The 72,089-nt window shown below is 40.4% G+C and overlaps 1 protein-coding gene across 1 annotated transcript; it reads right to left on the bottom strand.

The window, feature by feature from the left end:
- Window positions 1-34,410: 34,410 nt before the first annotated feature.
- DIRAS2 (DIRAS family GTPase 2) lies at window positions 34,411-68,934 on the bottom strand. The gene is made up of 2 exons (XM_061426294.1): window positions 68,766-68,934; window positions 34,411-38,312 (listed from the first exon to the last, which is right to left on the bottom strand). Exon 2 carries the CDS (start codon window positions 38,274-38,276, stop codon window positions 37,677-37,679), a length of 600 nt encoding a protein of 199 aa, XP_061282278.1. The 5' UTR covers window positions 38,277-38,312; window positions 68,766-68,934; the 3' UTR covers window positions 34,411-37,676.
- Between the last annotated feature and the right edge of the window lie 3,155 nt (window positions 68,935-72,089).

Below are 72,089 nucleotides of genomic sequence, written 5' to 3'. Positions count from 1 at the left end.
GAAAATCAAAAACACTGGAAACTTCTCAGACTTAAAAGACTAAATAGAGACATGACAACTAGATGTGATGTGGAATCCTTGATTAGGTCTTGCATTAGGAGAAAAAAAGCACAAGAATAAGTGATATTATTGAGATAACTGGAGAAATTTGAGTATGAACTATATTACATAAAAGTATTGCATCAATGTTAAAGTAGCAGAACATGACAATTCTATTATCTACACAGGAGAGTGTCGTTGTCCTTCAATTCATGCTGAAATATTTAAGGGAAATGTGACATGATGCTTACAACTCATTTTGAAATGAGTCAGCAAAATGCATGAACATATAGAAGAGAATTGAATGTGGCAAGTTAATCCAGGTGAAAAGCAGATGGGTGTGCTTCATACTATTTTTGCAATGAATCAGAAGTTTAAATTTTTTCAAAATAAAAATTGGTTGCATTAATTTCCCATGAGTGCTATAACAAACTGTCACAAACTTAGTGGCACCCCAACTTTCCTCCCCTATTCCTAACACTTGGTAACAACCAATCTGTTTTCCATCTCTTTAATTAGGTTATTTCATGAATGCTATGAAAAAGGAATCATCCAATATATAGGTTTTGAAATTGGCTATGTTGGCTTTCTTCACTCAGTATAATTTCCTTGAGATTCACTCAAGCTGTTGAGTACATCAATATTCTGTCTAATTTGATTGATGAGGATGGGTGTTCATTGGAAGGACTGATGCTGAGGCTGAAACTCCAATACTTTAGCCACCTCACACGAAGAGTTTACTCATTGGAAAAGACCCTGATGATGGGAGGGATTGGGAGCAGGAGGAGAAGGGGATGACAGAGGATGAGATGGCTGGATGGCATCACTGACTCGATGGACATGAGTTTGGGTAAACTCTGGGAGTTGGTGATGGACAGGGAGGCCTGGCGTGCTGTGATTCATGGGGTCTCAAAGAGCCGGACACGACTGAGCGACTGAACTGAACTGATGCTTCGCCATAGATGGACCAGGGTTTGTTCAGCCACTCATGCACTGAAGGACATTTGGGTAATTTCCTGTTTTGAGTTACTACAAATAAAGCTGCTACAAACCTTTGGGTACAAATTTCAGCATAAAAATAAGTTTTCATCTCTCCGGGAGAAATGCCCAAGAGTGCAGTTGATGGTTCACTGAACAAATTCATTTCATATTCTTTTCTGTGTTAAAAATATGCTCTTTATAAAGGGCTGGAACCAACTCTTCACAAAATAATTTCCATATAGCCACGTAAACCCAAGGAGATGTGAAGAAAGCTTGGAAGTTGGCACCTGTGCTGAAAAATAGAGGTTATCACCTGTGCCCACAGTCTCTCCTGAGAGGATTCTTGACTCCCTTTTAACAAGATCTTTTACTGAAGGGGAGATAGGAAAGAATGCAAACAGAGAAAAGACTTCCTTGCTTCTGAAATAAGGAATATTGAGGATGCCATCTCAGAAATGAGGCTGAAAAGCTCATCAGACCTGTACAGTTTGACATGAATAAAATTTCAGTGGATTTTGTGTTCCTGGCTAGCCTTTTATTCTGCAGGTGACTGATCCTAGGTCTGTGAAGGGCCTTCTACTCAAGTGGATCCTGGCTCCAAGAACACGACCAATACGTGGATTAGGGTGGGGGACATCTTGTTCTTAGAAAATGAAAGAAGATGAAAGATTAAAGACAATGTTTTTTTCTATTAGAAAAAGCTCACGTCCTATTTTCTTTAAAAAAGGCAGAAGACCTAAGTAGACATTTCTCCAAAGAAGACATACAGATGGTCAATAGGCATATTAAAATTTGCTCAACATTGCTGATTATTGCTGTTGTTCAGTTGCTAAGTCATTTATGACTCTTTGCAACCCCTTGGATTATAGCACACCAGGCCTTCCTGTCCTTCCTTATCTCCTGGAGTTTTCTCAAACTCATGTCCATCGAGTCAGTGATGCCATCCAGCCATCTCATCCTCTATCACCCCCTTCTCCTTCTGCTTTCAGTCTTTTCCAGCATCAGGGTCTTTCCCATTGAGTTGATTCATTGCATCAGGTAGCCAAACTATTGAAGTTTCAGTTTCAACATCAGTCCTTCCAATGAATATTCAGGGTTGGCTTCTTTTAGGATTGACTGGTTTGACCTCCCTGCAGTCCAAGAGACTCTTGAGAGTTTTCTCCAGCACCACAACTTGAAAGCATCAATTCTTTGGCATTCAGTCTTCTTTATGGTCCAACTCTCATATCCACACATGGCTACTGGAGAAACCATAGATTTGACTAGACGTATTTTGTCAGTAAAGTAATGCCTCTGCTTTTTAATATGTTGTCTAGGTTTGTCATAGCTTTTCTTCCAAGGAGTAAGTGTCTTTTAATTTCATGGCTTCAGTCACCATAAGCAAAGATATTGGAGCCTAAGAAAATAAAATCTGTCATTGATTCCACTTTTTCCCCATCTAGTTGCCATGAAGTGATGGGACAAGATGCCATGATCTTAGTTTTTTGAATACTGAGTTTTAGGCCAGGTTTTTCACTCTCCTCTTTCACTCTCATCAAGAGACTCTTCAGTTCCTCTTCATTTTCTGCCATGAGAGTGATATCATCTGCTTATCTGAGGTTGTTGATATTTCTCCCAAGAATCTTGATTCTAGCTTGTGATTCATCCAGCCCAGCATTTTACATGATATGCTCTGCATATATGACTAAATAAATTATTCAGTTCAGTTCAGTTCAGTCGCTCAGTCGTGTCCTACTCTTTGCCACCCCAGGAATCGCAGCACGCCAGGCCTCACTGTCCGTCACCAGCTCCCGGAGTTCACTCAGACTCATATCCATCGAGTCGGTGATATCATCCAGCCATCTCATCCTCTGTCATTCCCTTTTCCTCCTGCCCCCAATCCCTCCCAGCATCAGAGTCTTTTCCAATGAGTCAACTCTTTGCATGAGGTGGCCAAAGTACTGGAGTTTAGATAAATGCAAATCAAAACTGCAATGAGGTAACACCTCAAACCAGTCAGAATGGCTATCATCAAAATGTCTACAGATAATAAATACTAGAGAGAGTAGAGAAAAGGGAACACTCCTATACTGTCAAGGGAATGTAAATTGGTGCAGTCACTATGGAAAACAGTGTGGAGATTCATTAAAAATACTAAAAACAGAACTACCATATGATCTTGCAATTCTACTCCTGGGCATATATCTGGAGAAAACTCTAATTCAAAAAGATACATGCACTTCAGTGTTCATAGTAGCACTAATTACAGTGGACAAGACATGGAAGGAACCTAAATACCCATGAAAGATGAATGGATAAAGAAGGTAAGGTATATATAATGGAATTTTGCTTAACTATAAAAAAAGAATGGAATAATGCCATTTGCAGCAATGTAGATGGACCTAGAAATTATCATATTAAGTAAAGTAAGTCAGATAAAGACAGATACATGATATTACTTATACATGGAATCTAAAAAATAATACAAATGGATTTATTTACTAAACAGAAACAGACTCATAGGTTTAGGAAAAAATAAATAAAAGAACTTATGGTTACCAAAAGGGAAGGGGCTGGGGAATAAACTAGGAACATGGGATTAATATATTAATATATATAACATAAACAATAGGATTTAAAATATAAAAGAAAAACATTTTACTTACATGGTATCCACCTTTTTTGCGTGTGCTCAGTTGCATCTGATTCTTTGTGGCCCCATGGACTGTAGCCTGCCAGGCTTCTCTGTCCAAGGAATTCTCCAAGCAAGAATACTGGAATGGAGTGGCACTTCCTACTCCAGGGGATCTTTATGACCCAGGTGTTGAACCCACATTTTTTGTGTCTCCTGTATTGGCAGGCAGGTTCTTTATCACTAGCTCCACCTGGGAAGCCCCATCCACCTTTTTTTTTTCTTTTTTTAATTTAAAAGAAAATCCATCCTGAACCCTCCTCCCTCCTCCCTCCCCATACCATCCCTCTGGGTCGTCCCAGTGCACCAGTCCCAAGCATCCAGCATCGTGCATTGAACCTGGACTGGCATCTCGTTTCATACATGACATTTCACATGTTTCAATGCCATTCTCCCAAATCTTGCCACCCTCTCCCTCTCCCACAGAGTCCATAAGCCTGTTCTATACATCAGTGTCTCTTTTGCTGTCTCGTATACAGGGTTATCGTTACCATCTTTCTAAATTCCATATATATGCGTTAGTATACTGTATTGGTGTTTGTCCTTCTGGCTTACTTCACTGTGTATAATAGGCTCCAGTTTCATCCACCTCATTAGAACTGATTCAAATGTATTCTTTTTAATGGCTGAGTAATACTCCATTGTGTATATGTACCACAGCTTTCTTATCCATTCATCTGCTGATGGACATCTAGGTTGCTTCCATGTCCTGGCTATTATAAACAGTGCTGCGATGAACATTGGGGTACACGTGTCTCTTTCCCTTCTGGTTTCCTCAGTGCCCATCCACCTTTTTAAGCTGGTCCTAATCAGTGTCACGGGGGAACTGTGTTTACAGGTGCTATTGTCCAGAACTGCAAGGCTCTTCTCAGTCTTCTGTCTCTGTTTAGGCCTCAGGGTGACAGTCACCTCCCCCGCACAACTTCCGACTCTCCTTTGTGATCACAGGATCCCAGACCCACACATCTTTTTTTTTTTTCTTTGTAATGCTTACATCATCTGTGCTAACCCTTGGGTTTCTCCACTCAAACGTGGTATAGAATGGGGCAGAAGTGATTGGTTGTCTATTAGATCTAGAAGCGTGTAACTCAGATAGGTACTTGAACCCACAGTCTTCTAACTGAGATGACACACAGTTTCAGGACTCACTGAAGCTCAGGCTCTTAAAGTCTTATCACAGAAAGAATTCAATGAGTGACAAAGTGAGAAGAAGTGGGTTTATTTAGACAGAAACACCCTCCCCTTGGGACTGTCATGGTGTCTGTGGGTGTGTCATTTAGCATGATGATGTGTTACAGTGAATGTATACTGAGGTTCAAGGTCTAGAGGAAGTCAACTCATCCTCCATCTTGGATCCATTAGGTTTTAACCAGTTTTCATCACATCCTATGGCTGTCATTCTTTTAAAGGCTGTGCCCTGCTCCCTTGCCTCCTGTTTCAGATCCACAGAATTTGGAGAAGATTCAAAGCTCACAAACAACCACTCTTCCTTTTTTTGAGGGGCCTATTTTTGCAATGTGTTGCTGTTCCTCTTTTTTAATTTACCACCAACTTCTCCAACAGAAAACATAGACATTCATGATGAGTGCTATAAAAGAAAAGCTTTTTACCTATAAAGTCTAAAGGTGATTTTTCACTTGCCATAGAAAATTCCTAACTACTATAGCTTGAGTTTGCTTTCCACCTTTGCAGCCATGTGCTACAGATTATAATCCAAACTTTATCATACATATCACATGGTTACCAAACCAGGTTTGCTTTGCCCAACAGGAAGTAAGCCAAACTCTGAGATGCCTAGAGTTGCAGCAAAAACAGGGTTTATTTGCAAGGCAGTAAAGCAAGGAGACAGGAGAATGAGTCTCAAGTCTGCTTTCCCTAACACAAGGGGTTCAGGGTATTTACGGGATAAGGAATAAAGAAAAAGAGTGGTCTAAGGCATAGGGAACATGGGGCATGGTGATTGGAAAAAGGTGCAAATAACTGTCTTTTTGTGCAGGCATTAACTAAGCTCAGGCCTCTGTATGTTCACAAGGTCACGGAGCCAGTAGACACTCACGTGTGCCCAGGAGAACAGCGCTGGTAGCCTATCAAGTGTCAACCAGTTCAGCTCAAACTGGACTCCACTGAAAACAACTCAGGCAAATATCTTATTATTTAGGCTCTGTGCAGCTTAGAGGGCATGCAAGTCTTCAAATGACCTTGACTGGTAAAGGCAGGTGAAATGCACTTGATTAATTACCCACAATATCAACATTTTTCAAGGAACTAATCAAATTCTACCACATACAATGTGAGCTACATTCCATAGGAGCTATGATGAATTTAGAAATTTTCATCAGAAGTTGATGATAATGTCAGTTCATTCTATTCTCTTTCAAGGTGAGCAGATTATTTTGGTACTTCAGTGTATCAAGGTATTTATTTGTTCTTTCAGTATAGGCGGGATTTATGTTTACAAAGCGTATGAGCATGATTTCCATGGTTCATTGTATTTCAGGGGCTTGTACAGAAAAAGACTGTATACAAACATAATGCATCACAAATACAATTATCTTATTTTAGATAAAGATTTCCATTTCTCTGTAGTTTATATCTGTTCAGTTTCCATTTCCTTTTTTTTAACTTCTTTATGCTATGGAGAGAGGAAGAGACAGAAATACTACTATTGTCAGATTTTGCCAGTGTTTCCATGGTTGCCAATGACATTCATGTTTTTTCTTCATAGCACATAATAAAGCATGTATTATGTAAATAATTTCAAATGCCATCTAAAATTATGTTCTCCTGTAGAATTAGAGAACTTGGAGGCTAAGTATGTCTCTATTCTTTTATATGATCTAGAATCTCTTTTGAAAAATGATCCCACATTCCTACAACTAATTGTCATGGAAACAACTTCGAATATCTAAAATTCACTGTCAACTGGTAGTAAGAGGCCTTAAATGCTGCTCCAACATTGGCTGCTCCTTGAAGCCTCATTAAAACCATTTGCTTCACCTTTCCCACTGTAGCTAGTACTTTTATTTATGGGAAATTTAGATACCGTTCCTGAATCTTGAAAGAGCTATTCCTGCCTCCAAAATCTTGCCCAGGAGACCATCTTCAGCAAGCTCCTCTGAGACAGTGGCCTTTGTCTAAATCCACAGTCATATGGATAGTGCATGAAATTGAAAATAACTTGAACAAAATAATAGGTAAATGTAAACCAAAATGATAGACGACATTAGGGTAGGCAGACACCATTTCCCCATGTGGCATGTGATATCTTTTCCAAACACCAGTATAGAGGGTTTTGCATCCTCCTTTGTAAGTGCATAATCTCAGGACAAACTGTAGATCTACCAACAGAAGGAGCAGTGCCGGTTACCCAGGGAAATTTCACTGCTCCCTAATCTCAGTGCCTTGAAGCAACAAAGGTTTATTTCTCATCCTGCTGCATATCTTCTGTCTCTTAGCTTGGGCATGTCTTCTGACAGAGTCTAGGATGTTAAAGCAGCCATAAATTAGAGCTCTGGGGGGTTTGAGACAGGCAGTTAGGATCTCTGGAATAAAAGTAACACACATTATTTCTATTTACAACCCATGGGGCAGAGTTAGTCATCTGTTTTACCAAACTTTAAAGGGGCTAGGAAATATAGTTTTTCCCCATACCAAGAGGAAAGAAGCCAGCAAGGAAGAAAATAGCTGGGAAATGGAACTACCCACCAATCCACTATTCTGGCTGGGTAGAGGGTCTCCTCTAAAAAGCAGTGAAATTGCCCTGGGTAACTGGCGTTGCTCCTTCCTCAGAAGTTGTGAAGAATTGAACTTTCCAACAGTATTAGTCAGGATAGCCTACATTGCATGCAAGTGATTCTGAAATACTGCCCACATTTCCCCTACCTTTCTCCATTGCTTTTTTTTTTTTTCCTCTTTAATTTTTAATCAGTCTATGTCAAGGAAAAACAGGATTTGATCTAGCTTCCAGCTCTTGTCACTAACAGTGTAGCAATTTTATGGATCAGAGTTTTGTTTGTAGCTGGGTAAAGGATAGAAATGGTATGGACCTAACAGAAGCAGAAGATATTAAGAAGAGATGGCAAGAATACAAAGAAGAACTGTACAAAAAAGATCTTCACGACCCAGATAATCACAATGGTGTAATCACTGACCTAGAGCCAGACATCCTGGAATGTAAAGTCAAGTGGGCCTTGGAAAGCATCACTACGAACAAAGCTAGTGGAGGTGATGGAATTCCAGTTGAGCTATTCCAAATCCTGAAAGATGATGCTGTGAAAGTGCTGCACTCAATATGCCAGCAAATTTGGAAAACTCAGCAGTGGCCACAGGACTGGAAAAGGTCAGTTTTCATTCCAATCCCAAAGACAGGCAATGCCAAAGAATGCTCAAAGTACGGCACAATCACACTCATCTCACATGCTAGTAAAGTAATGCTCAAAATTCTCCAAGCCAGGCTTTAGCAATATGTGAACCATGAACTTCCTGATGTTCAAGCTGGTTTTAGAAAAGGCAGAGAAACCAGAGATCAAATTGCCAACATCCGCTGGATCATTGCAAAAGCAAGAGAGTTCCAGAAAAACATCTATTTCTGCTTTATTGACTATGCCAAAGCCTTTGACTGTGTGGATCACAATAAACTGTGGAAAATTCTGAAAGAGATGGGAATACCAGAACACCTGATCTGCCTCTTGAGAAACATGTATGCAGGTCAGGAAGCAACAGTTAGAACTGGACATGGAACAACAGACTGGTTCCAAATAGGAAAAGGAGTTCGTCAAGGCTGTGTATTGTCACCCTGTTTATTTAACTTATATGCAGAGTACATCATGAGAAACGCTGGACTGGAAGAAGCACAAGCTGGAATCAAGATTGCCGGGAGAAATATCAATAACCTCAGATATGCAGATGACACCACCTTTATGGCAGAAAGTGAAGAGGAACTAAAAAGCCTCTTGATGAAAGTGAGAGTGGTGAGTGAAAAGTTGGCTTAAAGCTCAACATTGAGAAAACGAAGATCATGGCATCCAGTCCCACCACTTCATGGGAAATAGATGGGGAAACAGTGGAAACAGTGTCAGACTTTATTTTTCTGGGCTCCAAAATCACTACAGATGGTGACTGCAGCCATGAAATTAAAAGACGCTTACTCCTTGGAAGGAAAGTTATGACCAACCTAGATAGCATATTGAAAAGCAGAGACATTACTTTGCCAACAAAGGTTCGTCTAGTCAAGGCTATGGTTTTTCCTGTGATCATGTATGGATGTGAGAGTTGGACTGTGAAGAAGGCTGAGTGCTGAAGAATTGATGCTTTTGAACTGTGGTGTTGGAGAAGACTCTTGAGAGTCCCTTGGACTGCAAGGAGATCCAACCAGTCCATTCTGAAGGAGATCAGCCCTGGGATTTCTTTGGAAGGAATGATGCTAAAGCTGAAACTCCAGTACTTTGGCCACCTCATGCGAAGAGTTGACTCATTGGAAAAGTCTCTGATGCTGGGAGGGATTGGGGACAGGAGAAGAAGGGGACGACAGAGGATGAGATGGCTGGATGGCATCACTGACTCGATGGACATGAGTCTGAGTGAACTCCGGGAGTTGGTGATGGACAGGGAGGGCCTGGCGTGCTGCGATTCATGGGGTTGCAAAAAGTCAGACACAACTGAGTGACTAATCTGATCTGATCTGATCATTCCTAAGAAAATGATTGATAAACACATCCCTCAAATCCTAAACTGTCCCTTCAAATATATGTTATCTGTGAAGCTGATTCCTTTTCTTCTCTGGATATTAGACAAAACTCTGATCTCCACTGTATTTTAGTGCACACTCTCTACCAAAGTAGAATGCTGGGATAGTGTGTGGTCATTCATTTCTTAAGAAATTGTGTGAAGAAATTCTGATGTTAAATTATATAGCAAAATCACAAAAATGTACTTCCATCAAGAGATGGTAAACTCATTTCTGCATTACCTTGCTCCAGGTTTTCCAACGTGCCAATTTCTCCCTAGTCTTTGCTGTTGATGAGAGAACCAACTTTTCCTTTTCCCATCCCACTTACTGCAGTGCTCTAAACAGATTTCATACTCAGGAATGATGACAGACTAAAGCCCAAGGCCAAAAGCATGGGTACACCTGATTAAGCTGTTTAATTCTCTTAAAAATATGAGAAACATTTATCTGCCACTGAAAGAACCCAATCTTCCCCTTCATCCACTTCACCCCTATTCTAGGTAGATAATAGGACTTGCCTGAGATACTAATCAAACCATTACAAGAAGTTTTGCTTTTTCTGCTTTTCATATTCTTAGGAAATTTCTTATTTCAGGAAGTACCCAGAGGCAAAAATTGATGAGAAAGTAGAGAGGGAAGTAGAAGGAGTTAATTGTTGCCATGATCAGCAACAATAGGAAGATCACCTGAGATGTCATCCTGCCTTGAAACTCCACATTTATCTATGATACCTTCAGTACCAAGGGAAATTAACTTTATCATTGGCAGAAAAGAAATGGAGGCCAAATGACATCCAGGGCAGCATGAAATAAAAATTTTGCAATGACTTGAAAAGAAAAGAATGATGGGAGACCTGAGCCAGCATCTAGCACGGTCTGCTGCAGGCTTTCCCACTGCAGAAACAGAGCCATGGCTGCCGCATGCATCTGTGAGCAGCCACTGAGGAAAACACCCATGTCCCATTACGATTATGCTAATATGATTTTAATTGATTGCAAAAGTTGATAGTTTTACTTGAAATTGCACTGAAATTTTGCTTTTGTAAAAGAGAAAAACTTAAGAAGTTCAACCAGATTGTGTGCTTTCCAAATTGCATGTGTGCATCCGTGCTCAGTCACTTCAGCCGTGTCTATTTCTTTGTAATCCTATGGATTGTAGCTCACCAGGCTACAGGATTCTCCAGGCAAGAATACTAGAAAGGATTGCCCTGCCTCTGGGGGAATCTTCCAGACCCAGGGATCTAATCCGTGTCTCTTATGTCTCCTGCATTGGCAGGTGGGTTCTTTATCACTAATGCCACCTGGGAAGTCCCATTTCACATGTTAAGTAACATTAAAATACAAATAGTGTAGATTACCCAGAGGCTCACCAACCTCTTTTTTTTTTTTTTCCAAAGTTATTCATTTACTGTTCAAGTTAGAAAAGCACTGTTTTGGAGTGAATAATTGAGATTTTTCAACAATTGCATTCATCTCACATGCGAGCAAAGTAATGCTCAAAATTCTCCAAGCCAGGCTTCAACAGTACATGAACAGTGAATTTCCAGATGTTCCGGTTGGATTTAGAAAAGGCAGAGGAACCAGAGACCAAATTGCCAACATCCACTGGATCCTCGAGAAAGCAAGAGAGTTAAAGAAAAACATCTATTTCTGCTTTATTGACTATGCCAAAGCCTTTGACTGTATGAATCACAACAAACTGTGGAAAATTCTTCAAGAGATGAAAATACCAGACCACCTTACCTGCCTCCTGAGAAATCTGTATGCAGATCAAGAAGCAACAGTTAGAACTGGACATGGAACAACAGACTGGTTCCAAATAGGAAAAGGAGTATGTCAAGGCTGTATATTGTCACTCTGCTTATTTAACTTCTATGCAGAGTACATCATGAGAAACGCTGGGCTGGATGAAGTGCAAGCTGGAATCAAGATGGCTGAGAGAAATATCAATAACCTCAGATATGCAGATGACACCACCCTTATGGCAGAAAATGAAGAAGAACTAAAGAGCCTCTTGATGAAGGTGAAAGAGAAAAGTGAAAAAGTTGGCTTAAAACTCAACATTCAGAAAACTAAGATCATGGCATCGGTCCCATCATTTCATGGCAAATAGATGGGGGAAAAAATGGAAACACTGAGAGCCTTTATTTTGGGGGGACTCCGAAATCACTGTAGATGGTGACTGCAGCCATGAAATTAAAAGATTCTTGCTCCTTGGAAGAAAAGCTATGACCAACCTAGTTCAGCTCAGTTCAGTTCAGTCGCTTAGTGGTGTCCAACTCTTTGTAACCCCATGGACTGCAGCACACCAGGCCTCCCTGTCCATCACCAGCTCCCAGAGTTTACTCAAACTCATGTCCATCAAGTCGGTGATGCCATCCAACCATCTCATCCTCCGTCATCCCCTTCTCCTCCTTCAATCTTTCCCAGCATCAGGGTCTTTTCAAATCAGTCAGTTCTTTGCCTCAGGTGGCCAAAGTATTGGAATTTCAGCTTCAGCATCAGTCCTTCCAATGAATATTCAGGTCTGATTTCCTTTAGGATGCACTGGTTGGATCTCCTTGCAGTCCAAGGGACTCTCAAGAGTCTTCTCCAACACCACAGTCCAAAAGTATCAATTCTTCAGTGCTCAGCTTTCTTTATAGTCCAACTCTCACATCCATACATGACTATTAAAAATCAAAGATGTTACTTTGCCAATAAAGGTCCATTTAGTCAAAGCTATGGTTTTTCTGGTAGTCATATATGGATGTGAGAGTTAAACTATAAAGAAAGCTGAGCACCAAAGAATTGGTGCTTTTGGACTGTGGTGTTGGAAAAGACTCTTGAGAGTCCCTTGGACTGCAAGGAGATCAAATCAGTCAGTCCTAAAGGAAATCAATCCTGAATATTCATTGGAAGAACTGATGCTGAAGCTGAAACTCCAATGCTTTGGCCACCTGATGCAAAGAACTAACTCATTTGAAGAGACCCTGAAGCTGGGAAGATTGAAGGAAGGAGTAGAAGGGAACAACAGATTACGAGATGATTGGATGGCATCACCAGTTCGATGGACATGAGTTTGAGGAACCTCCGGTAGTTGGTGATGGACAGGGAAGCCTGACGTGCTGCAGTCTATGGGGTTGCAAAGAGTCGGACACAACTGAGTGACTGTATTGAACTGAACTGAACTGAACTGAGACTTTGGGTAACTGCTGAGGATGAGTGTAATGGGATAGCATTACCGCTCCCTTCTGTGTGTGTCCATTTGTGTGTGTGTGTGTGTGTGTGTGTGTGTGTGTGTGTGTTGGGTGGGTGTGGATGGTGTGTCTTCAAATTTTTTGGTAGAGACATTTTGACAAGAATGGTAACAAAGCCAGGCTAGGGATTATGTTGTTTTCTATGATTCAGTCACCTTTAATCCTACTGTTCAGAGTGTCTAACTGACAAATACAGTTGTGCGAGGTGACAGTATAAATAATAAAAGGACAGGGCAGGTGTGTCTTCTCTCCTTTCCTACCAGAATACCAACTTCACTGTGAGTGGCCAGGTTTACCAGTAACACTCTTGCTTCCTTTGTGGAAGAGTGGCCATGGAAGACATTGCTGGCTGTGAAATTCTAGCTAAGGCTATGAGGTAGGGATTCCAGAAAGCTCCATTAAAGTGTGGCTGCCGTGGCACCCTTGCTTCCCCTTTGCCCTTCCTCTTGCTTGCTGGATGGGATGTGGCCCTGTTCTTGGTGGTGAAGCAGCTATCTTTCGTGGAACCAAGATGGAGGCATCTAGAGAAATCTGAGGACCTCTGCAATGCGTCCCTTCAAGCTTCCTGGTTACCAAGAGGAAGGTCTTAGTAATCAAGCCAGTATTGAGGAAGTTCCAGTCATTGTCATTAAGGTTTCCCTTATACACAACTAAGTATAGGCCTTCAGAAGAAGGACAGCCGAGCTCCTCGCAGCCCTCTACTAATGCTGTGTGGGGAGGGCGGCAACCTATCACAAAGATGCTGACCCTCAGCAAGGTGTCCACTGACCCCAATTGGCCTGGAAGCTGGAGAAGGAGGCCCCAAGACATCAGGAGGGGACTCTGGGGTTTATATCAGGAAATGGAAGCAAATTCCTCCCCAATTCCCCAGGAAAACTTCCTCTCAGAGAACTCGAAGGGAATAGGATCTTGAAAGGAAGGATAAAACTAGCTCTTTCAGAGTACCTATATTTAGCACTTCCTGAAAGCAGCTATTTTGAGTTGCGTGTGAATGAAAGCAACAGAGGACTTTAAAAGAGGAGAGAGAGAGAGATCCTGTGAAAGGAAGCAGTATATATTTAACCTAGAAGAAGACAAATTCAGAGCACCACATATTTTGGTCCAATTCTAGTTGATTCGTGGAAAGCATGGTCTTACAATTAATGAAAGAAAGAGGAAGACAGAGGAAAATAATTCAAGATTGAAGGTAGAGTTCAAGATAAGAAATGAGATGCTATCTCATGTACCCTGCCTGGGAACAGCTCTCATTGATTGAGACAATCACTGCTGTGACATTTTGAGTGTTTACTATGTGAGAACATTATTCCAAGTCTTTTGCCCCTCGGATTTCATTTAGTCCTAAAAGATATTGCTTCCAGTTTCAGCTGAGGAAATGAAGGTGTCCATTTGCCCCCAATCACAGTACAAAGCAGTGGGTCAGGCTTTGACACTGTTATTTTCCGTCTAACAGCAGAAACAGCCCTACGCTAACAGACTCTGCAGAACTTCTTGTTTTAAATGTGATTGCAAAAAATCTCAATTAAGAAAGTCTTCAATTAATCGAGTGTTCCGGGTAACTTAATTTCCTGGTTTAATTGAGCACTAACCAGAAAAACTTTTCCAAATGTTTTTCCAAAGTATGTAAGACACATTTTCTTGACTTAGTGAACCCAATTTAATTTTTTTTAGATAACTAAGTCACTGATGGTGCCTCAGGCTGACTGTTCTTACCATCCAATAGCACACAGTCTGCTTGGTGTTGTAGAGATGTTTTTAGGTGGTTTTTTTTTTTTTTTTTAATCTTCTACTAATTAAGGCTGACAAGGACATCTATGAGTGGAAGATTATTTCTTTTATATTTCAAATTAGTTTCAGATACGCCTAAAGTGCAATGTTAGGTCACTGGGTTAGATATTTCAGCTTTTTTTAATGCTTCCAAAAATGTTTCCAAAGCCTACAATAGTTTTCACCATCAGCCCTCAGTATTATAATTACAAAAAAAAATGTTAGAAAGTAATTGTTTGCAATGAATTTGACTGTAAATTGGTAACTGATGAGTTGAAAGATCACTGAAGATTCTCGTGAAAGTAGCATGAAGATGGATAGCAACCAGAAAGGAAGAAAATGCCTGGAGAACAAAGTCTCAGAGGGGAAAAGTGGTAACACACTTTCTTACATTGCAAGCAACAGTGTCCTGATGATTGTTTCACAACCAGTGCTCTTCTCAGGTGGCACTAGTGGTAAAAAACCTGCTGCCAATGCAGGAGACATAAGAATGTGGGTCCGATCCCTGGGTCAGGAAGATCCCCTGGAGAAGGGCATGGCAGCCCAGTCCGGTATTCTTGCCTGGAGAATCCCATGGACAGAGGAGCCTGGCAGGCTACAGTTCAGACAGTCGCAGGATTGGACACGACTGAAGTGATTTAGCCCACTTAGGCCACACATGCATGCTTCAGAAAAGGGAGAGAAGGAAAGGAAAGCCCTGATTTACAGTGTTTGTTATGATGTACACATTTCTCTTGTGGTTGTTCTCAAATCACTTAGCTCAGAGTTAGGAAAAAATGGGCTCAGTTGAATCTTGTGATCCAGCAGGAGCTGGCACCATCACACCACTGACTACAAGGGAACAAGGGGACGATTAGAAGGGGTAGTGAGGATAAGGATCTTCGGGTGTGGATCTATCACCACATCCTCCACACTCTCTGCCCAAATTTCTGGACACTTACAGGGACCTCTAAACAGAGGGCTGAGGGCTGGATGCTCTGTGTGGTCAGGAAAAAGTCACACCCCTTAACCCTGGCACAGCTGAAACCCACAGGAAATTTCCTATGTGTGAGATGGGTGTCCCCTAGCAACCATCATGTCCCCTAATCTTTTCATGTGATAGTTTTCAGTCTAATGAGACAACAGATGTCTTGAATAATGCATCAGACTTCATTGCATAGGCAATATCTCTTACTGGTCATCTATTTCTACCAAATTAGAAAAAACTAACAACACAAAAATAGCTCATTATAAGTGACAGTAAGTGCTTGATTATGGCTAAGTATCAAGATTAAAAATGGACCCAGAAAAGAAAAGATATTTCTCAGTGGGCCCTATTTTCAGTGCTTTATCTAATTTTGGCTGCAAAGCATGTAACACTCTAAAGACAGAGGTTAGAAGTTTCAGCAGAGTGATCATAGCAAATGGATTCTTAATCTAGTCACTTATTTCATTTGACTTTAGGAGGTGCTTCTTCATTTTTTTAGCATTTGGATATGGTTTTGAAATATTCATTGCTTTATTTCTCCAGAAAAATTAGAAAAAAAAAAGCATAAAATACTGGAGAAATGTTGATGATTGAGCCATCTCACAAAATCCTGGATTCCTATCCATGACAGAGATTGCCAGTGTATCTACCTTGCCTTTTATTTTCTGTATTTCTGATGCTTTGACATCTGGGGCCTTCCTGACCCTGGAAGGACTGTGCATCCCAGAGTTAGCCAGCTCCCAGAGATAGTAAACTACTCACCTATGAGCACACCTTTTTTGTGCAAGTCAACCAATGCAGAGCTCACATCCCAACCACCTTCTTTCTGGGGCTGTCACATTCATGCTTTTCCCTAATCACCCTAGAACTAGGCACCAGACAATCAAAGACAGCACTTTTGCCCCAGAGTCTGCTGGAAGTATTCAAACTAGCCTATTACTCTGTCTTGCTCATTCTTTCCCAGAGAAACCATAATAAAGATTATTTTCCACATTTCCCCTCTCCGTCTGCCTCATGTTACTTCCCCACATGTTCCCCTACTCACCGCATAGCATGTCATGCCCCACATCTTAGGATCTATGAGTATAACAAACTATCTTTTTAGTGACAATTGTTTCCTGATCTGATGGTCTAACCATACCTGAAAAACAATAAAGTTTACATTTTAAAACAACCAATTGTCTTGCAATTTTTCCCTTCTTGATAACAGATCCTGAACTTCTAGATAAGCACGCTGCCTCCCAGATAAAAAGACAGTCATTTTTGAGTATCCCTGGCCACTAGCAGTGGCTATATGAATAAGTTCTACTCAGTGAGGGGAAAGAGGTGCTGTGTACTCGGCATGCTTTCCTTTATGTTCATCCTCTTGCTGTCAGCCTGCAGGGACTCTGATGGCTGGAGCTCCAGCAGCCATTAGTATGTGTCCCATATCCCAGAGAAAGGGGAACTGACTCATTTGATAAATCTAGATCCCTCATGATTTCATGAAGCTATTGGACTCCTTTCAGTGACAAAAAATAAAAATCTATCTTGCTTCAGTAACTATCACTTGAAATTTTGCTCTTACATTCATCCATATAAGGTCATATAAAATATTCTTTTTAATGTAAATAATCATAATATCTTGACCTGGAGTAACTCAAGGTACTCAATATGTTCCAAAAATAAATGACTTGATCCTGCTACTGACATTATCAGTATCAAAATGAAAATAGTTTAACTCATTTTTAATGTCAAAAACCCTGCGAGTGCCTTTTCTTTCAGCTGTCAATATACTCAGTGCTGCAAAGCAGCATACTACAATATATGCCCTGCCTGCTCTACTTTTCCTAAATGTAGAAGACTGCCAAGGTGCTGGTGACCATGATTTGATCACATCCCCAAATTTCACTTTTCCTTTGAACAATAAATTAGGAGCAGGAGGCGAATCATTAACCACCAACTGCTTTGGAGAATAAAGAAGTGTTTGATCTGGCATTCAAGTAAAGCCTTTACCTACTCATACTGACCACAGTGTATCTTGTCCCGACTTGTTTCCTCCTACAAAATAATCACAAATGTAACAAATAACAATGACAAACACCTTCTTTTATAGTAGGAATTCTCTGTTGACCTCTCGTGTGTTCCACTGGTACACCATGGACTGATTCAAGTGTGGAACAGAATCAGCAAAAACACTAACACTTTGGTCACTGCTTTTCCACATGGTATGCCATTAATATTATATAATATCTAACAGTGAATAAAGGAATTTTAACAGAGAAAAACAGTTTCGGTTTTTCTCTCAGAGCATCTGTGATAAACATAGAGTCTGGTCTTATAGGACTTTCTGTGATAGTATGGTTTGTGTTTCTATAGTAAAATATTACTTGTGACTTATTAATTTTCTTTATCAACAATTCACTAACTTCACACTTTAATATATTATTTTGTATTGATTCTGTTGAAAATGAGATCATAATTGCTTTTCTCATGATGGTAAAACTTTGAAGAACTGATAACCTTTCTGAACGAACAACTCATTGACATGAGGAGTCCAGACACATAATATTAACTTGTCAGATATTTTCTTCTCATTTTGTAAACACCTTTGTATAGAAGATCAGGGGAGGAGATTTCTGGCTTAGAAAATGATCAAGCTCACAGATTAACAGGTTCACTGTCTGCACAGATTTCCAGTGCTTTATGACACTGCTCGCACGCTCAGTTGCTTCATTTGTGTCCGACTCTTTGTGACTCTATGGAGCCTGCCAGGCTCCTCTGTCTGTGGGATTCTCCAGGCAAGAATACTTCAGTGGGTCATCATGCCCTCCTCCAGGGGATCTTCCCCACCCAGGGATCAAACATATGTCTCTTAAGTCTATTGCATTGGCGGTCAGGTTCTTTACCATGAGCACCACCTGGAAAGACCTTTATGACATTATATGTTTATTATTATATCTTGCCATTATGCTTCATTGAATCATGAATTAGACACTAAAAAATATAATTCAACAAGCCAAGAAAGTCCATGTAAAAAGTATGAAAGCACAGAGGCCAAGGTGAAATGCATAATACTAGCCCAAAGGACTAGCCCCAGTGGCTTAGGAACAGCTGCTGAGAACACAGCTATTAGGAACTCAATGCGATTTCTGTGAAAATCAATTCATTTTATAGCTCACATTAGTAAAATTTATAGACTGAACAAAAGTGCCTTTCCCTTGAAAACAATGAAACTGCCTACAGGCCATTCAGTTGACCATATTTTGAATTTTACTGGCTTATGGAGCAAAAGCAAGGCATTCTAGAATGCCTGAAGAGTCTGATTGACCAGCTTTTTGCATCATTTCTGTAAAGTAAATCATTTTTGATTGACATTTTTCAGCCTAAATTTGAGAATTTAGGAAATTAAGGAAATCAAGGAAAATAAAAATAAAAAAAACCCTTTACAAATGTGACTCTGACATGCTCTAAGAATTTCATCCTTTATAGTATTGTATTTATTTGTATTGCATAGGTTTTATTTATTCACTATTATTTTTAAAGGAAAAGTTTGATGAGAAGGAAACACTATATTTTGAGCTAGTAGACCAGGAATTAGTCAAGGAACTAGTTAAGAGAGAGTGGATTATACTGCTGTAAGAAACAGCCCCCAAAATCTCAACAGTACTGAACAACAAAGGTTTATTTCTCTGCTGGGCTACATATATACTACAGGTTATCAGGTGGCTTTGCTCCCATCTCATCCTTGTCCTCACTCTGAGATGCAGGCCAATGGGTCAACCACTGTTTGGACCATTACCATCCCATAGGAGAAGTGAAGCAGACTCAGAGGGCTTCTTATTGAGGAATAAATGTCCCAGTCTAGATATGACAAGTATTTCTTCCATGCACACACCTTGGCCAGAAGTAATCAGATCCAACCTGACAATAAGGGCACCAGGAAATGTAATCTTACCTTTATCCAGAGTGGAAGGATGGGGATATTTGGAGAACTGCACAGAATCCCACCATGAGCAATTAGGTGGGGTTGGCTGCTCCTTCTAACAAGCATTTACAGGGCATTCCAGTTGCAAAGTACAGTTCAGATTGCCAAGAGAGTTCAACAAACACTTCAGGCTAAATGAAAGTGAAAGTGTTAGTCGTGTCTGACTCTGCGACCACGTAGACTGTAGATTGCCAAGCTCCTCTGCCCATGGAATTCTCCAGGCAAGAATACTGTAGTGGGTTGCCATTCCCTTCTCCAGGGGATCTTCCCGACCCAGGGATCAAAGCCAGATCCCTCACATTGCAGGCCAATTCTTTATGAGCCACCTCAGGCTAAATAGTATAGAACAAATAAGGAGAGATGCAAAAGTCATTTTAGAGTAACCAACATGTCATAAGAGTCAGAAAGGATAAGAAAGCATGAATCAAGAGGAATTCTGAAGTGAGTGAATATCCTTTTTTGATTTAAATGACCAGGGAAGTCTTCACAGAATTCACTGGATGGCAGCTTTAATACAGGAAAAATTTTAATATGACTGGATGGGACCAAGAGACAGAAAGAAGGGATTTCTGAGCAGGAAAAATATCATGGTCAAAGTATCACATTTTGACATACCCACTTTATAACAGTGTGTTGTCAGACTTACAGTGGCAAGGATATCTTTCTTTTTTAATATTTACTTATTTTTTATTTGGCTGCACTGGATCTTAGCTGTGGCATACAGGATCTAGACAAGGATATCTTAAACAGAGTTCAATTCCTCACCCTCCATGGAGTTCCTGATATTTACCTTATGGTCATCTTACTTAGGTATTAGGTATACTTTATAGCATCTATTCTGAAGGCTGTTTTATTACTATGGTTGACTGTGGGCTATTCGGCACTTCTTTTCTTTCTTTTAGTCGCTGAATTGTGTCCAACTCTTTGCAACCCCATGGACTGTAGCCCGCCAGGCTCCTCTCTCTCCTCCCAACAAAGAATATTGGAGTGGGTAGCCATTCCCTTCTCTAAGGGATCTCCCCAACCCAGGGGTGGAACCCAGGTCTCCTGCATTATAGGCAGATTCTTTACTGTCTGAGCTACCAGGGAAGCCCTTGGGCACTTGGAGTGGTATTAATACTTCCTGAAAGCTATGTGTCTTTGTTATGAGATGAACCACAAAGAATGTAACCTTGACTTTTGACAAGAGGGTAATAAAAATTTCACATCTACTTTATATCACCTGTTGTCCCTAATAAATTGCAGAACTTTCATCATAAATGCATTATGAGTGGTTTCATATGCACTTAGCTTTTTTTCTGATCCCTAAATCTCTTTTTATAGAAATTCGGCTGGAAGTTGGTAGTTTACATAAACTCCCTAAAACCTAAGTGTTGCTTAGGGTAAAGGGAGTGTGAGGAGTTATAAGAGTAAACCAATAAAAACAAAATTAATAGTGATATTATTATTATGACAATAGAAGTTACATCAAAATATCTGAGTCACAATGTCTTCCTTTCTGGGTCCACCAATAACTAGTGATATACTAGCATGGGGAAAGACTTCTTTCAGTTATGCAAAAGTAATGGAATGAGAAAGTAAATGAGAGAAACCCAAAGATGTGAAAATAAGACGACATGTGTGGTCATGTCTCAGTCTGCAGCAGGACAGCTGTGGGGCAGAGCCATTGTCTTAGGTCAAAGGAACATAGCTACCTAATGTTGAATGTAAGAAGCACCGAGCACTGATCACATCTGTGGTACCAGAACCAGGACAACAGCAAATCAACGAAGTTAAGGCAGGATTGATAAGGCGGCCAGGGGACTTGGTATTTGCAGGCACTGAGGAAACATGAGGAGCTGTGAAGATTCCAAGCTGGGGTTGGGCCAGGCAAGGATGGGACACTCCAGGCCATTGCTGAGGTTCCAACTTAAGACCAGAGAGATCACTTCACACTTAGAGCAGACCAAATTTCTCTAGGTGGTATGGTGGGTGGGAGTGCTACCCCGGATCATAGTTTCCTCTTCAGGCCAATCGGGAGGGGCTGCACGTAGAAGAAGGAGATCATGACCCTCACGCCAATTTCACCAGTTTTCTCCCCGAAAAATATTTACTGAATGGGAACTTAATTTAATAAGCATCTCCCCTACCCCAGGAAATTTATGAAGCTGGCAGACCTTCCCAATTAAACCTGTCTAATAGCACTGGTTCTCAAACTTTATTCTCTATTCCAATTACAAGAACTTTTAAACATCCTAAAATCAAAGCCACATTCCAGACCTACTAAATCATGATTTCTGGGTGGGGCATGGATATTGATGGGGTTCAAGGTAGGCTGTGATAAAATATGTCAAAGTGGCACATTAATTACTTTAAATTAAATTTTCTTAACAAACTGCCTGTGCAAGAAGGATGCTTTGACCCTCCCTTGTTCCCCTGAAAGTAGGAAATAAATCTTCCATGTGAAAGTACCCTTCCTTTCACAGAGAGATCTTTATCACCAGAAAAGGGAACTTAGGGCCCAGTATGTAAAGAAACTCTGCTTATATTCTTCACTAATTAGTACCCAAATATATTTCTTTGTCATGTCCATTCTCCAAAAATGAAGTTTCTTTGTCTAAAAGGTGTAAGAGCTGTCTGCTTCAGGGACTTCTCCGGGCCTCATAGTCTTATGGAGCCCCCATACGTACAGAATTACATTTGGTTTGCCCCCTGTTAAGCTCATATCAATTTAATTATTAGGCCAGAACCTAGAAAGGAAATGTAGAAGAAAGTTCCTCCTTTCCAATTATTGGCTTAGTTGGCAGGATCCTCAGTGGCTGGAAACTGCTTTCTCTCAGGACTGGAGCAGATAAAGAGATTCTGGGAACTCTGACAAAAAGCCAAAGAAAGTAGGAATCCATATCACATCAGCATCCTGAATCTCTGTTTGCAAGATCCAATGGAAGCAAAAGTAGTGAGAGTCCTTTTTCTAAATATCCATAGACAGACGAATGGGTAGAGAAGGCATAGTGCGTATATAAATGGAATATTACTCAACCATGAAAAGGAACGTAATTGGGTCATTTGTAGTGACGTGGATGAAACTAGAGTCTGTCATAAAGAGTGAAGTAAATCAGAAAGAGAAAAGCAAATATATAGATTAGCAGAAATTAGTTGTGGAATTTGTTCCTTGGGGATAATAACTCTGGTAAAAATTTAGTAGTGAGTACTCTTGACTTGTATTGATCCTTTTTTAAAACTTTTTCTAGAGATGGTCATGGTTTTTCTTTGTTCTGTTGTGTTTTTCATCAAAAGGAGGAAAACAAACAAGCAAATGTAGGGCAGAACGGTGGCATGCGCCCTTTAAGGCTCCTGTTCAGACTTATCTCTGGTGAATTCAGGGGTCTCATCAGACCCACATCTGTTTAGATAAACTTTACTGTGGGTCTCCTAGGTAAAACCTAGATGAGGTTTTTCCTTTTATTTTTGCTTTATGTTATGAGAGCTTGTCTTAGTGACCAGCAACAATATTTTCTCTGGCTTCTGCCATTTGGAAGGTGTACTTACTAGAGTGCATCTGGTCGCCAGTTGAGTAAATAGACTGGGATTCTGAGACAGGAGGTCACAAGCATCCCTCTCTTTGGCTGTGCTAGCTCCCAGGGAAATTGGTCACAAAGGGTCACAATCCAGCAGGGCCTTTGTTGTTCCTCTGCTCATGTGTGCATGCTCAGTTGCTCAGTCGTGTCTGACTCTTTGCAACCCTATGGACTGTAGCCCACCAGGCTCCTCTGTCCATGGAATTCTCCAGGCAAGAATACTGGAGTGGGTTGCCATTGCCTTCTCCAGGGGATCCTCCTGACCCAGGGATTGAACTCATATCTCCATTTTTGGACGGCAAGTGGAGTCTTTACCACTGCACCACCTGGGAAGGGCCCTGTTGCTTTTCTAGTGCTGAGAAATACCACTCCGTTACCACCTGCTTTGTGTCATACATCATCAGGTTTGTAACTAGAGGTTTCTTGAATACACCATTTTCACCACATCATCCTAACTTAACCACTTGTGCAATTAAAATCTTTGCTTTCTTAGGCCATCTTTGAGAATGAACTTGCTGAATCTTGTGAGGCCTACATTCTTTCACCTTTCCCAGAAAAGCCCTTAAACTCTCAGCTGCTTATTTTCTACTTCCTTTTCTCTACAAGATTTATAGAGGCACTCCAGCCTAATGTCTAGGGCCAGGGTCTACAGGTTACTCATGTTAAGACTCTAACCAGGAAATAAATTAAGCAGCACCATGGGAAATAAGGCTATTTAGCTGGGCCCTATAATCAGTTTCAAGCCTTCCTTACACAATGTCCTTTGCAGATATATCCTGGACTGCCCATCCAAATAAGTAACATCCTCTAGACAGCAGAACATAAAAAGCATAGAAATATTTTGATCCCCATCTTAGCTGGAAATTTGTTCTCTGATATAAAAAATCAAATTCAAAATACTGTGATTGAGTGAGCAATCAACCTCTAAACATTATGAAGAAAAAGCCTGCCCAGGTCCTTGAAGATAGCTTCAGTTCAGTTCAGTTCAGTTCAGTCGCTCAGTCGTGTCCGACTCTTTGCGACCCCATGAATCACAGCACGCCAGGCCTCTGTCCATCACCATCTCCCGGAGTTCACTCAAACTCACGTCCATCAAGTCAGTGATGCCATCCAGCCATCTCATCCTCTGTCATCCCCTTTTCTTCCTGCCCCTAATCCCTCCCAGCATGAGAGTCTTTTCCAATGAGTCAATTGTTCGCATGAGGTGGCCAAAGGATTGCAGTTTCAGCTTTAGCATTATTCCTTCCAAAGAAATCCCAGGGCTGATCTCCTTTAGAATGGACTGGTTGGATCTCCAAGGGACTCTCAAGAGTCTTTTCCAACACCACAGTTCAGAAGCTTCAATTCTTCGGCACTCAGCTTTCTTCACAGTCCAACTCTGGCCTCCATACATGACCACTGGAAAAACCAAAGCCTTGACTAAACAGGCCTCTGTTGGCAAAGTAATGTCTCTGCTTTTGAATATGCTATCTAGGTTGGTCATAACTTTCCTTCCAAGGAGTAAGCATCTTTTAGTTTCATGGCTGCAGTCACCATCTGTAGTGATTTTGGAGCCCAGAAAAATAAAGTCTGACACTGTTTCCACTGTTTCCCCATCTATTTGCCATGAAGTGATGGGACCAGATGCCATGATCTTCGTTTTCTGAACGTTGAGCTTTAAGCCAACTTTTTCACTCTCCTCTTTCACTTTCATCAAGAAGCTTTTTAGTTCCTCTTCACTTTCTGCCATAAGGGTGGTGTCATCTGCATATCTGAGGTTATTGATATTTCTCCCGGCAATCTTGATTCCAGCTTGTGTTTCTTCCAGCCCAGCGTTTCTCATGATGTACTCTGCATATAAGTTAAATAAGTAGAAGAAGAGATGTGAAGAGATATCCCACATCCAGGGTAAGAGAAACCCAAGTAAGATGGTAGGTGTTGCAAGAGGGCATCAGAAGGCAGACACACCAAAACCATACTCACAGAAAACTAGTCAATCTAATCACACTAGAACCAGAGCCTTGTCTAACTCAATGAAACTAAGCCACCCAAGACAGGCAGGTCATGGTGGAGAGGTCTGACAGAATGTGGTCCACTGGAGAAGGGAATAGCAAACCACTTCAGTATTCTTGCCTTGAGAACCCCATGAACAGTATGAAAAGGCAAAATGATAGGATACTGAAAGAGGTATTCTCCAGGTCAGTAGGTGCCCAATATGCTATTGGAGATCAGTGGAGAAATAACTCCAGAAAGAATGAAGGGATGGAGCCAAAGCAAAAACAATACCCAGTTGTGGGTGTGACTGGTGATAGAAGCAAGGACCGATGCTGTAAAGAGGAATATTGCATAGGAACCTGGAATGTTAGGTCCATGAATCAAGGCAAATTGGAAGTGGTCAAACAGGAGATGGCAAGAGTGAACATGGACATTCTAGGAATCAGAGAACTAAAATGGACTGGAACAGGTGAATCTAACTCAGATGACCATTATATCTACTATGGTGGGCAGGAATCCCTTAGAAGAAATGGAGTAGCCATCATGGTCAACAAAAGAGTTTGAAATGCAGTATTTGGATGCAATCTCAAAAACAATAGAATGATCTCTGTTCATTTCCAAAGCAAACCATTCAATATCAGAGTAATCCAAGTAATGCCCCAATGAGTAACGCTGAAGAAGCTGAAGTTGAACAGTTCTATGAAGACCTACAAGACCTTTTAGAACTAACATCCAAAAAAGATGTCCTTTTCATTATAGGGGACTGGAATGCAAAAGTAGGAAGTCAGGAAACACCTGGAGTAACAGGCAAATTTGGCCTTGGAATACGGAATGAAGCAGGGCAAAGATGAATAGAGTTTTGCCTAGAGAACACAACTGGTCATAGCAAACACCCTCTTCCAACAACACGAGAAGACTCTACACATGTACATCACCAGATGGTCAACACCAAATTCAGATTGATTATATTCTTTGCAGCCAAAGATGGAGAAGCCCTATACAGTCAGCAAAAACAAGACCAGGATCTGACTGTGGCTCAGATCATGAACTCCTTATTGCCAAATTCAGACTAAAATTGAAGAAAGTAGGGAAAACCACTAGACCATTCAGGTATGACCTAAATCAAATCCCTTATGATTATACAGTGCAAGTGAGACATAGATTTAAGGGACTAGATCTGATAGATAGAGTGCCTGATGAAGATAGCTTACAGAAATGCAAACAAAGAAGTTAAAATCAGCAATACTTAACTCACTACTCCAGTCTTTATAAAAACGAAAGCATAATTCTGAAATGTCTCAAAATCCACTCAGACATTTTCCTATTTACCTTCGTACATTTTCAGATATTCCAAACACCAGAACACTGGAGATACAATTGCTCTGTATTTACAAAACAAAGAAAAAGTTGAAATAGTAATTACCATAGACTTCTATTAATAGTTAAATACACCCCAAACTCCTAAGAGAAAACTTGCATTCTTTCTCTGTCTTTTGAAGTTATAAAATTTCCTGGGGCTTTGAAATGTAAACATCCTGGAAGGTAATTAAAACTTTGCCCAGACTGAAGGAAAAGGGGATGGAGTGGGGATGTTGATTTAAAAAAAAAAAACAAAAAAACACACCGCTGAAAATCCTCTCTTGTCCAAAATCTAGTTTATAACCTTCTTAAAATTACATGTCAAAGACAAATGGAAATCTTAAAAGAGTACAAAGCTTTAGCCATCTGGACATATAAACTTAATTTATTCCAACTGTTATGTATAAACTAGTGAGTTTTATATCATTATATCTAATTCATGACTGAAATTTTAAGATGAAAACTATAAGATCTCTGTTTATGTTTACATGTATGTTTATATATGTATACAATAGATATACATACAGATACCTTCAGATACAATTACCAAATTAATTTGAAAAAGAGCTCTATTTAGTTGGCTCAAAATTAAGTTGTTGTTCAGTATCTCAGTTGTTTCTGACTCCTTGAGACACCATGGACTGCAGCACGCCAGGCTTCCTTGTCTTTCACGATCTCCTGGAGCTTGATCAGACTCATGTCATATCCTTCTCCTGCCTTCTTTCCCATCATCAAGGTCTTTTCTAAACGAGTCAGCTCTTTGCATCTGGTGGCCAATGTATTGGAGGTTCAGCTGCAGTATCAGCCCTTCCAATGAATATTCAGGACTGATTTCCTTTAGGATTGACTGGTTTGATCTCCTTGCAGTCCAAGGGACTCTCAAGAGTCTTCTTCAATCATACCTCTGTGAATGTAAAATATCTTGTACCTGCTTTATGATATGCAGTAGTGACCGTGCTTTATCAAATCTGTTTTTAATGACGTTATTCTAGAATGTTTTCTTTCCAGATGATGATTGAGAAACGTGATTAAAAAAATGGTGCCAGGTACCACAACAGTAACAGAACTTTGCTGTTTTCTGAGATTTTGTTTTTTTACTTTTTTTTTTTAATGGAGTGTGCTGGATGTCTCTATAATTTTGTTCAGATGACTGCAGAACTTGGAAAAGCTGTTGCTGCTATTGATGCATAATATACTGCTATTGGTCTTTTTATATAAATAAATAAATCTATATATATATACATATATATATATAATTTGAATTTTTGGAAACTTTAGCTGTGCTGTCAACTTTGGAAAAAGTATCCCAGTTGTACCGTGTTGGGTTGGCATTGTACAGAAATTAACAGCCGTATTGGTCTAGAAACTTTAAACAATTTTTTCCATTTGTACAGGGGTAACACACTGTATTAAATATGTAAGGTCTTATCTACATGGGTTTGATTACAGAAACTAATAAAGTATTCTCTAAAAAAAAAAAAAAAAAAAGACTCTTATCCAACACCTCAGTTCAAAAGTACCAGTTCTTAGGTGCTTAGCCTTCTTTATGGTTCAACTCTCACATTCATGCATGATTACTGGAAAAACCATAGTTTTGACTAAACAGACTTTTTGTCAACAAAGTAATGTCTCTGCTTTTTAATATGCTGTCTAGGTTTTTCATAGTTTGTCTTCCAAGGAGCAAGTATCTTTTAATTTCATGGCTGAAGTCACTACCTGCAGTGATTATGGAACCCAAGAAACTAAAATCTGTCACTATTTCCATTATTTTCCCATCTATTAGCCATGAAATGATGGGACCAGATGCCATGATCTTAGTTTTCTGAATGTTGAACTTTAAACCAACTTTTTCACTCACTCTCCTCTTTCACTTTCATCAAGGGGCTCTTTAATTCCTCTTTGCTTTCTGCCATAAGGGTGGTATCATCTGCATATCTGAGGTTATTGATATTTCTCCCAGCAATCTTGATTCCAGCTTGTGCTTCATCCAGTCTGGCATTTCACTTGATGTGCCCTGCATATAAGTTAAATAAGCAGGGTGACAATATACAGCCTTGATGCACTCCTTCACCAGTTTTGAACCAGTCCATTATTCCATGTCCAGTTCTAACTGTTGCTTCTTGACTTTTTTCAAATACAGGTTTCTCAGGAGGCAGGTAAGGTGGTCAGGTATTCCCATCTCTTGAAGAATTTTCCACGATTTCTTGTGATCCACACAATCAAGGACTTTAAAGTAGTTCAGTGAAGCAGAAGTAGATGTTTTTCTGGAATTCTCTTGCTTTGTCTATGATTCAATGGATGTTGTCAATTTGATCTATGGTTCCTCTGCCTATTGTAACTCTAACTTGAACATCTGGAAGTTATCATTAAAGTATTTCTAAATCTCATGAATAGAAAATAACCCATATGTTTTTCTATGTGATCTAGGATAATTTTTGGTAAATAAAAGCCAGTTTGTTCGTTTAATTAATACAGACATATCTTTAGAGTTATCATTAAGCGTAATATTTTTTTTTTCTACTTAGATTTACTAAAACTCAAATAAGCTTATCTCTGTTACAAAATTGTTAACAATAAAAATAACTTAAGATGATGGTTAGTTGCTTTAATGTCTCATTAAATCTTCACTCTTCAGGAGTAATCTATATACGATTGTTTTAAAAATGAATTAAAGAGATGTAAATAAGATAAGAGTTTTTAGATGAACTTTTTAAGTTGATTGTTTTATGATATATTCACTTACCCAAATCTCTTTGGCTTCCACCCTTAGAATTTTGCTGATTGAAATAAGGTACATTTCTTAAATGTTTGATAATTTCCAGATAAGATAAAACACTGAGACATTAATTGTTAGACAAGTTATCTACTTTTGATTTCTTATTATAGAATCTAAAGATATTTGAGTCTATTAATAAATATGGCATATGCCACTTTGAAAACTTGTGCTGTGCAAAAACGCATATATCTAGAAATTATGAAACACATTCCATAAATTCGCCAATCTAAAAACCACTGTGTAATAGTTCACAATTGTTTACTTCTTAATTTTCACTAGAAATTAAAGTTTCTAGGGGTTGAAAATTCTAATTAATACATATAATTAAAACTACTGGAAATTATAAGGGAAACAATTTTATTTGCAAGGAAAGTGGGATGTGGTTTCAGTTAGAAAATGGATAGGATGTGAAGATGTATTTCTGTTGAGGAAAAATAAAATAGTTTTGTCCTAAAATAAAGCTGAATGGAAAAAAAAAGGAATAAATTTAAATGGATGTAGAAAGTTGAAGAAGGTTTATAAAAAAGGAATCTTAGGAAAGATCAGTGAGTTTGTTATAAAAATTTTTAAATGAGTTTGTTATAAAAATCTTAAAAAACAAGTTTTTCTATCAATAGTGTACTTAGATAAAACTAAAATTTAATTTTCCTTCATCTGTTCTCATGAAAGATTTCCCTGTATCTTTAATGTAATTTGCCTAGAAAAACAAAGGTTCTCTGTTTTGCCTTTATCAGGTTTTGATTACTTTTAAAAGTTAAATCTTTCCTATATTAAAATGACTTTTTACAACTATTTAACTTTTTACAACTATTTACCTTTCTGTATTTGCCTATGAAATTTTTAATTGTTGCCATTGTTAAATGAAGAAGTATTGTTTCACAATAACCTAAGATCCTAGGGTTTCCCAGGTGGCATTAGTGGTAAAGAACCTGCCCGCCAATGCAAGAGACATAAGAGACATGGGCTTGATCTCTGGGTTGAGATGATCCTCTGGAGGAGGGCATGGCAACCCCCTCTCCAGTATTCTTGCCTGGAGAATCCTATGGACAGAGCCTGGCGGGCTACAATCCACAGGGTTGCAAAAAATCAGACAGGACTGAAGCAGCTTAGCATGCTTGCCTGCAAGCTATGATCCTATTTAATCAAATGTTCTATAATCTCTTTGATATTTTTGATAAACTTCCCCCAAATTCAAATTCTAAATGAAGCGTTTTAGATCAAAAACTAACTTTGAGAATTTCTAGAGGGCTTCTGGCTCCCCTGAAAGGATTTACTGTGTGTCCTTACAAAAAGAGAGAGATTAAACTAATTAGGTATATTTGATATGTTAAATTACATGGGAAACATTATCAAATAAGTGATAATAAACCTTCTTAGGTTATATTGCATGGGTAAATGTTATTAATGTAAGTGCTCTAGAAATTATATAAAATTCCTAAAAATCTGATGTTTCCAAGTATAGTGTTATTGTTTGTGATTCTAATTGCTATTTTTAAAGTGTATGTCACAGAAATAATGTGATGTCAATTACATCAATGAATTTTCATTTGATCCTTAATCATGGTCATTTTTAAGTCTTTTTGCTCTTGCAACTATGTTTCATCTTCAGAAAAATTCATGGAAATGACTCTAAAGTTTTCTAAAATACAGTCTGATAACTTTCAGATCGTACCACTAAACTAGGTATGAAGTTATAATAGAGAAACTGATGGCATTGTAAAACTGCTAGCTAAAGATCAACAAGAATTAATCACATGGGATTGAATGAACAGGATGATTTTTTATGACTTTTTTGTTTGAAACATTGCTAATTTTTGTTAATGTTTTGTTTTCCAGATATAAGGAAACCTTTCCTCTTAAACTATGACTTACAGAGATTTGGTAAATTATTCCTTTGTAAGGAAATTGAAACGCTTATCTTTTTCTCCCTACCTGATTCCCCTAGAACTGAAAACTCATTGAGTACTCTTTATGGCAATATAGTTATTCGCGTAAGTTCACTAAGAATCTGTTCTTATGCCAGGACACAATTGGAAGCAATGGCTATATGACCAAGGCTTTGACTAGAATGTCATGTTTCAGAGAGGCATGCATAAACTCAGATATGATTAAACAGATTTAAGAAACTAAGTGAAAGTCGCTCAGTCATGTCCAACTCTTTCCGACCCCTTGGACTATACAGTCCGTGGAATTCTCCAGGCCAGAATACTGGAGTGGGTAGCCTTTCCCTTCTCCAGGGGATCTTCCCACCCCAGGGATCGAACCCAGGTCTCCTGCATTGCAGGCAGATTCTTTACCAGCTGAACCACAGGGGAAGCCCAAGAATGGAGTTGGTAGCCTATCCCTTCTCCAGGGGATCTTCCTGACCTAGGAATCAAACTGGGTCTCTTGAATTGCGGTGGATTTTTTTACCAACTGAGCTATGAGGGAAGCCCTTAAGAAATTAAAGTTGACTGAATACAGCTAATAAAACCCCTTGAAAAAAATCTGATACTTTGTGTCATGGTCTGTGCACGCACACACACACACACACACACACACACACACACACGTCACTCAGTCGTGTCCGACTCTTTGCGACCCCATGGATTGTAGCCCACCAGGCTCCTCGGTCCATGGGATTTTCACAGGTTAGAAAAGAATTTTCAGACATGAGCAGGATTAGGGAAGAATAAAGTTTATTAGAGCAGGAGACGCTGCTGGAACAGTGGGCTGGCTGAAGGAAGAGACAACTGAAGGGACAATAATGAAGGTGCCAAAAATGCAGCAGGTTGACTTCCTGGCAGACCAGGGAGAGCTGATGCCTTTCACAGCTGCTGCTGCTGCTAAGTTGCTTCAGTCGTGTCCAACTCTGTGCGACCCCATAGACTGCAGCCTACCAGGCTCCTCTGTCCCTGGGATTTTCCAGGCAAGAGTACTGGAGTGGGTTGCCATTGCCTTTCTCCAGCCTTTCTGAGGCTGGAGGCCAAATTTTATAGCCTCAGGACAGAGAAAATTCCTATGGGAAGGGTGGCATTAGGTAATTGATTAGAAAGCTATAGGATGGGTAACAGGGTGGGTATTGTACTTAATATGAGGTCAGGGAGCTGGCCTGTTTAGATCAGGAGGCTTATAGCAGCAGTTGCTATGGGGGTTGGTTAATTCCAGAGATAAAAGTCCTGTGATCTTGGTATAAGACTCCCACTCCTGTGACATTGGCATAGAGCTTTATATAGGTTGCTTACACCTTTCCTGACAAACTAATCAGGTAAAAAAAAGTCACTTTCTGGCAAGTATAGGGACCTCAGAATATGATGGGAATTTCAAAATCAAAGGAATTAATCCAAATCTTTAGATCTTACAGGGGAAATCTGAAGACAAACAAGTCCTTGGCTAGCCTCCTAGCCTTGAGAAGCATTTAGAAGTTCAATCTGAGATTCCTTATGAAAAAAATCCAGCAAAGCAGATTTTAAAAGATTCTATATGGTCAATCACTATTCTTGCTGCACTCATGTAAATAACCAAGCCAAGTGTAATGAAGCTAAATTTTTCAAATAAACTAATGTGTCTATGTTTGGAAAAATGAGGGTGATGTTTAGAAAGAAAAATTATGTTTCAGTAATACTCTTTTGTGGGTATTAGATTCTGTTGCAGGAAAAAAGGAGCACATGAGAATAGTCATGTCACAGCTCTTGTAAGAGTTGGGTGAGTTTCTGGTGTGGGCTGGCAAATGAAGAAAAAACTCCAGAGCAAGCTATAGTAAAGTGGAAGCGAATTTAGACATATAAACACATTCCACAGACAGATGTGGATGTGGGCCATCTCAAGTGAGAGTGGCCCTGGGGTATGGGGGTGGTTAGTTTTTATGGGCTGCTAAGTCACTTCAGTCGTGTCCGACTCTGTGCGACCCCATGGTCTGCAGCCTACCAGGCTCCTCCATCCATGGGATTTTCCAGGCAAGAGTACTGGAGTGGGGTGCCATTGCCTTCTCCATTTTATGGGCTGGATAAGGATATATGCTAACAAATGGGAGGAATAATCTAGCAATTTGGAAGAAGAGGTGAGGATTTCCAGGAATTGGACCACTTACTTTTTTATCTTTTTGATCAAACCCCGGGTCTCCTGCATTGCAGGTAGACTCTTTACCGTCTGAACCACTAGGCAATCCCATAATTAAATTTTGTTTTTCTGTTATTCTCATGTCCATTTAATTATTAGGCCAGCCAGAAGAACCTAGAAGTGTAGAAGAAAATTTTTCTTCTCCAACAGTAAGTTTCAAGACTCCTCCACACAATTCCAGTGTGCAGCAAAATTGGAGTATAAGTAGGTTACAGCCTTGCTACTCAGTGACCAGAAGCATCCATATCACCTGAGAGCCTGTTAGAAATGCAGATTCTTAGGCCCCCACCTCAGCCTGCTGACTCAGACTCTGCAGAAGCACGTCTCAAGTGCTTTATTTGCACATGAAAGCTTGATAAGCACTCAATGGGATGCCCTTTAATGGGGCGTAATGGGGCCTGCCAGTTGTAATTATTTCTGTAAATGGAAAAATCCCTGAATAATGTAGCATTAATGACTTTGAGAGGGGAAGCAGACGGCAGTACTCTGAGAGTCAGACTGGAGAATGCTGTTATAGACGCTTAAAGAAACTGAAAGGTTCTGGTTGATTGTTGTATCTGCATGGATTAATTTTCACAATGCTTACAGACCTTCCAAACAGTCATACATGGTCCAAGGATTTCATTTTGCTTGAAAGCTCGGTGTGTGACAAGACAGCTCCAAGTGCTTTGTGCTTGTCGTTAATATAATTCTCAGGGCCACTCAGGCTGCGGATGTTAATGATTCCCAGTTTGCAGAAGCACAGAGTGGTTAAGAGCCTGCCCCCAGTCATCTAGCTATTCATTGGCTAAATGATGGTTCTGTTGTGTTGACAGCTATTGTCTTTCAAAATCAAAAGTAAGGTTTATTTCATAGTCAGTATTGCGAAGAAGAAGTAAGGACCAAGGATGTCAGACAGAAATTGTGCCCAGGAACAGCACTGGGCTTTTTATATCAACTCCACTTAATAGCCTGGCCTTTGAGAGGAGGCAAGAGTTTGGGGGAAACAAAATTAAAGAGGAGCTTTTCTTCACTTCACTAGGCCTATTCAAAGCCAAGGAGGGCCCTGCCTCAACTTCTCTCCTCTCACCTCACTCAGCTCAGAGCATCACATCAGCCCAGTGGCAGGAACCAGTGGGGAAAATTCCTCAGCACACCGCGGGGCAGCTGCTGCTGCCAAGCCCAGACCTGCAGGGCCTGACAGTCTCCCATGTGGTCATCAGGTGCAAGAAAGCAACTGTTGAAGAACTAGGTCAAGATCATCACAGACGCGCAATGTCATGAAGAGTAAGAAATATCACCACCTTCCAGCTGTGTGTCAGAACCAAAGCTTTATTTTAATATGCTTATTGTTTTCAGAACATCACTGGCAACTAGAAACTCATATGCAAGAGTGATTTTTATAACTGTAGATAAAATAGATAATGGAATTGTAACAGTAAATACACCTTAAATATAAATATACACATTGCCATCCCACACGTATAAAAGTCATGCTTTGTAAATGCTCTGTCCACACACTATCTTTGTGGGACACTGAATTTCAGGATGGATCTTCGAGGGTTTACATGTGTCCCATTAGTTATAGATACTTCCAGAGATCTTATGTAGGAGCAACACATTACAAATTTTGAAAAAAAAATTAAGTATCACAGAGCATTTTTTGAATATTTAATACTTTTGTTCTATAAAGAGTATTTCTTAAATATTACAAATGGTGAAACAAATATACTAGCTTACAGATATATACAATGTACTAATTTATACTTCAAAAATGCAGGAAGAGAAATTATATATATTTATAAATATATATAATTTTAGATCGAATGAACAATTCAATATTGCTCTTGAGTTGGTCTTGCTGTATTGCATGCATGCCTAGGGCACGCCCATGGCTTGTCACCAGATGGAAGAGGGATTGGCAGGGACAGAATGGGACCCATGGAGCCCCAAGCTTATTCCCAGAGAGCCATCTTTTAAGCAATACTTTGAGTTTTGTAACTTACTGAGGCGAGGTCAAAATCTGTTGTGTCCATACACAAGGTAGGATGTGTCCTCAAGAATCACAACTACTTATTCGAGGATGGGGCCACATAAATGCTAAAAACATCTGATTCAGTGGAACTAACTCCTCGAGCCCTGAGTGTCAGTTGGAGAGCTTTGAAAAGATTATTTTGAGATAATCATCTATACCCTCAGTGCAGTTCATAAAAAATGATCTCAGAACAAAGACCCATGACTGAGGCATCAATAGCCTTCCAGTAAACTCACAGGCAAAATACAAAGGAACAAAATGTGTCCTGAATGACATCAGATTTTCAATAATTACAAGCTTCTCACATTGATAAAATTGTAAACACTGAAAAATGTAGACATTGCCTTGAGAGGGCTAAATGAATTTCTAACTTGGATCAGGAGTAATGTGGCAGTCATGGGGAGCCTGCAAACTGGGAGCCTTGTGGACAGCTCATGGCAGACATCACATTTGACCATTAGCTTAACCCACCTAAGATCTCTACAGTTCATTTTGGCCATGAAGTCCCATTTCTTCTTCCACTTAACCCAAATCTAAATTACAAATGGATGGCATCTCTCTGAGAATGGAAATAGAACAAAAAATATATATATAGGGATAAGTTGAAAAGCAAATGTTCTAGAAAATTCAGCAATGAGATCTCACTGTGAAGGCTGTGCAACAGTCACTTGGAACAGAAGGAGCCCAGCAGAGGGTGTGACTGTTAGGACTTGGAGAGGGACTTGGTTCTGCACCAGGAGCTCTGGGTTTCCCTGATCCCCACTGGTGGCCAGGCCAGCCATCTCTACCCTCCCTGCCCAAGTTCTATTCTAGGAGGCCAGAGTGGTGGGCAGACTATCAAGCCAATGGCTTGCAAAGTGCCTCCCACACACAAAATACATCACAGAGATGAGTTATTAGCAGAGCAGAAGGGATGAGGGGAAGGCAAGAAAATCAAACCAAAAGGGGGAATTTAGGATCTGTTGAGAGCATAGAGCTGCCCAGAAGTGGCCACATCAGGAGGGGCAGGGAAAACACAGAAAGTACAGGAGAGAGTGGTGTCCATAAAGGTCCTGAACTTGACCACTCAGTACCAGCTAGCACTGCTGCCCAGCAGCCTGGAAGCATCCCTGTACTCTGCCTGCCAGGCAGGCAACAGGAAGGTGTTCTGCAAGGGAACATTCCAGAGGAAGCCAGAGTGGGATGCAGACTGGAACCAAGAGGAAAACTTATAGGCTCTGTCAGTGGGAACTTTCAGGAAGCAGCTCCAAAGCAGCCTTGATGCCAGCAGAAGAATTAGCTGAGTAGTCTGTGCTCTGCCCATGACAGAGGCCTGCCCGACCTGTCTCCAGCCAGCATGCAGCAACCAGCAGTGGTTTGAGGATGCACATGAGATTTATTCCAGAGTGAACCCAGCATAGGCCAGCTCTTAGAAGACATTTCTAAAGGAACGTGCACCATAATTGATTACTTGAACTGATTTTCCAGGAATATACTTGTTAGAGATAATAATCAAAAACACAGCAAACAACTTCTGTCTCAAAGTATTTCATTAAGGTGCAAAATATGGCACAGACGTGTCCACGTCTGTTAGAAAATGGATGTGCTTCTGGTCTTCAGAGGGCCTTTATTGGCTGTTACTCAGTTGGAGATAGAGCGAGTTATTGAAAAAAAAGATCATGTTGGAGGACAAAAAATGTCTAAAAAATAGCTACTTCAATTGCTTTTATTTAAAATCTAAGGGCTGTAAAAGTTATACCCCTCATGGGTCAAAGGAAGGAAACTTCACGTTTCTAAAACTCTCAAAATATAACACACAAAAATATTATTGTGATGTTTCAGTATTGTCACAATATCCTCACACAAACGTTTCAAATGGAAATTGAATTTTTGACAGAGTGGCATACTCTTAGTGAATTCACCATTGTATGTGAAAAGAAATACTCTAAAAGGTTAAAATGATACCTGCTAATAACTAGGCTAGTGAGGACATCCCCTCAGAGTGGCAAGGCTCACAGGTCAGCTGTATTACATTTAATTCAGTTAAAGAACCATAGAAGGGAACAGCTTTGGCCTGGTCTTCTCACCTCCTCCTGCCCCTCCCATCCCCCAGGGATGTCACTGGCTTCGGAGCAGAGGGGACGCCTGGTCTTGGGGGTTGGTGCCTGCAGCTCTGGGTTAATGTGTATAAATGCTCTCATATGTATCCAGATGGTACCTCCTGCTATCAGCAAAGCACACTCTCCTTCTGCCAGCATGAGCCTTCCTGCCTCCTGAGGGCCAAGGATGCCTCCAAAAATGGCTGATGTCCCTTGGGTTTCCTGCGATGCCAAGCGTGTTGGTTTTCATTTTAAGCATCTGTCAGATTCCCTGATTCTGGAGAGGGGGTGCTTATCGGTGGTGGTGTGAAATGCCCTCTGAGGACAGTTGGGCACATCTCAGTCAAAATGCAATATTTAACATGTGGGCGTCTGACATGCTACCCTGACGACTGCGGGTGTCACGTGGGAGGGGGAGGGGCAAAGAGGGGGGACACACAACCGTTGCTCCCACGGGAGGGCGGTTCACATGACCACGCACTTGCCCTTGAGCTTCTCTTTCCTTTTCTGCTGCTTGCTCTTTTTCCCGTCGATCTGGAGGCTCACGGTCCTGCGCTTCTCCAGGTTGAGCAGCTCCTGGAAGAGCTCCTTCACGTTGAGGTTGAGCTTGGCCGAGGTCTCCATGAAGGCGCACTTCCACTTGCGAGCCAGCACCTCGGCCTCACTGCTCTCCACTTCGCGGTTCGGGCTCTCGTCACACTTGTTCCCCACCAGCATGATGGGGATGCTCTCCACGTCCCCTTTGATCTCGCAGATTTGCTCATAGATGGGCTTGAGCTCCTCCAGAGACTGCCGGCTGGTGATGGAGTAAACCAGGATGAAAGCATGCCCTTTGGAGATGGAAAGCCGCTGCATGGCCGGGAACTGGTGACTGCCCGTGGTGTCCGTGATCTGCAGGGTGCAGATGCTCTTGTCACAGCTGATGACCTGCCGGTACGTGTCTTCCACAGTGGGGATGTAGCTCTCCCGAAACGTGCCTTTCACAAACCGCAAGACAAGAGAGCTCTTGCCAACACCACCTGCGCCGAACACGGCCACCCGGTAATCATTGCTTTGCTCCGGCATGTTGTTTGCAGGCTCCAACGATTAACTAGGAAGCACCTACCAAAGGAACCAGATGTTTGAGAGAATTAGTAAAAGAAAACCTAGGAAAAGACTGCTTTACCGTTTCTTGATAGCTTAAAGAAAAAAAAAAATTAAGTGGTATTATTTGCTTTCACTTTTCCTACATAACAATTCAAATTTCATTTTAAAATTCTCTAATTCTAAATCCAATTATAGATAACCCTCAGTTTTCAACAGGGCTGTTGATCTACTGAGTGGCTACCTGAAGTCAGTCTGTTCCTCCTTATTGGACCATGGTTCTGAGCAGCTTTGCTCTCAAATCACCCAGCACCCAGGGAAAAGATGCAAAGTCAGTCCAAGGGAGAAAGAATCCAGGAAAGGTAATGGGGAGTTGGAAACTAGTCAGTCCTCAACACACACACACACACACACAATCACAGCAGATCTTTACTGTTTAACCTCAAATGCTGCTGCTGCTAAGTCGATTCAGTTGTGTCCAACTCTGTGCGACCCCATAGACGGCAGCCCACCAGGCTCCCCTGTCCCTGGGATTCTCCAGGCAAGAACACTGGAGTGGGTTGCCATTTCCTTCTCCAATGCATGAAAGTGAAAAGTGAAAGTGAAGTCGCTCAGTCGTGTCTGACCCTCAGCGACCCCATGGACTGCAGCCTTCCAGGCTCCTCCATCCATGGGATTTTCCAGGCAAGAGTATTGGAGTGGGGTGCCATTGCCTTCTCCAACCTAAAGTGCTATGAACATTCAATATACCGGTCATAATACATAATTTTTACAAGTACAGAGAGGGAGTTAAAGGGGAGCAGAATGCAATTAATATTTACACAATGTTTATATTAACTCATGAAATCCTCACCACCCTGCAGAACTGGTGTCATTATCCCCTGCAAAATGAAGAACCTGAAAACACAAAAAGAATAGGATCATGGCATCTGGTCCCATCACTTCATGGCAAATAGATGGGGAAACAGTGGAAACAGTGTCAGACTTTATTTTGGGGGGCTCCAAAATCACTGCAGATGGTGACTGCAGCCATGAAATTAAAAGACGCTCATTCCTTGCAAGGAAAGTTATGACCAATCTAGATAGCATATTCAAAAGCAGAGACATTACTTTGCCAACAAAGGTCCATCTAGTAAAGGCTGTGGTTTTTCCAGTGGTCATGTATGGATGTAAGAGTTGGACTGTGAAGAAAGCTGAGCGCCAAAGAATGGATGTTTTTGAACTGGGGTGTTGGAGAAGACTCTTGAGAGTCCCTTGAACTGCAAGGAGATCCAACCAGTCCATTCTGAAGGAGATCAGTCTTGGGTGTTCATTGGAAGGACTGATGCTAAAGCTGAAACTCCAATACTTTGGCTACCTCATACGAAGAGTTGACTCATTGGAAAAGACTCTGATACTGGGAGGGATTGGGGGCAGGAGAAGAAGGGGATGACAGAGGATGAGATGGCTGGATGGCATCACCAACTTGATGGACATGAGTTTGGGTGAACTCCGGGAGTTGGTGATGGATAGGGAAGCCTAGCGTGCTGTGATTCATGGCGTTGCAAAGAGTCGGACACGACTGATTGACTGATCTGATCTGATCTGATTGACAATTAACTAAGAAGCTTGGAGCGGTCCTTTCATTCATCACAATTAAAATGATTATAGATGCTTTATTTTTAAGAATGATAAGAAGTGTTACTAAGATAATAGTATAAACCACTATTAATGGTCATAAAATGGAGTAGAATGGGGTTTCCCTTCAATACAAATACCACCTCTTTCCTGACATATAGATTATTAAATATCTTTCATACTGCCCCTTTTTTGGTAAGAAAGGATACAAAAACATCCAAAAAATAGAGAATCAAGCAATATCCAACATTTTTAAAATGAAGTAGACAAGTAATATGGTAATGTGAAATATGGAACCCATTTTCTCTAGGCAACATTTGCTTTCACTTTTCACTTTCACTTTTTTTGGAGTAACTGAGGGACAATAATAAAAGGCACTCCTCAAAATCATTTTCAGAGACCAGTAAAAATTAGATATAATTAGCCATGGAAGAAAATGGGTATGTGCAGCGAATGTCTACTGGCAGACAAATCAGGTCAAAGCCCAGGACAGTGATATCTCATCTCATGATTTCTTTCTGAGTTCACTATGTACACTGGCCTGCAAATATGCTCAATTAAATACTCAGCTGTTCTCGTATGCGCTTTGGAACCCCTAACCTATCGAGAAGGCAATGGCACCCCACTCCAGTACTCTTGCCTGGAGAATCCCAATGGATGGAGGAGCCTGGTGGGCTGCAGTCCATGGGGTCGTGAAGAGTCGGAGATGACTGAGAAACTTCACTTTCACTTTTCAGTTTCATGCATTGGAGGAGGAAATGGCAACCCACTCCAGTGTTCTTGCCTGGAAAATCCCAGGGACGGGGGAGCCTGGTGGGCTGCCGTCTATGGGGTCGCACAGAGTCGGACACGACTGAAGTGACTTAGCAGCAGCAGCAGCAGCCTATCGAGAAACTTGAAGAAGCATTTATATACATATATATGCACACAAACAACTGAATCTCTTTGCTGTACACCTGAAACTAACATAGCATTGTAAATTAACTGTACTTCGAGTTACATGGTTACATGTTACATGGTTAGTTACATGGTTAGTTACATTGTTACAACTTTTTAAGAAAAGAACAAAGTGAACCCAGAGAAAGAAAAAAGAAAGGTTAGAGTAGAAATTAATAAAGAATAGAAAACTAATAGAAAATAATTAATGGAACCAAAATTTGGTTTTTTGAAAATATCAACAATAATAATATTTGCATTAGATTGAAGAAAAAAAGACTCAAATTATTGAAATCACGAATGAAAGAAAAAACACTACAGATCTTATAGAAATAAAGGTTATAAGGGCATGACCAACTCCAAGATGACATGTTAGATAACTACGATGAAACAGATGCAAACTACTCAAGCTGACTCAAGAAGAAATACCAAATCTGAATAGAACTGTAATGGGATAATAATCAAAATATTATTTACAAAGAAAATGCCCAGGTCCAGATAGCTTCACTGGTGAATTCCAGGGAAGATCCCCTGAAGGAGGAAATGGCACCCCACTTCAGTATTCCTGCTGAGAGAATCTTACGGACAAAGGAGCCTGGTGGGCTACAGTCCATAGCGTTGCAAAGAGTCCAACATGACTGAGCATCTGAGTACATACACATATATACGTAAACATATATATGTGTACATATGTGTGCAATATATATGTATATATAACATAACACAATATATCAATGAAAGACAAAATCCACAATACCTCAGTAGATACAAAAAATTGACAACATTCAGCACTCAATTATGTTAAAATAAAAACAGTTGAAAGAAAAAGTATAGTCACTGAATCGTGTCTGACTCTGTGACCCCATGGACTATAGTCTCTATCCATGGAATTCTCTAGGCAAGAATACTGGAGTGGATTGCCATTTCCTTCTCCAGGGGATCTTCCTGACTCAGGGGTGGAATCTGGGTCTCACCCATTGCAAGCAGATTCTTTACCTTAAGCCAGCAATAAAAGTGAACTTCCTCAACCAGATAATGGGCATATAATGAACAATACCAAACTAACACAATACTTCATGGTAAAAGACTGAATGACTTCTCACTAAGATCCAGAAAAAGAGTATTCACTTTTAGTTTCTACTCAACATATTACTAGAGGTTTTAACCATAATTAGGCAAGAAAATGAAATAAAAGGCATTTAGACTGGGAAGGAATGAAGCAAAACTATCTCTATTGCAGGTGGCATAACTTGGTATTGCTGCTAAGTCGATTCAGTCGTGTTCGACTCTGTGTAACCCCAGAGACGGCAGCCCACCAGGCTCCCCTGTCCCTGGGATTCTCCAGGCAAGAACACTGGAGTGGGTTGCCATTTCCTTCTCCAATGCATGAAAGTGAAAAGTGAAAGGGAAGTCGCTCAGTTGTGTCCGACTCCTAGCAACCCCATGGACTGCAGCCTACTAGGCTCCTCCATCCATGGGATTTTCCAGGCAAGAGTACTGGAGTGGGGTGCCATTGCCTTCTCCGTAACTTTGTATCAATAGATAGGAAATCCTAGGGAATCCACTAAAAACTGTTAGAACTAATAAATTAGATCAATGTTTTCAGAATACAACACCATTTAAAAATAAACTATTTCCACATACTTGAACAATCTGAAATGAAGAAACCAATTCCATTTACAATATCATCAACAAGTATAAGATACTTGGGAATACCTTTAACAGAGAAGTAAAAGTACACCTCTGAAAATTATAAAATACTGTTGAAAGGAACTGAAGACCTACATTTTTGGAAAGATACACACGTTTATGTATCAGAGGACAATGTTGTTAAAACAGCAATAGTCCCTTGAATCATCTACAAATTCAGTGCAATCCTTTAGAAAATCCCAACTGACGACATAAATTGACAAGCTGATCCCAGTATCCACAGGAAAATTGAAGAGACCCAGAATACTGAACCAATGGTAACTGAAGAAAAAAAGAAGTTGGAGGACACACACTGTTTGATTTCAAACTTATTACAAAGCTACAATAATCAAGACAGTGTGATATTGCACAGGGCAGCAAATAGATGAATGAAAAACTTCAGAGTCAAGAAATAAATTCTGACTTTTACAGTCAAATTATTTTTGACAAGGATATCAAGATAATTCAAGAAAGAATATCTTTTCAACAAATGGTGCTGGTACAACTGATATTCATATGAAAAAGAAAGAAGCCTTCCTTATACCATATACAAAAATTAACTCAAAATGGATTGAAGACCTAAATGTAAGCCCCAAAACTAAAAAATATCCTAAAAGAAAATACAGGCATAAGTTTATGATCTTTGATTTGGCATTGATTTCTTAGTAGTGATCCCAAAAACATGAACAAGATTAAAAAATAGGTAAATTTTATTTCATCAAAATCAAAAAGTCTGTTTATTAAATAACACTATTAAGAAAGTGTAAGGCAACCCACAGAAAGGGAGAAAATTTCTACAAATCATATATCTGACAAGTGATTAATTCCAGAATATATAATAAATTCCTGGCATTCAATAACAACAGATCAGATCAGTCGCTCAGTAGTGTCCAACTCTTTGTGACCCCATGGACTGCAGCATGCTAGGATTCCTTGTCCTTCACTATCTCCCTGAGTTTGCTCAAATGCCTGTCCACTGAGTCAGTGATATACCTAAACACCTCACCCTCTCTCATCCTCTTCTCTTCAATTTTTCCCAGCATCAGGGTCTTTACCATTGAGTTGGCTCTGACTCTTTGCATCAGATGGCTGAAGTATTCAGATGGCTTCAGCTTCAGCATCAGTCCTTCCAATGAATATTCAGGGTTGATTTCCTTTAGGATTGACTGATTTGATCTCCTTGCTATCCAAGAGGCCTCTCAAGAGTCTTCTCCAGAACCAGTTTGAAAGCATCAATTCTTCAGCACTCAGCCTTCTTTATGGTCCAACTCTCACATCTGTACATGACTACTGGAAAAACTATAGCTTTGACTATCTGGACCTTTGATGGTAAAGTGATTGTCTCTGCTTTTTAATACACTATCTAGGTTTGTCACAGCTTACCTTCCAAGGACCAAGTGTCTTTTAATTTCATGTCTTCAGTCAAATCCACAGTGATTTTGGAGCCCAAGAAAATAAAATCTGTCACTGCTTCCACATTTGCCCCTTCTGTTTGCCATGAAGTGATGGGAAATGCAAATCAAAACCACAAGGTAAAGCAGTTCACAGACACTTGGAAGACTTTAACAAAATTCAAAATTAAAAACAAAACAGAAAACAGCAAATGTTGACAATGCTGTAGGGAAACTGGAACCACTGTGCTTTGCTGATCTGAATGTAAAGTAGTATAGCTGCTTTGGAAAGCAATCCATCACTTCCTTAAAAAAGTAAACAGAATTACCATAAGACCCAGTGATTTCCCTAATCCTACACCCATGAGAAATGAAAACACAGCCACACAAATAATTGTATGTGAATGTTCTTAGCAACACTACTCATAGTAGTCAAAAAGCAGGAGAATATCCAAATGGTCACCATCTAATTAAAGCATAAGTAAAAATATGGTATATCCATACAATGAAGTATTATTTAGCAATAAAATGATATGAAGTATTGAAAGGTGATCTAGCAAGGATGAACCTTGAAAACATGATGCTAAATGAAAGAAGCCAATGACAAAAGACCACACATATTGTCTATTTATATGAAATATGCAGAATTGCAGATCTATAGACACAGAAAGGATATTTGTAATTGCCTAGGGATGGAGTGAAGTGGATATTGGGGAAAACTGGGAAGTGACTGGACAGAGTTTCCTTTTCAGTGATGAAGTGTTCTAAAACTTACTGTAGCAATGATTGGACAACCCTGTGAATATACTAAAAACTACTAAGTTGCATACTTCAGTTGGATGAATTATATCTCAACAATGCTATCATTTTAAAAAAGACTGCATAGGATAACACTCCACTGTATATGATGATATTGTCTACTGATTCAGTGAACATTCTAAAGTTAATAGGCTCAGCTTTATTTGTAACAGCCAGATGATGGAAACAACACACATCTTCACAGTAGAAATGACAAAGAATGGAATATTCATACCATAAAAAGCAATATACTGAATTACTTTATCCATACAATAAGAAAAAGCTATGAAAAGAACAAAGAATAATACATGCAACAACACAGTCGAATCTGACAGTTGAGCTCTGCTAAGCAGCCTGCTGAGCACTAGAGATGTTGCATATTTTCAGTGGGCAGTGGTTACAGAGGTGTTAACACCATTTATAAGATGGTTATACAGATTATTCTGAATGATTTCATTCTTTTAAATTTATCACAGCGGGAGTTCCTTGGTGGTTCAGTGGTTATGACTTTGCCTTCTAATGGAGAGGGTGCAGGTTTGATCCTTGGTCAGGAAGTTAAGATCCTACATGCCTCATGGCCAGAAAGCCAAAAGATGTGGATATTGAATAATATTCCTCAAACTGAGAAGGAACTTTGAGATTAAGAAATGAAGCAGGCAACTCCATGAAGTACAATTATGAAGTTTATTGAAGGTAACTTACATATGGGTTGGATGAGGCAGATGGCAATCCAGAAGCATTCATAGCAGCACTCCACCCTGTTGAAAGGGCTACAGGGGAGTTTAAAGGGGCCAATGTGAAATATAGATTCTGATGACCAAGTGAGAAGCATGTATGCACCCATTGGGAACCAATGGTTTTTCCTCCTGGAGGTTGGTTGGTGTGTCTGTAGGGGGTTGGGGTTGGGGGTGTCTCATGACCATCTGTACCAGCAAAGGCATTCATTCCACTTTTCATGTCAGGTGAAGGCTAGTGTACAAGTTGATAGAAAACATATTCAACTTGTGAGTATTCCTTGTGAGTTAGGCAGAAGGGTCAGGAAGATTACCTGGAGAAGGGCATGGCTACCCACTGCAAGATTCTTGCCTGGAGAATCCCATGAACAGAGGAGCCTGGTAGGCTACAGTCCACGGGGTCACAGAGTCGGACACGACTGAGCAGCTCGCACTTTCACTTTCAGTTATACAGAGAAGGAAAGGGGTAGGACTGAGAACTATGACGGAGCTGCCAACAAGGACTCAGTGTGGTTCAGCCACACAGAAGGAGATGAAGACCAGCAAAGTTTCAGGTAAGTGGTGTAGGGGAGCGAAAGTCACTCTGCAGTGGGCAGGAGAGTGATGGGAATTGATGAGCTGGTTGGAAAGAAAATAAGTACAGATTCTATTTAAGGAAATTCAGGGATTAAGGAAAGGAGAGGGATAATTGGCAAAGGCTAAGGTAAGGGTTAGACAAGTGCGGAAGAATATCTACATAGGTCTGCTTCTGGGTGTCCGATGGAACAAATCTGAAAGAAAACAGGAGCCAATGGGATTCAGAATGCACACACAGCAAGTTATTCTTCAAGGAGAGAAAGAAGGGCAGGTGATGGCAGAGGAAGCCCCAATTAAACCTGACCAGGCCATTCCCAACTGCTCCTGTTATCTCAGCTTAAAAACTTTAAAAACAAACAAATGAAAAATAATATAATGCATGTACCTGGTTAAAGAAAAATTAAAATATTATAAAATACTCTTATCTACTCCTAGACCCCTTCCTTCAGCAGCTCTAGTCTCTAAGAATGGAAGCTCAATTATTTCCTGGTGTTCACCTTTAAATTTTAAATAATGCATTCATTGCTTGAATAATACATCTTAATGTCCTGAGTTACTGATTTTTGGACCATCTCTCTCTCTCTCTCTCTCTGTAAAATTAGCACTATTATCTTCCTCCATTGCCTAATTGTATCACTTATGCTCTATTTTTAAAGTAAATATCAGTATTTAAATTTTCCAGTTATAATATTTATAATTTGTTCCAAAACTTATATTGTCTTCTGTGGTTCTTCTGCAGGTTGTTTCTAAATGCTATTAATAAACAGCATTAAAAGGACTTTGTAAAGATTTTTTTACTGAGGAAGTAGACAAAATTGGACCCACTAAGAGAGAAAGGTCATTTTCACCAAACTGCTGATTGCATAATTTTCTGTGTCAGAAACACTGGGGTCTTACTTTTCCAGCTTTTTGTCTGTTTTTTGCCTAAATATTAATAATATAATTTTCGTATTTCAATTGATCATCTTAGGATTTATTTTATACTTCAGTATAAACATTACTGATAATTTCTTTTAGATGACATTAAAATTTCTGAGCTCACAGTCTTTCACTTGATTGATAGAATTCTGCAGCCAAATTAAGTTCAAATTCTTTTTTCTTTTCAGACTTTAAAAATCATTTAACTTTATCATCCAGGGTTACTGACACAAAATTCAAAGCCAGTATGATATTCTTTCCTTTGTAGGAAAGTTGTGTTTTCCCCTTCTCTTGGCAGGGTTAGGGTATTCTCTTTATTCTGGGAGTTATGACATTTCAGGATATATCTAGAACTGCTTCTTAATTGTGGTGCCTTTTTCCCGGGGTGGGGGGTGGTGGGGGTGGGAGGGGGCTGGTGTGCAGCATGTTGCTGGTTAAAAACTTAACCCTTTATGCAACTTGGGAAATTTTTCATTTGCTTTTTAAAATTACATCATCTTAATCCTTCTATCTTTTTTCTCTTTCTGAAACTTCTGTTAGATGATGAACCAAGTGTACCTGTTCCTGATTTCTCTAAAATCTTTTCCTTTATGTTGTAAATAAACTTTCTTGTACTCTGAATTTTTTCTTTCTCAAAGAAGCATTTTGTTATCAGGAAAGGTGATAACAGGCAGAATTTCAGTAAGACTATTAATTGAGATTTGTTGCTATTGTTCTTTTCTGAGATTGCAGCCATGAAATTAAAAGATGCTTACTCCTTGGAAGGAAAGTTATGACCAACCTAGATAGCATATTAAAAAGCAGAGACATTACTGTGGCAACAAAGGTCCATCTAGTCAAGGCTATGGTTTTTCCAGTGGTCATGTATGGATGTGAGAGGTGGACTATAAAGAAAGCTGAGCACAGAAGAATTGATGCTTTTGAACTGTGGTGTTGGAGATGACTCTTGAGAGTCCCTTGGACTGTAAGGAGATCCAACCAGTCCATCCTAAAGGAGATCAGTCCTGGGTGTTCCTTGAAAGGACTGATGTTGAAGCTGAAAATTCCAATATTCTGGCCACCTGATGCAGAGAGCTGACTCATTTGAAAAGACCCTGATGCTGAGACGGATTGAGGGCAGGAGGAGAAGGGGATGACAGAGGATGAGATGGTTGGATGGCATCTCCGACTTAATGGACATGGGTTTGGGTGGACTCTGGGAGTTGGTGATGGACAGGGAGGCCTGGTGTGCTGCAGTTCATGGGGTCACAAAGAGTCAGACACGACTGAGCAACTGAACGGAACTGAGATACTTCTGGTTCCATTTCTTCACTGTGGTCCTTCTCTTTCACATGGTTGGTTTCACCAAATGTCTATTGGTCTCTTGTTGGCCACTGATATACAGAAGAATCATACTGGCTGGAGAGGCAGCTACACTGGGTTCTCTTGATGCACAGATCTGTTCACCAGCAGCCTAGTCCCTGAATAGGAAGGCTATCTGGCATGACTTTACAGACAACCTTCAGCTTTTCTTGAACTTTTTTAGACTAAACTATCTCTACTGTCTCTTATACTTCTAAAAAGCTTATACATAAACAGAAAATGAAGGAAAGAATCAAGAAAACAGGGTATCCTTTCCATTGCAAAGTGTCATAAAATATAAACGTGTGTTTTATAATAAAAAAATTTTAATGGGACATTTTAAATACTGACAGTCAAGTTAGAGGTGCAAAATTTTGGTTTATAAGAAATACATATTTGGTCTTTATAGTTCTTAGCTCACAGCTTCCCAAACTCTTGAAATTTCCTGAGAGGTAAGAGCAGTGAGGGCATCTTTTTTTACAGTATTTGGCCTATTGTCCTTAGTTCCTAAAAACATTTCAGAACCATAAAGATGTAATGAGTGTTTTATTATTCATAAAAAGCCCCTTTCCATCAACTGGGTTGATGCTAATAAGGTGACTTTTGGAAAAGACCTAAGACTAGAGTTTGGTTGCCAGGATAATTAAACAACCAGGAACAGAGGGATGGAAATTTCAGCCCCACCTCACATCTCTAGGAAGGAGAAAGGAAAGAGTAGGGGAAGCCTGTAGGTTGAATCAATCGCAAATAGCCAACTATTTAATCAATCACACCTCTGTAATGAAGGCTCTGCAAAAACTCAAAAGGACGGGATTAGGAGAGCTTCCAGCTTGGTTAACACATGGAGCCATGGGGAGAACTGTGAACCCAGAGAGGAAATGAAACCTTCATGCCCTTTCCCCATATTTCCCTAGACAGCTTTTTTATCTGGCTGTTCCTTTTATCATAAACCAGTAACCTAGTCCGTAAAACATTTTTCTGAGTTCTGGGAGCCACTCTAGCAGACTAAACAAACCTAAGGAGGGACTACTGGGAACCTCTAACTTATAACAAGTTAGTCAGAAGCACAGGTAATAACCTAGACTTGCAGTTGGCATCTGAAACAGAGGTCAGTCTTGTAGGTTATCCTGTAGAGTCTGATGCTCTCTATGGATGTGTCAGAACTGAGTCAAATGGTAGGACATCCACCTGGTATCTGGAGAATCACTGGACATGTGGGGAAACCTCCTCCACACTGTAACTGGGTGAAGAATTATCAGAGGCTTATCCTCAGCCTACAGGGTCCAGGACTGTAGGGAAAATACTGATTCCCTGAGTCACAAGAGGTGCCCATTCATGGATCCTTTGGAAGACATGTTAGATTCACGTGAATAAAATTTTAAAAAAAGAAGAAATATCTCATGTAAAACCACAATCTTTATCTACATTATACCCTGAATTAAGCCTGCTTCAAAAAAAAACATATAATTGAATCCAGAGAAAAATCATAGATTACAAGAATTCAGCTGTCAGTATTTGGAAAAGCCAGACAATTTAGTGTACTATCCTGCCAAAAATGTCCCATGAACAGTCTGAGATCAAGGGCACCAGCATTTCTTAAAGTTTATACAGGCTGTCTCAGATCAATTTTTGCCTTGGTTTTCCAAAATGCTTTCTCCTTGAGTAGATATGTCTTTATTACAATATTTAAACTTTATTAACTTTAGGCAAATTTCATATTTAAAGTGGGTACTTAAGAGCTTATATTTAAAACTACTAGTAATAAAAAGTAAATGGGTCATTTAAGTAAAAGTAACTGGTTCCAAATAAGAAAAGGAGTACATCAAGGCTATATATTGTCACTCTGCTTATTTAACTTCTATGCAGAGTACATCATGAGAAGCGCTGGGCTGAAAGAAGCACAGACTGGAATCAAGATTGCTGGAAGAAATATCAATAACCTCAGATACGCAGATGACACCACTCTTATGGCAAAAAGTGAGAACTAAAGAGCCTCTTGATGAAAGTGAAAGAGGAGAGTGAAAAGTTGGCTTAGAGCTCAACATTCAGAAAACTAAGATCATGGCATCCGGTCCCATCAATTCATGGCAAATAGATGGAGAAACAGTGGAAACAGTGGCTGACTTTATTTTGGGGGGCTCCAAAATCACTGCAGATGGTGATTGCAGCCATGAAATTAAAAGACACTTACTCCATGGAATAAAAGCTATGACCAACCTAGACAGCATATTAAAAAGCAGAGACATTACTTTGCCAACAAAGGTCTGTCTAGTCAAGGCTATGGTTTTTCCAGTAGTCATGTACGGATGTGAGAGTTAGACTTTAAAGGAAGCTGAGTGCTGAAGAATTGATTCTTTTGAACTGTGGTGTTGGAGAAGACTCTTGAGAATCCCTTGGACTGCAAGGAGATCCAACCAGTCCATCCTAAAGATCAGTCCTGGTTGTTCATTGGAATGACTGATGTTGAAGCTGAAACTCCAATACTTTGGCCACCTGATGCAGAGAGCCGACTCATTTGAAAAGACCCTGATGCTGGGAAAGATTGAGGGCAGGAGGAGAAGGGAAAGACAGAGTATAGGATGGTAGGATGGCATCACCGACTCAATGAACATGAGTTTGGGTGGACTCTGGGAGTTGGTGATGGACAGGGAGGCCTGGCGTGCTGCAGTTCATGGGGCTGCAAAGAGTCGGAAACGACTCAGCGAATGAACTGAACTGAAGGATTGTTATTGATATTACAACATAAATAAGGATATCTTTAAGAAATTAACTATTCTCAATAGAGCATATATTCTCTAGGTAAGAGAGTGTACTTTTAACAATTTTTAGAATTTCAATTTAATTAAGAATTCATTTCATGTACCTTCTTAGCTGAATATAAAAAATGAAAGATTTGTTAGTGAGAAATAGCTGCCTGATCATAAAGAAGAGTTAAACATCCCTGGCTCACCTTTATCCAAAGATGTAGAATCCTTTTTGAGTAATCTTGTTTCTTAGTGTTGTGGAGACACCCACCCTGGCCATATTTCTGCAGGTGCTAAAGCAGGTGACTCATCTGCACTCAGGTAATGGAGCTCCCATCCCATAATACAGGGTCGGGGTCGGTGGGGGAGGAGGGTTCCGTAGGCACTCATCACAAGACTTGTGATAACAGGAACAATGAAATAAGTGGAGAAAAGTTGGGACATTTCTTGGAATGGAAAGGATAGAATAAATTATTCTTTAAGAGTTTTGTTACTGAGAGCCAAATAAGCCCACAGCTTAGGCACAGAAATAAGATTCACTGATGTCTGTCTAAAACTATTTCATTCAGGAAAAATATGATGGCTAGGAATCCAAACAGCCAAATAAAATGTGCTTAGTTACACTTTTCAGCCTGACTATGTTTGGGGAATTTTCAGCTTTAATGGCTTTTCCATGTGGGTAAGAGAAATAAAAAAGCACACCATGTGAATAAGAGATAGTACCATTGTCCTGGTCAAAGGATCAGTTACCAAATTTGATCCTGAATGACCAATGCAGTATGATAACCTTGCAGGGAAATTAACACCAAAAGATGAAGACAACTGGAGGGCAAAAACTCTGCCAGCAAGGAGAAGAAAGTGCTCAAGAAAGTGATGGCTTAAGGTGCTACTACATGTAGCCTGGCGTCCTTCCTTCACTGTCCACTTACTGGAACATGGCTCTTTGTATATGTACTTGCTTAGGTAGATTTCTATTTTTAGTCAAATGAAAGTTTACAAAATTGGCAAGTGGATAAAAAAAAATTCCATCACACAATCATGAACTAGTTTATTACTCATGCTTTAGGTATTTTAGCTAAGAATCCATTGCCATCATGAAGACATACCTCTACATTTTCTTCTAAGAGTTTTGTAGCTTTAGTTTTTATATTAAGGCCATTGCTCCATTTTGAGTTAATTTTTGAACATGGTGTGATGGACTCCAACTTCATTCCTTTATCTATGGATATCCAGTATCCTGAAACTATTTGTTATGATCTTGACTCCTTATCAAAATTTAATTAATTACAAATGTAAATTAGGTTTATTTCTGGACTCTCAATTTTATTCCATGGTCTATGTGTCTATTCCCATGCCAGTACCACACAACTGGTCTACTGCATCTTTATAATAAATTTTGAAATCTGTAAGTATGAAGCCTTGAACTTTGTTCTTTCTCAAGATTGTTTTGGCTCTTTGGGGCCCGTTGTGGCTTCACATGAATAAATAAATTGGACTTGATCAAAATTAGAAACTTATGTGCAACAAATAACAGTGTCAGGAAAGTTAAAAGAGTACCTACACCATGGAAGATATCATGTATCTGGTGTACCAGATATCATATATATATCATGTACATATATCATGTATCTGGTGTACCAGATATCATATATCATACCAGATATCATATATCTGGTAAGAATCTAATATCCAGAATACAGAGGAAACACAACTGAATAACAAAAAGAAAAAACAACTTAAAATAGATAAAGAACTTGAATAAACATTCTCTAAATAATATACAAATGGCCAATAAGCACATGAAAAGATGCTTAACATCACAAAGTATCAGGGAAATGAAGATCAAAACCACAATGAGAAATTACCTCACACCCACCAGAATGTCTACTATCAAAAATCAAAGCAAAAAAACAAACAAAACAAAATAACAAGTGTTAAGGAAGATGTGGAGAAGTTAGAACCCTCCTGCTGCTGCTGCTGTTGCTGCTGCTGCTATCGCTGCTATCGTGTCCGACTCTGTGCGACCCCATAGACAGCAGCCCACTAGGCTCCTCTGTCCCTGGGATTCTCAAGGCAAGAACACTGGAGTGAGTTGCCATTTCCTTCTCTAATGCATGAAAGTGAAAAGCGAAAGTGAACTCGCTCAGTCATGTCCGACTCTTAGCGACCCCATGGGCTATAGCCCACCAGGCTCCTCCATCCATGGGATTCTCCAGGCAAGAGCACTGGAGTGGGGTGCTATTGCCTTCTCCAGAATCCTTCTAGTAGGAATGTAAAATAATGCAAAATTCAACAGTTACCATGTAATCCAGCAATTTGCTTCTGGGTATATACGCAAAATAATTTAAACATATATTATAATATATTATTCAAACAGTTGAAAAGATATTTGTGTACCCATGTTTCTAGTTTTTAGCAGCATTATTCACAACAACCATAGCAACCTAAATGTCCATCACCAGATGAATGGATAAACAAAATAGCACATATACTAAACGGAACATTATATAGCCTAAAAGGAAAAAAATTCTGGTACATGCCACAACATGGATGAACCATGTGAAGTGAAATAAGCCAGTCATGGAAGAACAAATATCATATGACTCCACTTTCATAAAACATCCCTAGAACAGTCAAGTTTATTGAGACAGAAAATAGAATGGTGGTCTAGCAGGGCTTGGGGGGAGGGAAGAATGGGGAGTAATCGTTAATGGGAATAGAGTTTCAGTTTTGCAAGATGAATAGTTTTGGAGATGGATGGTGATACAACAATGTACATGTATTAAATGTCACTAAATGCAATTGCAATGGTAAATTATATGTTACATATATTTTACCATGATAAAAATACATGATTATAAAAAAAAATATTTTCAGCAAAAATAAAACTATGAATTAAAAATTGCACCCATAGTACAATTGGCATTGGCACAGCAGATAGCCCTTCTCCTTTGTCATCCACATTACAAAGTAAGAGCAATAAGAATCTACTCTGATCTCACCAGGCCAAAAAAATACCTAATTTCTTGCTGCTGCTGCTGCTAAGTTGCATCAGTTGTGGCCGACTCTGTGCGACCCCATAGATGGCAGCCCACCAGGCTCCTCTGTCCCTGGGATTCTCCAGGCAAGAATACTGGAGTGGGTTGCCATTTCCTTCTCCAGCTAATTTCTTGAGACCAGATGAAATCTACACCTACTTCTAGGCCCTGATTTTATACTGTATCAGTGCTCCTGTTACACATCACTATTAGCCACTGCTTTTAAAACTAAGCCCACAGAACTGCATTGTCCAATATAGTAGTCACTTGCCACTTGAAATTCAGCTAGACCAAACTGAGATGTCCTGCCCTGGATTTTGAACACATATAAAAAAGAGTGTTAAATATCTCATTCATAATTTTGACACTGATTCCAAGTTGAAATGATATTTCATATACATTGGGTAAAATGAAATATATTATTTGAATTAACTTCAATTGGGTCTTTACTTTTTTAGATGTGATTACAAGAAAATGCATGTGTGCTAAGTTACTTCACTTGCGTCTGACTCTTTTCAACCCAGTGGACTGTAGCCTACCAAGCTCGATTGTCCATGGAATTCTCCAGGCAAGAATATTGGAGTAGGTTGCCGTGCCCATCTCCAGGGGATCTTCCCACTCCGGGGATTGAACCTAAGTCTCTTAAGTCTCTTGCATTGGCAGGTGGGTTGTTTTTTCTTCCTCTTTTTTTTTTTTTAACCACTAGTACCACCTGGGAAGCTCTACTAGAAAATACACAATTATAGATTGGCTCACAGTGTTTATCTATTGGGCTGCACCACTCAAACAAATTATACTTTTTAAGCAAAGTTTAACACAGTATACTTAAACCAGTATGTTACAAAATTTACACTTGATTTTTTAAATGCTTAGAATCTTTTTAATATTAAAAGGCAAAATGTCGCAAATCATTGGGAAAATACTTATTTTCCATCTATAATATATAAAATAATACACCAAAACTCTTAATAACAAACTAAAATGCAGTCCTTTCTCAGAGTCCTATAGGAAGATAATTAGAAAACAATTACGAAGGTATCAAGAACCAGTATTAGAAGTTTCACAGGGGACATGTTTACTAAACAGAGCAAAGTAGAAACATTTCAAACATACTTCAGCACATCTATTATTTACTAGAATGATTCTCTTTCAATAATAAGATGCTTTAGACCATATCTTGTTCTTTCACAGGGCTACCCAGGTGATGCCATGGTAAAGAATCTGCCTGCCAGTGCAGGAGACTCAGGGGACACGAGTCCGAACCCTGAGTCAGAAAGACTCCTGTGGAAGAGGAAATGGCAACCCACTCCAGGATTCTTTCCTGGAGAATCCTATGGACAGAGGAGTCGGTGGGCTACAGTCCAGGGGGTCGCAAAGCTTGGATGTATGAGCTCACATGCAGCAGTACCATCCTTCTTTCAGTATTTATTATTTTGTGTTCTCTCTCTTCCTCTCCCTCCAATACCAGTATCATAAAGGCAGGATCCCTGTGGGATTCACCCAGCAGCACGTAATTTTATTTAACCTAATGCTGGACACATCAGAAACACTTAGCGCATGTTGATTACCTGCTGTTGAAATACATTTTTGTGAGCTGACCAAGGAAAATTGTATGAGAGAAGATCAATGAACTCTTTAAAGAAGCAAAATCAAGTTTTGAAAAAAATCTAAGTAAGAGTAACTGCTCATAGGCTGGCAATGTCAAGAGAAATTTAAAAAATTACATGAGGATGTATGATGACATTATAGAGACAGAAGCAGAGGTGAACGAATTTACTGCACTGTTCATCAGTCAGTTCTTGCAGCAAAGAAGCTGAAGCCAAAAAGGAGCTTCTGGCTACTTTATTTCTTAATATATAAGAATAAGACCTTTACAATATTCCATATGAAGATGGTGAGCCACGATGAAATTTTTTTTTTAACCACAGGATGGTTCACTAGTCATCTTGTAGCAAGGCAAATATATGTGTTGCAGAACTAAAAGGCAAATTGCGTGTTTTTCTATTACACAAAAAGCTACTGTTCTATATTCATAACCATTTTCTGGGTGGCAGGCAGCTTTTAGCAATATGACATACAGCAGGTATTTTGGAAAAATAAGCACATTTTCTCCATCCCTGTAATAGAAAGGTGACATTTTAAAACATAAGAGAGGGATCAGTACCTACTTTGGAAAAACAACTGTCCTATGGAGAGGGCATTTTGAAAAGAGATATAACAGAGGAAACATTTTTATACATGATTTTGCCAAATGCAGTGCAAATGTGTCCCTTAAAAACTCTCTTACTTGTACAATTACAAACTTGAAGAGAGATGTTTTTATCATTTTAAGTCTTCCAAATGAAGGGTTTCTGTGGGTATGGGTACATTTGGTAAGAGCATGTCAATGCAGTATCTTTCAGTTACACTTTGAGGATGTACAGTGGACATCAGAGGTGGCCAGAAGCCAGAGAAACGCTCCCTGGAAAGTTCTTATTGGAGCAAAGATTTGAGAACAATGATGGTGTGAATTCTGAATATCTGGGAGAAGAACTTCCCTGGTTGAGGGAAGGGACAAACACAGATGCTAGCATGATATGTTCTAGGAAAAGGGAGGATTCTAGAATGGAAGAAGGGGTGGAGAGAAGTAGATGGAGCCAGCAAGGTAATAGGCAGGGAATGTGTGGGTGGGTAGAGGCAGCTGTTACTGTGGTGAGGTCCAGCTGGGGCCAGGATGGTGGCAGGGGAGGTGGGTCAGTGCCATCACTCCTAATTAACTTGCCGGTTAGACAAGCTCCCAATGGCTTAGTGTGTAAAAAATCCACCTGTAATTCAGGAGCCGCAGGAGATGTGGTTCGATCCCTAGATCAGGAAGATCCCCTGGAAGAAGAAACAGCAACTCACTCCAGTATTCTTGCCTGAAAACTCCCATGGACAGAGAGGCCTGGCAGGCTACAGTCCACGGGGTTACAAAGAGTCAGACACAACTGAGCACACATGCGTACAAGACAAGCTCACACCTCCACCCTTGTTCCCCTCCGCCCTCACCCCCACTATGCTCACCCCCTCAACAGTGTCACCGGGTTTCATGTCTTTAGATGTCATCCATGTGCCAGCAGCAACAACCTGTACAGGCTAGGCTTCTTTCTTAAACTGCAGACTCACACTGCAGAATCATGTCTCCCTCTCTCACCTGAACACCTCTGCTCTGACGCGTTGGAGACGTCTCAAATATAGTACGTGCAAAACACAAAAACCCTCTAAATCCACCCTAAACTGCTCCCTTTATAATCTGCATCATCTTAAGCGACGCCTACAGTCTCCTTCTGGGTGTCCAGGACAAACCCCTTGGAATCCTCCCAAACCCCTCGGGTTCTCTTGGACCTCTTGCCCATTCCATCAGCAAAGTGTGCCAGTGATATCTTCACATCCAGACTTCCCCAGTGCCCTCACGATCTCCCAGCAATCATCACCTCTTAACTGGATCACTACCACAGCCTCCTAAGCGGTCATTTGCTTCAAGCCTTGAGCCACTCCAACCAGAGCCTCCCCCAGGCACTAGATTACATCATTCCTGTGCTTGAAGCCCACTGGTCCCCCTGTCTCCCTGAGAGTGAAAGGTAAAGGGTTCTGCCCCAACCTGTGCTCTCAGTTGCTGCCATTCTGCCCCCTGCTCGCTTCATTCCAGCCATCTTTGTCTCCCCATTGCAACCTGGACACACCTGTCACGGTCCTGCCTCAGGGCCTCTGAACTGGCTGTCCCCCTACCTGGACCACTCTTTCGCCCACCACCTCCTGCAGGCCTGTGTTCACACGTCACCTTCTCAGTGAGAAGTTCCTTGACCCTTCAACTGGATTTACAGTAACAGCCTCAATTTCAGCAGTCTTAGGCCTCTTCTTGCTTAATTTTCTTCCATTGCATGTATCCCTTTCTGAATACAATTTGCCTTTTTACAACTGTGTTTATTTCCACTATATTATAACCTCCAAGAGAGGTCTTTTCTGTCTCTTACACTGCTGTCTCTGCAGTGTTTGAACACTGCCTGGCCCATAAAGAGTGCACAATTAAAAAAAAAAAACAAAAAAAAAATAAAATGAAGAATGAGATTTGCCAGTAGGTTGGCCAGCACTTTAAAAAAATAAATAAAATTAAAAAAAAAAAAAAGAATCTGTTCAGTGTGTGAATGAATCTGCAATTGAGTTCTAATGAACAGACTGGAAAGGACAGGCCAAGAAATGCACCTCAGGCAAGAGCAACGTGAGCAGAGACCTTGGCTTCGTCTCTACCTGACCATCACTATCTGTGTCAATTACCCTTGCTTTGGTGGTGGGCTAAGTGGGATCTCAGACATGGCTTTGAGGCTATGGTGACAGAGGACTAGTGTGGACCATACCATTATGTCAATGGCAGGGCATTTCTATCTCTGGAGAGGACTCATCCATGGCCATCTACTACAGGAGTGTATTGACAAAGTCAGGCCAAGACTGTTTGCAGGCCCCTTGGAGAGAGAGAGCCCTCCACATTTGATGCTCCATATCTGGAGCCCTCCAAACACTGGAAGGAGGGTGGCATGCCCATCAGTTAGTGACATCAACAGCAAAGAGTGATGGCTAGTGGATGAAAGGGTTAAGACACAAAGAGATAATAAAGTGTCAAGAAAAACTCCTAAGGTTTCCAAGTGGTGAAACTGGAGAGATGGGATGAGATCAAAGGCCAGGTTTTAGGGGGGAAGTCATGTGTTTGATTTTCAGCAGATAGAGCACAGGTGGAGGATGTATCCAGAGCAGCTGCAGCATCAGGGATCAGATTGCAGACATGGAAGTCATCTGTGCTGTGGTAGGGACTGAAGCCAAGTCTGTGGATGAGATGACTTGTAAGAACAAAGAGAAAATAGTATAGGACCTAGATAGAACCTCAGGAGACTGCAAAATGTACTGTTTGAAAAGGCAGTGGGTATGCAAAGAATTATGAGAAGGAGAGACCAGATTGTGGAAATAAAAACAACTGCACTGAAGGGCATGTTGTGGAAGCCGAGGAAAGGGAGGACTTCAAAAATAAAGAGAGGGCTTGACTACGTGAACTGGCGGTGAGCTGTGAAGTACAGTGAGAAATTGAAAACACCCACTGGTTGAGAAGCAATGAACATCATCAGTGACCTTAGTGAGAGATGTTCTTAAAGCACCCTGGGTGGAAGCTGGATTGCTGTAGGTTGAGGAGTGAGCATGGAAAAGTGAAGCGTTAGTCCCTCGGTTGTGTCTATTTGTGATCCCATGGGCTTTAGCCCACTAGGCTTCTCCGTCCATGAAATTCTTCAGGCAATAATACTAGAGTGGATTACCATTCCCTTCTCCAGGGGATCTTCCAGATTCAGGGATTGAATCCAGGTCTCCTGCATTGCGGGCAGATTCTTTACCATCTGAGCCACCAGGGAAACTCAGAGTGAGCACGAGACACACACGTTAATACATGAAATACAGACATTGATACAGGCAGCTCTGAAGTATTTCCTGAGATTGATCGTAAATTGGAGGAAAGCTTGTGAATTGAAGGCTGAATGCTACTCAGTTTTGATTAAAGAGACATGAATATGTTTAAATGTTAATGGGAAGGAAACAGAATATACTAGCAAGATAAATTGTAGTTCTGGGAGAGGCTCAAGGAGAAATTGAGCAAGGATGCTGTAGAATCAGGATGCTGTGGTCAGGAAGCGCATGCTCCACTGTTCCTCTGGAAGTGGGAAAGCCTCTTGCATTGATGAGATCCCCTGTGGCTGCAGGTGTTGAATTTAAGTGGGGTGGAGGGAAAACATGAAGTCACTTGGATGACATTTGAGCATAAGGTGAGGGAGAAGACTAAACCAGAGGGAACACCCTTGGTGAGAGTGGAATATCCAGGAAGTCTGAAGTTGATGGACTGACAAAAGGCAAGGGCATACAGTCAGGAGCTGAGAACCATTAATCAATGAATACATACTTGTGTCTGTTCTCTGGTCACTAGGCAGGGCGGCAAAATTTGCTGTAAAAGGCTACAGCTACTGATGTGTCTAGAATCCAGTGACAATCAACATCAGACAACATGTAGTACTACCTGCCCTCAGCAGGCTTCCAATCAAGGCCAGGACCACTGGAATCATTACCGAGATAAATATCTCAAAACCAGAATAACAAAATATCAAGCAAGGTCTATTCTTGCAAAACTGTGACTTCAGTTACAGGACTGTCTGTGGGGAAATGAGCTCAGTTGAAGACCAGAAGAAAAGAGTGCTCCGGAAAGAGAAAACATGGATTTAACCAGATACAAAATAGGGAGTCCTGTAGGTCCAGCTTAAAGACAAAGCTGTAAAGGAAACAAAATCAATATTTTAGGATGAACTGGAGAGTGCACATACTAGGTAAATTACGAGAAGCTAAAACTGAAGGCCAGAATTCCATCCAGAACCAAAGTGCAACTATGAGACAATGGGCTTCAGGCCAGGCCGTGTAAGAGAATAAATCTGAGATAGTGAGAGAGAAGAATCATTAAGACGCTGATAAGATAGCGACCACCAGCACAACCCAGGAGTCCTGATGATCTAGCCAGTGTTGAGAGGTCCCAGGAAAGTCTGATCTTTGAAATGTCTCTGATTTAGTTATCAGCAGCCCCATTTACAGAGAAAGGAGCTGAGACCTTAGGCGGTTACGGTAACAGTGCACTGATGCGAAGCTAGTAAATAGCAGAACCTGCATTTCAACTCAAGTTTAGCAAACCCTTAAAGAATTCTGGCCAATTCAAATTAGAACCAAGTGAACAAGGAGCTCTGCATTATGAAATGCTGGAGGACGTTTTTCTACACTAACATGTAGTTATTGTCAAGCAACTTTCAGAACATCTCATATTTACTGAAAAATAATAATAATGGTGTCGTTTAGTCACTAAGTCTGACTCTTTGGCAACCCCATGGACTGTAGCCCATCAGGTTCCTCTGTCCATGGGACTTCCCAGGCACGAATACTGGAGTTGGTTGCCATTTCCTTCTCCAGGGGATCTTCCTGACCCAGGAAGGGATCAAATTCACGTCTTAGCAGACAGATTCTTTACCACTGAACCACCTGGGAAGCCCAATAACCATGTTAGGCAATGAATAATGGATACTGTGTATGTTTTCTGATTCACCAAAAAAGTTAGAGATGCATTATCAGAAGCTGAGCACTGAGCAACCACGTGCTGTGCTGTGCTTAGTTGCTCAGTCATATCCTACTCTTTGTGACCCCATGGACTGTTGCCCATCAGGCTCCTCTGTCCACAGGGATTCTCCAGGCAAGAATACTGGAATAGGTTGCCATGCCCTCCTCTGAGCAATGATACCAGTGGTTAATATCGCACCTGCTTGTATAACATCAGTTATACTTACACCATGCATATTTGAATCAATATTTTAACTAAGCCCTAATGCCAGGGACAAAAGTATCCTGATACAGCTGACCAGTGAAGGGCCAGGACACAGGAGACTGGAGTCAGAGTAAGAACTCTGATCTTCCTGGTCTTCACGGGTCTTAAGGGAAAGCAGTGGGATGATACAAAATGTTTAGGACTCACATACCTTTCAATGCTGCATTAAAATAAAGATTTACAGTTCCTAATTAGTACCAGTCCTAAAATTAAGGTTCGCGTCACCTTGGCTGTCTCAGGGTTGTAGAGCAAGATCCCTGTGCCCAAAATATGGCTCGTATTTCTGTAATAGAAGTAGAACAGCTTCAGTGGAACCTGGAATTGTCCTAAAAGATAGAATTGAGTAATTGCATTGTCATCCACAAATTGGTACTTGCCATGGGTGCTTGCCATCGACCTCTACAAGGATTAAGCCATGTGCTGCTGCAGCTGCTGACCTCCAACACTCCTGAAGGAGTTCAGGGCAGAAAGCAGAAATGAGGCACTCTCTGCTCTGGGAAAACTGACAAGTCAAGTCTTCAGATAGTTAGATATTCTCAGGAGCTGATTTTATGAGCCCAATTCCTATATCTCCTCATATCTAGAAAAGCAGTAACATCCTTCATGGTGATGACTGTTTCTCATGATTAGCAGAAGTTTCACAAGACCAGTAGAAACTTTCTTAAAAAACATGTGCTTGATTGCATGTATTCCCCCTTTAGCAAAATTACATATATACTGTCCTTTCCCCCCACTGCCTCTTAGGAACAGTTTAGACTCTGGCTACTTAGAACTACATACCAGCTACATAGAACTCACTAAATGGCCTATCATTTATCACTATATTTCCCACTGATTGCTTTTTTTTTTTCAACAAACTCTCATCACATTTTTGAGTTGACTAACCTCCTATAAATAAAAATACTGTATCAAACTGTATGTGCATTTTAAATTTGGTAGAGACTGCCAGTTGCTCTCCAAAATTACTACCAAATTGTCCTAGTAATGTGTGACGGTGCTAGTTCCTTGGCCTGGCATAGCCCAGTGTGGGTGTATTATCAAAGTTGTAGCTACTCCCCATGTAACAAGAAGTCTGTTTCTCATGATTGATTTAATTGTATTTGATTTGTGTGAGACTGAGGATCAGACTTCTTTGGAGAAGGCAATGGCAACCCACGCCAGTACTCTTGCCTGGCAAATCCCATGGACGGAGGAGCCTGGTAGTCTGCAGTCCATGGGGTTGCTAGGAGTCGGACACGACTGAGTGACTTCACTTTCACTTTTATGCACTGGAGAAGGAAATGGCAACCCACTCCAGTGTTCTTGCCTGGAGAATCCAGGGACGGGGGAGCCTGGTGGGCTGCCATCTATGGGGTCGCACAGAGTCGGACTCAACTGAAGTGACTTAGCAGCAGCAGCAGAGGATTTCTTCATATGTTCCAAGTAATTTGTATCTGAGGCCTGCATGTTCCTGCCCTCTGCTCAGATTTCTATTCGTTTGCAAGGATGGTATTTACCCTACTTCAAGGTGGTCATTCTCAAACTCGTCTCAGCAGACCAGAGCTATCCTGCTCATCTGGGACCACGTTCCACCTGCTCTGGCCCCACTGAATCACAGTCTCTGGGGATCTGCAGGTATAACTATCTCATCAGGTGATTTGGGTGCTTAACATTTGAGACCTACCATACTAAGATAATTAGACCTCATCTGAAATATTTTTCAAATGTTTATTCCCAGCTGCCATTCATCCTTTGCTATTGTTTCTTCTTCCTAGAGAGAAATTAAAAATTTCTGTGAAGCCCAATTTAAGAAACTTTTCCTCTTTAGGATCCCAGTTTGGCACCATCCTTAGAAAATTCTTCCCTGCTCTGAGATCACTAAACATTCTCTCTATCCACATTTTCATTCTTTATGTTTAAATATTGGCTCCAACAACATGGAGCACTTTGAAACGGATGGTATATTTAGAGGAATTTAAACTATCGTTTTTAAAAAAGGAAAGAACAAAGAGGAGGTACATAGAGTGCCATTTGTAAGTCCACCTGAAATGATAGAAAATATATAAACACATGGTTATCATGATATCCTGGAAAATTTAGATTCTTCTAAAAATGTAGGTCACCTAGTCATTTCTATCATTCAACATTCCCAGCCCCATTTTGCTTGCATGTAGCTTGCCCAGACTTTACACAGATGTACACTTACATAAACCTCAAAAAAAAAAGTAAGGTCAGATGTACATTTTGTGGTGCCCTCTTGACCACCATTCTGTGGTCAGGAACCCACAAAGTCTAAAGGGGCCTCCAAAGAGAAGCACAATCTTTAAGTGTCAGAGACTATTCCACAAAGGCCTTTCTTAAAATCTCAGGGGACTATTTCAATAATGCAATGAGATAATCCACTGCTCTTATAGGTGTGCGTGTAATGACGGGGTGGCAGCTGGGCATGGGGTTTGGGGAGGTACATTCAAGTTCATACCAAAAGGAAAATGCCTTTGTGCTGGATTTTTAAAGTGACAGAGACCTGAGAGAACTGGCTTTGCTCTGGATGCAAAGACCGGGTACTGATCATTTTTCGTCTTTGCTCAGTATCATTCAAAGATAAAGTCCAAATTCAAAAATCATAGAGGTGCTCCAATAAAACAATCTGAGTGTAAAGAGGACATAGGAAGGAAAGTTTACCCCTGCAAAGGCTTCTCTGTCTAAATACTGGTAAGTAGCTAGACCTTTCTGGAGCCCAGCTTCAGAAACTGAGAGGGGTAGGAGCAAGGGGAAAGAAAGAGACAGAGAAATTCATTACTATAGAAAGGCCTAATACAAAGTTCCTCTGTTCTCTTATTTCTTCAGAAAACATTCACTTTCCAGACATTCATTAGCTTTAGAAAAATAGCATATAAACTCCTTTCACACAAAACATAGTTCTCTTTAAATGTCCTACAATCCTTTCCAAGGCAGAGAGTCATATGATAGAAATTGTACCCAGGCCCCCACCAGCACTCATTGATCACAGAAGCTATCCAGAGACTGGGGGAAGAAACTGACATCTTTTCATAAGGACATTCATATCAATGTGTCAAGAAGTCTCTCTGCTATGCTGTGCTCAGTCACTCAGTCGTGTCCGACTCTTTGCGACCCCATGGACTGTAGCCCACCAGGCTCCTCTGTCCATAGGATTCTATAAGCAGGAACACTGGAGTGGGTTGCCATGCCCTCCTCCAGGGGATCTTCCCCACCCAGGGATCGAACCCCAGTCTCCCACACTGCAGGCAGATTCTTTACCATCTGAGCCACCAAGGAAGCCAAAGAGTGGGTAGCCAATCACTTCTCCAGGGGAACTTCCTGACCAGGAATCAAACTGGGGTCTCCTACATTGCAGGAGGATTCTCTACCAGCTGAACTACCAGGAAGTCACTACTAAAGCAAATATTATATATTAATGCATATATGTGAAGTCTAGAAAAATGAAAGATGATTTTATTTGCAAAACAGAAATAGAGACATAGACATAGAAACAAACGTACAACGCAAGGACAGAAATGGAGAGGGGATAAATTGGGAGATTGGGATTGTCATGTATACACTGTTGATACTATGTACAAAATAGATACCTAATGAGAACCTACTATATATAATAGTTCAGGAAACTATTCAGTGCTCTGTGGTGACCTAAATGGGGAGGAAATCCAAAAAAAAAGGAGGTACATGTATACATATAGCTGATTTGTTTTGCTATATGCAGGAACTAATACAACATTTTAAAGCAACTCTACTCCAATAAAAATTAATTAAAAATTTTCAACACCCCTACCCCAAACCAGAAGTCACTACTCATGGATCAGTCAATTATAAAGTATTACAATTAACCAAACTTTATTTAATGGTGTTGAAACAAATAGATAACAACATTGAAGATATGTATGCCAGTGAAGGATAATATAAAAAGACCTAAATGCTAGCTTACTATTTCTTGATTTTCCAATAGGCTTGCTGCTACTCGTCCAGTAATTTAAATATGAAAATGGAATGACCTCCAATGAGGCATGGGACCTCACATGCTGACATCTGTCATCAGGAACTGGACCAAGGCAAACTTGTGCAAAACAGCAATGTCCAGCATAAGGTCTGCTCCCTTTGTCTCTGCTACAGTAGCTCGCTAAGCTGCATGTGGGCTGAATTCATATCTACTGGTTATTTTTCATAAAATCAAGGGAAGTGTTTGACCCAATCCTCTTGTTTTACTGATAAAGTAGTAAAAATAAGTTCAAGACCGCACAACTAGTTAATGGCAAGGAAGGGTAGGACACAGGTCTTATAGCAATTTAAGATCATTCGTATATTTATTTTTGATAGTGTTTAACCAGTTTAATAGCTCCTAATATTTCAGTTTTTAAATTGCTTTGCCAAAAGGTTAACATTCTATATTTGTGCTGGTTAATTCAACAGCCACTAGCCATGCAGGCTATCGACATCTGGAAGCATAGCTAATCTGAATCAAGGTACTCTGTAAGTATAAGACTTAGCCAAAAAAAAAAAAAAACCAGCAAAATGTCTCAGTAGTATTTTGTATTGACTACATCTTTAAATGGTCATTTTTTAATATACTGGGTTAAAGAATATATATTATTAAAATTAATTTTACCTGTTTATTTTTACTTTTCTAACATGACTACTAGGGCATATTAAACTATGCATGTGGCTTACACACTTTAGTTCTATTGGACGGTACTGATTTATGGGAAGACACTTAACTGCACTAAGGAGAGAGCTACAAGCAATCTTCCTTTCCTGAATTTGCCCATAACAAAAGCAAAGGAAGAGAGGATGAGATGGCATTTGTTCCAAATATTTTAAAAAATACTTACCTGGTCAACAAACACAGACTTGCGAGCCACATAATAAAAATAAAAACTAAAACATAATTTGAAATTAAACTAATTTCAAAATGATTGAAATAAAACATAATTTTATGTTAAATGTTAAATGTGCATGCATGCATCAATTTAATGTGTAAAAGAATATTAGCAATCATGACATGAAAATCATCAGCTCCCCTTTTAAGAGTGGCTATTTTCCTAGAAAAATCATACCTAACACCAATTAGTGTCCTAGAAATCAGTCTGCCTTTAAAGAGACATCTATCCATTATAAACATCCATACTAAGTAGATAAATAGATGGTTGATAGCTGGATGATAAATAGATAATGGGCAGACCAACAAAACAGACAAACTCAATTCAACATAGAAGTGCTAATGGGGCATCATGGTCTTCTGAATTGAAAGTTACAGGTCAGCACTGAGTCCATTTTAACTTAAAACAGCTGGCAGGCAACCTCCTCACCCAGATAGCCAAACATTCCTCTTTGTAACAAAGAAATTCTCCTGTGCAAAAACTGATTGCCTTTATCTTGGGGAAAAATAATGATTTTGTCTAAATTAATAGGTTAATTTCCAATATACTAATATATATCAAGTATGGCCACAAAATTAGAAAAGTGAACATACGATTTTGTTTTCACAGCTATACTCTCTTTTTGATAAGAGAACCTTGTTAGTTTTCAAAGGTTTTAATTTTTCACTAAGATACGTAGATTTCAGTGTAGAGACAGTATTTACTTCTGAAATAATATATTTCTAATAAAGTCAGGTGTGGTTCCTTGGAGATGTACAGCGTGAAATGAATAAAGTCTTCTCTGTTCTTCCCGTGGTGAGATGGCACTGTTGATTGCTGAGAGTGTTACTTGCTAGCCACAAGCTGAAAAGGGACTTCCACAACTTGGAATTCAATTTGAGTGTTTTCTGAGTCTCTTCTTTGGAAAAACTCTACTAAAGCTGTAACAAGAAAAGGATTCTGGAGATTTCTGCAATAGCTGTGCATATATATTTGCCATCTGCAGAGATAACTGAGCAGCAGTTCTGTGCAATGGTGGAAACACTCACCTCTCCCCACCCCCTTCCTGAGTTCACTGGGCACTGGAGTCCCTATTACCAAATTAAATGCCATGTGTTAAATAGGATGAAAATGCTTCCCTGCTTTGTGTCTTCTGTTTCTATAAAATGAACTATGGATTTTCCTTCATCTCAGCCCATAGGATCTCCTGCATTTCCAAAGATAGAATTGTTGATAATTTGCAATTTCAGGCAATGACCCCCCAAAAAATATTATTCCCTTACAAATTTGTTAAATTTATTCTAATTTTATCCTCCCCTTTTCTCTCCCTCCCACTCCACCTCCTCAAATCCAAATGTCACTGGGAAAGAAGCACATTTGGACTGATTTGGAATGTAAAATGCTCCAACCTTTTACTGTTACCTAGAAAATCTTCCTTAAAAAGAAATTTTTCCTCAAGTTTTTAGTTCAAAACAGAAAAGGTCCCCTATGCTAGGACTAGCTTCTCACATGGAAGAGGGTCATTCAAAAAATAATGTGGGCAAATATGTAGAATAAATTCCTAAGGAAGGCAAGTTGTGTCACTGCACAGTGGGAAGAAACTGAATTCCACCACAGCCATGTAGATAACCATTCAATGGATATAATATGATTCACAGAGCTTCTAGTTCAAAAGTCTCCCAAACCCCCATACGAAGGTGAACTGGAGTTTTAAAGGGGAAAACCAGCATTTTTCAGGACAGAAGACTCAGGCAGGTTCCCACCAGGCGGAAAGCCGACAATGCTTTGCAGGCGAGCCTGGGAGCAGTCAGCAGTCATTGTCATCTTATGGGAACCACAATCTTACAACTAAAGATGGGGTGCGGCGCCTTTCCCATCTTCTTTTCTTACAGCAACAAAACAGGAAGAAACACATGTAGACATCATGAAATGCATTATTTAAAAGGAGAATTAAAACATTTAGTCAAGTCTCAGCCAAGCCCGCGAAGAGCTCCGGTCTAGTACGAAAACACGCTGAAACACAACAGCAGCCTCTAACGTGCTCTCACTTTGGACCAGATCTTTTCAGGACTCCCGTAAAACCATTAAATCAACTTCTACATAATAGAAACACCTGCACCGTATAATTTTCTAAAACACAAACTCCTGCTTCGGAATTCCAAATAATGTGTAAGATTCAAATGTTTTTAAAAGGATATTTTTATAAAAGTATCAGGATGCTCACTCTCTCTGACAAGGATACAGAAATGCAGTTTTTTTACTCTCTCATCTACTCCAATCTTTATATTGCTGACTCGCCCTCCCAGATAGCGTTAAGCTCTTTTAAGGGACTAGCAGACAAGAATGCCAAAGCCGTCAATGCTCCAGTGCAGAAGCAGCGAGGCCAAAGCAAAGGAAGAAAAATCTCGGTTACCTGAGGATGAACACAACTCTTCGCAGAGCTGCTTCTGAGCTCGCCTCGAATAGGACCGGGCAGCGCAGGCTGTGCGGATACGGGCTCCTCCCGCAGGTAGGCGGGGCGCGAGCTCCCTTGCGCTGCCGTGACGGGCTGTCAGCTGTGTGCCCGCCCGTGCGCCCGGCGCCCCGCGCCCCCGCGCACCTGCGGCCGGGCTCGTGTGCCCCGCGCCCCCAGCGCACCTGCGCCGCCCAGCCCGGGCGGGCCCGGAGCTGTCACTGCCACTCCACCATCCTGCAGCCTCCCCCGCCTCCTCCCCTCTTCAATCTCGGACTTCTCAGCTGTGCCAACTGCTGCAGCGGTGGATGCTCCTGCTTAAATGGCGCCTGCTTGCCTCCAAAGAGCGTTTAGGTGCCACCTACTGCATGCTCCTGGAATAGATGGTCAATACTGGAATTCTCAGCGAATTCAATGAATTAAAATAATTTCATTGAAAGTGCACCAGATTCTTTTGTTTCAGATTGTTCACATAACCGACTGTAGTTACTACTGGGTGCCTAAGGCTTTCTTGCAGTGTCCAGATTCTAAATTAAAAACCTCATTTATAAAGCAGATAAAATCGGGCCATGATGGACAGGCAACCACACATTGCAGATTAATACATTCTAATTTAACAGGCTCCTCTAGCAAAACCACCATAGGCAATCCGGGGCTAAAATTGTCTTTACACCAAGTAGTTTCACATTAGTATTTCAGGGAAATAACCAAGTATATTTTCTGACATTGTTAAACCGTGTTGTCAAAGAAGCATTGATCAAAAACAGGTGAATCAGCAAGAATTAGGTTTATGGCTAGCAATTCTGTGCTGAAACTTTTAAAGAAATGCTCTCCTATAACATGATCCATATTAAATGTAAACTACACTTAAGGAAGATTTCTTCTCGCTATTGTAACCCGCTCTTTTTTAATACCAAAATTTTCTAAAAGAATTGGATATTTTCATATTCTTTAAACTTGATTTAGCTTAAATAATCCCATTTATCAATTCTAAGACTGTTTAGAATTTACAGTTTCAGTCAGCATTACCCTATGATGCTTATTTCCAAAGTAAATTTCTACCTTGCTACTCACAGGAAATATATGGGTTTTTTAAATCTTACTTTAGTGTGATAAATATAATCAGGAAATTTTTTTCAGCTTGCCAGTCCACCCTAATTCTGATCTTAAAGCTATGGTCACTGGATTATGAATAAAATACCATTTTTGTCATGTAAGGCCACTATCAGCAAATCAACTCCTATTTTAAAGGTATAAGGATATAACTCTCTTCCCAGTTTCCTCTTCATTACAAAGGAGTGGATAGCTATTAGGAAAGCCATCCTAAACCTGGAGGAGGGCTCAGAGACCCAGAGACCCTGTGTGTCTGCCTCCATTTCTAGAATCTGCAAGAACCATTAAATCAAGGTGTTTTCCATGACAATTCCGAAATGTAGGTTATCAATTAAATGAAAAAAAAATGGAAGTTGAGGGCTGAATAGAGAAGGGTGAAAGATATAAAGAGGTAAAAATACTGAAGGCAAAAAGCCAATTCTGGCACCAAACTAGTAGGGAGAAAGAATCTGGAGGTGGTGAAGGAAGCCAATTTGATTCTGCAAACTCCACACTGCGGTGGAATCCTGCATTTCGCCACATATAATCATTATTTGTTTTGAGAATGTGAAGCAAGGGTCCCAGAGGGCCCATTTAAACAAGGAACAATACACTTCGAATGATGGCCCTGCTGTCTTGTCACTCTCCACAACCCCTGACTTTTCATCAGCCAGAAGAAACAGATTGCTCCCAGGATTACAGCCTCAGGATCTGATGTAATAAGATCCTTAGAGTTCTAGGCCTGTTGGAGGTGGGATGCTCTAAGCCAGTTTCTCTCAAACTCTAACACACATCAGAATCATCTGGTTGGGGGGAGCTTGTTAAACAGCCAGCTGGTCCACACCCCAGGTTTTCTGATTCAGCACTGCTGGGTTGGGTCCCAAAATGCATGATTCTAACAAGTTCCCTGGTGTCCCTGAGGCTGCCTACAACTGGGACCCACTGAGCTCAGCCACCCATCAGGTAATGCAGAGACTGATAACAAGTGGTAATGTGCTCAGGGACAAGAAGTGTAACATTCCTCTATTTTCTAAAGCACATCGAAACTCACTCAGCCCAATGTCCCTTACTCTGAGGAAACCTGGTTCTTCTCTACAGAGTCACACATGCACCCAAGGATCTTTTGGGGGTTTTAAAAAAAACCTTTCCAGCTGTGTTCTCACTTTGCCCTTCTATGTAGGACTCAGCACAGGTAAACTAGGCCTCTATGCAAATTAGAAAAAAGACCCTGCTCTGGGCAGACTTGATCACTCTCCCCCTAAGACAGTATGTAGCTTGAGGGACAGAGGATGCTTTGTGCAAAAAATGTGCGGGGGACAGGTGCAACCCACTCCAGGTCCCCAGCTGAATGAGTGCGTCACCTGTTGAACCCTAGCCCCACTCTTGCCACCTATTGGTCAGTTTAGTACATTACTCAAACTGCACAAGCAATCACATCAATTTTACTTCCCTGGAGCCAGCATGGTCCAGGTGAGGGCTGGCAGCTCCGTTTAGGACCTGGGTCTACAGATCCAGAGTGCCAGATGCCATCAAGGAAGAGGTAGAGCCACATTCTAACAATGGGGTCCTGAGCTGAGGGATAAGGTGGGAGGCACTTCAGCTTGCAGTTGGCAAGCAAATGGACTGAAAAGACAGCTTTGGGCTATGTTATGTGTCTTGTCTCACTTTCAATCTGTTTTCTCTAACACAATGGTTCTGGACAGCAGCATCAGAATCACCTGGGAAGTTTTTAGAAATGGACATTTTAGCTCCCTTTACTGTATCAAACTCTGAAGGTGGGGCCCAGCAACCTGTGTCTTAGCAAACAATCCAGGTGATCTGGTGATTTTGATGATGCAGACTTTGAAACACATCAAACTAAAGTGTTGCATTTGTGTGTGTGTGTGTATTTTTAACAAATGCCATGTCAACATATCTCCTTAAAATTTGTTGAAAGGGGAGCAATGCACCCCCTCCCCAGATATTTCTGCTTCTTCAGATTCCCCCAGAAACCCACATAAGAGTGGGCTACAGGACTCCACTGACCAGAAGACACCCCCTTTCCCAGCAATCTTACCAGCAGTTGGGACGTCCATCTCTAAGGCTGGCTCTCTTCACCTCAAACTCCTGCCTCTATCTTCTCCCCTATAAAGTCAGGCAAACTAGCCACTGAAAATGCCAGGCCCTCCAAACTGTGACCTTAGCACTGAAATG

This window comes from Bos javanicus, chromosome 8 (assembly GCF_032452875.1).
Source record: "Bos javanicus breed banteng chromosome 8, ARS-OSU_banteng_1.0, whole genome shotgun sequence".
Classification (NCBI taxonomy): Eukaryota; Metazoa; Chordata; class Mammalia; order Artiodactyla; family Bovidae; genus Bos; species Bos javanicus.
The sequence above is the reverse complement of the archived record's forward strand: the minus strand, read 5'-3'. Positions and strand labels throughout refer to the sequence as shown.

Excerpts from the sequence above, each read along its gene's own strand:
- DIRAS2 (XM_061426294.1), bottom strand. The coding sequence starts at position 38,276 with ATGCCGGAGCAAAGCAATGATTACCGGGTGGCCGTGTTCGGCGCAGGT.